This window comes from Magnolia sinica, chromosome 6 (assembly GCF_029962835.1).
Source record: "Magnolia sinica isolate HGM2019 chromosome 6, MsV1, whole genome shotgun sequence".
NCBI lineage: Eukaryota > Viridiplantae > Streptophyta > Magnoliopsida > Magnoliales > Magnoliaceae > Magnolia > Magnolia sinica.
The window spans coordinates 90,943,554-91,015,642 of NC_080578.1; the positions used below are offsets into that span (position 1 = coordinate 90,943,554).

Consider the following 72,089-nt stretch of genomic DNA (forward strand, 5'->3'; position numbering starts at 1 on the left):
AAAATGAAAATATTTTAAAAAAAGAAAGAGAGTTTGAAATTTGAAAAATAAAAAAAAATTGTGAAGTTCAATAAAAATTGATAAGTTCGAATAAAATGCTTTTAAAAAAAATGGAGAAGTGAAAAAGAATTGAAATTTTTTAAAATAAAACGATATTAAAAAATCGATACTTTATCAAAAAACAAACATTTTGAAACGAAAAATAAATGAGTTGAAAAATTTTGTGATTTTAAAAAATAATTGAAAATGTTCAAAATTCGAAATTAAAAGAAAAAGTTATTTATAAAAACACAAAGATTTTGAAAAAATATATATAATTTTTTAAAAAAATTGAAAAGTTGAAAACAACATGATGCATTTGAAGTAAAAAATTGGCATTTTGGAATTTTTGGGAAAAAAATTAAAAATTGTGAAAATTTAAGATATTTGAAAATAAAAAATCAGAATTTGTATTTTAATTTATTTTTTGAAATATTTTATAATAAAAATGATATTTTGTTAAAAGTTTTCAAAGAAAAATTAAGAGTAAAAAAATATACATTTTGAAAAAAAATGTAATTTTTACATGGAAATTGATATTTATCTGTGAAAAAAATATTTTTTAATAAATTATTAGGCACATCCACTAATTGAACATTTAACCATTTTTGGACAATCAAATTAGTCCAGATTGAAGAGTAAATAACTTCATATGTTTAAATCAAATTTCACTCAAATTGTTGATCAATCTTGTATTCCCAATACCTTTCTCACATGTAGCTAGCCTGATTGGGGCGATTAACTAGTCAAATTGAGGGTATTGATCCATAAAATAGAGTGAATGGACTATACATATAAAATGGGCTAAATATTATTGTCAAAATTGTGACCCAACTTATTGACCTCGCGAGAACCTACGAATTGATGTTAATAAGTTTTTTGGGCCCCATCATGATGTGTGGCGAACATCAACACCGTGCATTTAATGTGTCCCCTTTAGGTTATGAGATATCTCAAAAATCATCCGTAAACGAAACTCAGGTGGACCATACCATCTAAAACCATGTCAAGACATGGGGCCTACGTGAGTTTTGGATGCGGCTAAAACTTGGTCTGACCCCTCATCCAAGTGGGACACACATAATGAGTGGGTTGGATATGTGAATCACATTAAGGCAAGCCCAATATATGATTATGAATGCTTTAAGGAAACCCCTCTACATTTAGGTGAGTTAGTCATTACCTTTACCAAGGTAAACTTTGTGGGGTCCACCATTATTTATTTATTTTGTCCATTCCGTTTATCCATGTTAACAGATAATTTGAGGTCTAAAGAACAAAAAGGAAGCATATCCAAAGCTCAAGTGGACCACACCAAAGGAAATAGTGTGATTGAACCTCTACCATTGAAAAATTCTTGGAGGCCATAGAAGTTTTGGATCAAGCTGATGTTTGTGTTTTCTCTTCATTCATATATATTTGATATTATAAATAGGTTGGATGGCAAATAAACGTTACTGTGGGCCCAAGGAAGGTATCAATGGTGGAAATCATTATTCCACATTGTTTCGTGTGGCATGGTCCACTTGAGTTTTGGATTTACCGAAAATTTGGGATCAACCCACACCAATCTATTTATTTGACATCCAATCTGTTGATTAGATCATACAGGCCCTGATGAAGGGAAAAAACAAAGATCAGCTTGATCCAAAACTTTTATGGCCCCCAAAAGGGTTTCAATGGTAGACATTCAATCCCCCACTACTTTTTTCAGTGTGGTCCACTTGATGGTTAAATCTGTCTTATTTTTTGTCTTAAGCCTTATGACGAGCTCGCCAGTTGGATGGATGGTTTGGATATAATACATACCTCACAATGGGACCCACAGAATTTGCTGACGTCAGCCAACTATTCATCTCCCTTCATTAGGCTGGAAACGGATTGGCTACTCCCCCTGCCACCAGCCCCATGGTTGGTGGTCGGTGCTATGTGGGCCCCGCTATGATGTACGTGTTTCATCTATTCCGCTCATCAATTTTTTCAGATTATTTTATAGTTTTATACCAAAAATTAGCGGGACATAAATCTCAGGTGGACCACACCACATGAAAACAATGGGGATTGGATATCCACCATTAAAATCCATCTTAAGGCCCACTGTACTGTTTATTTGACATCTAATCTATTGATTAGGTCATACAGGACCAGATGAAGGGAAAAACCAAATATCAACTTGATCCAAAACTTTTATGGCCCCCAAAAGGTTTTTAACGGTCCATGCTCATTCAACACTATTTCCTGTAATGTGGTCCATTTGAGATTGGGGTATACCTCATTTTTGGTCTTATACCATAAAATTTTCAGGAAAAATAGATGGACGGCGTGGATGAAACACGTACGTTAATGGGGCCCACAGAGCACCGACCACCAGCCATTGGCTGGTCACCACTTTTTAACGAGACACAGATTTCTTGCTAAAGCCCTTGGCGTCCTGCACAAGGATGCTGGGTGGGGCCCAACACCATGTGTTTCAAAAATCTACTCTGTTAATCCATTTTTAGAGATCATTTTAGGATAAGAGACTAAAAATGAGTTGGATCCAAAAATCAAGTGGGTCACACGAGAGGAAACAGTGGGGAAACAAATACCTACGGTTGAAACCTTCTGGACTCCACCTTGATGTTCATATGCCATACAAATAGTTTATAAGGTCATAACATTGGGAATAAGTGAAAATACAAAAGAAAAAAAAAAGAGCCTGAAACAAAGCTTTTTATGGCCGTAAGAATGTTTCAATGGTTCTCACTGAATCCCCACTATTTCATCTCATGTGGCCCACTTGAGTATTGGATACACTTCATTTTTGGTATCTTTTTCTAAAATAAGCTCTATAAACAGATTAACGGAGTAGATTTCCCACAAACATGGTGGCGGGCCCCATCCAACATCCTTGCGTAGGAACTTCCTGTGAAAGGCTTTAGCAGGAAATCCATGTCCCTTAAAACGGGGAACGGATTGGCGACTCCAATGGTGGTCGGTGCTCTGTGGGGCCCACCATGATGTATGTTTGTCATCCATGTTGTTCATCTATTTTTATATAACATTTTATGATGTGAGAAAAAAATAAATTATATCTCAATCTCAAGTGGACCACATTACAGCAAACGGTTTTGAATGAATTTTGACCATTAAAAACATTTTGGGGCGATAAAAGTTTTGGATCAAGCCGATATTTATTTTTTCCATTCATCTGGGTCTTTATGACCAAATTAACATATTGGATTTCAAATAAACAGTACAGTGGGCCTTAGGAGGATTTTAATGGTGAATATCCATTCATTATTTTTTTTCCTATGGTGTGGCCCACCTAAGATTTATATCCCTATCATTTTTTGTATAAAGCCATAAAATGATATGTAAAAATGGATGAACGGAATGGATGAAACATGTACATCATGGTGGGGCCCACAGAGCACCGACCACTAGCCATGTGTAACCAATCCGTCTCCCCTAAAACGAGACCTCTTTTCTCTCTCCCTCTCATCCACTCTCCGTTTGTCCCTCTCCCAGCGCCGGCCCTAGAGATCTCTCCCACCTCTCTCTTCCTGTCGATCTCTTCATGAATAGCAAGTAATGCTCTCGTTCTCTCTCTCAATCTCTCTCTCTCTCTCTCTCTCTCTCTCAATCGATTGATAGCGGTGGTTCTCTCAATCTCTCTCTCAATCGATTGATAGTGGTGGTTCTCTCTCAATCTCTCTCTCCCAGCGCCATGATTGGAGACCCCTGGATTCGGAACCCCCATGATTTGAAACCCCCTATTTTTTTGGGTGTTGGGTTTATGTTTAATTGTTATGGGAATTGATATTTTCAGCTCCTTGGTTTTGATAGATGCACCCCCCCTTTTGAACTCATTGTCATTGTAATGTTGCCATGCACTTTGTTTTGTCAGATGTGGGTTTATGTGTACTTGGTTTAGGAAAAAAAAACTCATGTTTGGGTACCTCTGGATCATGTGTTTGGGTGATGGGTTTTGTTGGTTTTGTCAGAGATTATTTGTGGAATTCTAAGCTTTTTCAATTTCTGACATTTCACTTTCACGTGTGTGCTTGTAAAATGCATTTTCTGTGGAATGTTGTGCTTTTGGTTTTGTGGTTATTTTTCCCCTCTTGAATTTTATGGTTTTTGTTAGATGGGGTTTTTGGGTCTCTGAGTTTTTATAGGTATTTGTGAGGAAAATGATATTTGCATCCTTTCTTTATAGTCTGGAACTTTCTATCAGGAAATGGTAGAAAAATGGGCCTAGCTATAAAAAGAAGGGACTGCAATTAAGTTATTGTATTATGGTTTCTTCACATGTAGATTGCTCCTGTCCAAAGTAGATTGGAGAAGAAAAAGAATGACCTGGGCCTGTTTGGACATGACAATCCAAAATGTGGACATGGAAAACCCCTGTGGAATACTTAGATAATGGAGAACTACAGATCCACAATAGATATATGTTGTTTGCTTCCAAGGTGCAGTTTTCCATGGAAATGTTAAGAGGTCAGCAGTTAAACACTATGAGCTGTATCTCATAACCTTAGAAATCAGCATCTAACATTTTTTTTTTTTTTGGGGAGAAATAGATATCCACATTTTTTAAGTAAAACTTTAGAATTAGAAATCAAATTTTGTAGTTACTTCATTACAGAAACAGTGGTAAACTCCATGTTCAAGAAATTGAATTCATTTCTTCTAAATCCAAAACCTCCTTACGAGAAAGAAAAGGATAGACAATAGAATCTCTCTTTTTTCAAATAATAAAATTTCAGAATAATAGCCCAAGGTATTAGATAATGCCTTATTGAATAGAGTGCCATGAGGTTTCAGTTTGTACAAGTGGGTCATAGGGTTCAGGGATGTAGACTGTTGATATGATTGGACAACACTCTAGATGGCCTGTGCCAAAATCTCATGTATCCAAAACTCTAAATAATTGTGTGTTCAGCCCTTTTTTTTTTTTTAAAAATGTGGTTGTATATTCCTTAAAGTTGCTGTAATTTTCCAGTTGTATTAAAGCTATGATAGGTGGATCCTTGAAGAAACAGGAATGCAAGATACTTGAATAAGGAAAATGGCAAGGGATCCACCTTTCCTTTTCCCAACATTTGAAATCCATACTTGCTTGGGGTATTTTTGCACCTTTTAATACAAGTTGGTTTCACAAACTCAAGTACTTCCATTTACACTTGTCCTTTTGGTGATGCTGTTAAGAAAGATAAACTATTGCAAATGGTGAGATTTGGTGCTGAGATGGTTTTCAGTTTAAGGATAGCACTATGAGAAAGTACATGTTGATTTCCCTAATTTTGATATTTGAAGATGGGCACTATGAGTTGCTGCTGTTGTATTTAATTCTTTCACAAGTTTTGTTTACTGTTTTATAAAAAGAAAGACTTGAAAGCTTACACTGATCGGATTTTATTTTGGATCACTCTTATTTTCTTCGTAAATTAGATAAATTCCATTTCTAAGTTGCTTCGTTATTGGTTGGAGGTAATTCATCCATGTTTCTTCAAATGATTGTAATGATGTGCTGCATTATCTTCATTCATATAAAAGCTTAATTAGAACATCCCGAGTTGAGTCATGACTTGGTTGAGTTGGGCATATTTTGAAGGCTTATTTGTGGTTCCAAACTAGGGTCTAAGTTTACTCTGACAAGTCATGTGTAACTCAGATGAGTCGTCAATCCATGTCATCTGGAACAAATGGCTGAACTATTCTTGGACAGTTACCATCCATAAGAAAATTTTAGTCACTTGAATCTTTTCTAATTTATGCTATATAGAAAAATCAAAGCAGAAGTTTATCGATGTCATGCATTATTGGAGAAACTACAGGTGGTAACTGGTCGATAGATGCATGTAGATGCTTCTTTTGTAGTTTTTGCAGTTCAGGCATCCATTTTGGTTTGTTTTGAATCTTATTTTGGGTCTTGGATTTTGTTGGTTTTTGTTAGATTGATTAGGATTTTCAGATTTTGGTCATATCTACTTTCATGTATGGGACTAACTAGATTACACCCATCTGTTAGAAAAGAACATCCCCATCACCATGCTTAATAAAAAGAAAGGATATTAAAGGATTGCGATGTGGGTGATGTTTTCGTTTGGCCTAGAGTGCTGATGAAAACATAGATATTAAAGGAGTTTACTTAAAACTTTTCCTAAGTCAAGAACATATATATTTTTGTAATTTGGTTAGGACATGTGAATTGTGTTTGATGTTATTTTGGATATTATTTGACTAAATTTTTATCTTGAATTATTTAGTAGTTTTGCTTGACTAACCTAGTGATTTGTTTCAGCTTTTCATCTTCTTATGCGTGACAGAAGGTACACATATTTCTATTATAATTTGTTTTGATTTTTTCTTTGCTTACACGTAAAATGTTTTGATTTAAATATTAAGAACTACATGGTGGCTTGATCCCAATCTTCCAAACATTGGGTACGTAGGCAACCGTTCATGCTAGACCGTATCGGTGCAACCATAATTTTTTTTCCTTCTCGTAGTGTGGATGCATTTTCGTTAGGACTACTTGGTAATAAGAGTGAGGTGGATGTAAGTTCTCGAAACCTTTAATTAATCTCAAATCATTTATATCTTTATCGCTTCATTTATATGCTGTCGTCAGGGTCAACTTGTAACTCCTCAAAACCTGCTCTGCTGTAAGACATTACGGTGCATGACGGTTCCCAGTAGGTTAAGTTGCAAATTATTATTACGAGTTGGTTGGATATGTTTTATTTTTTTGTAAATGTTGTTAATAGTTTGATGGATGATGAATGTATTTGTGAATGTAAATGAAAATAAAAAACTTTCTATATATATATATATATATATGTTATCAATGGAGGATGCCTTGTTTAGGGGGACATGAAATTTTGCAGCTTAGGGTATGGTGCCCCTATATTGGCTGTATGTTACTAGTATGTAGTAGATAATACTAGGATCAATAGTAAACATTTTGTTTTGAGTGGAAGAGCGAGTAAAAGAACTTGGAAGATGCACTTTTTATGCCTTTTAGCTTCAAACTGGATACCTTTTGGATAAACCAAGCATCCATTCACCACTAGTTTTCTAACTTCAGATTCATACTTTGGAATTCAGATTTAAAAAATACCAACCTGGCATGTTTTGGTAGGAAATGAATAGATAGTTTAATGTTTTTTTTTTTTGTTCTTTTAGTGCTATTTGTGTGATGGACGGTTGCAAGTGTTCGGTTTATGTGATTGAATTTGCTATTTTTTTCCTTATTTTTTCGTTCCAAAGTTATCTGGGTTTTTTTTAGTCTAATACCATCCCTTGCACTTGCATTAAGCACTTCTGTGGGCATTTTCAAGTTTTGTATCTTTTGCAGCATACATGGCTAACTCCAATGGTGATGGTTATAGCAAAACTGAAGATGTTAATGCAACTGACAATCATGGTTTTTTTTCCCCCAACTTGACAGTCATTGAAATCAACTGATTTAGGTGAGATTTTACAAGGACATTGGTAATGAACTGCACATGCATTGGATTCTTTTCTTTAGTTTGATCTCCAAATTCTTGTATTTTACTACTGACAGTATTTGTTTTAGTTGCAATGCATGTTTGGGGATCTATTTATCTTTTCTTCTATTCCATTGCACCTAGAGCTCTTCCTTAGCTTTGGAACTGTTTGCCTCTCTATTTATTCATTGGTTGCTGGGATCTTTGGTATGAATCTGTCATATACATGGAATCTAAACCATGGATATCTATTTAAATGGGTACATTTTCTCCTCTTTTTTTTCCCTTTCAAATAGACAATCTGTGCTTGACCAAACACATGATGTTTTTGTATATAAATCAAGTTTCTTCATGTGGTCCCAAACAACCAACATGCATGTGGGACCAGCCTGAATTATGGGCTAGGGCATCTATACATATAGGGTTCATCTGATGCATGGATTGTGCTGATTTTTGCACAAGGTGCTCCTCATGGTAGGCCCACCTTTTGGACAAGTTGGATGTTGCATGCATGATAGGTTAGAAGTTGTCCACTGGCTGGACAATAACCTACGGTCCAACTTAGCTGAACTTGATGCATTATCCCTGCTCATAAAAGAGTTCGGATTTTTGGGAAATAGGAATTTCCCAGTTCCTACACTTTCCTTTGGTCATGTCGTTAGACACTAGTGCATTAAAAATAGATTGCATTGTGCTGTTGTGTATTGATTCCAACATCTAAAGATCTTTTCAAACTGTATTGTGCTCTCCTAGTGAATGCTATGAAGTCAAGAAACGCTCTTACCTGAACCTCTAATGGCTAGGATGAATTCTAATCTTTTATTTTGTTAATTGGTTTCAGTTGATTAAACTATTCACATTTCATGGATTTGAGTTGGCTATTTGTAATATATGAAGGGTTGACTAAACTATTCTTTTCTTGGATTGAATCTGGTTGCTTGTAATATATGAAGGGCTTAAAAGAAGGTTGAATAAGAGCAGATACTAAGTAGCTAATTCAAGGCAAGGCATAGCCAACAGTTGAAGTTCCGGATAATTTCTTTTGTATGGGTCCTAGTTTAAGAGGGGGAAGTGTTTAGTTAGGAGGGTTAAAGTCAATTTTTGTTAGAGTAGGCCACTTGGGTCATTTCCTCTTTTATTGAATTGAGTTGTTACCAATTTTGTGAATAGGATTCTTATCAAACAATAGTGTGAATTATTTTTTGAATGACTATTAGTTGCAAGATTTAAAAAATAATAATAATAATCTATCGATATTTTGTTTTATTTACAGATATTTTAGTAACGGACCAAATCCATCGCTAATTTCTGAACATTGAAAACTAACGACGGATTTGAGGTTCGTTGCTTACTCATATTAGCAACGGACCTTACCTGTTGCTAATTTCTGACTGTTCAAAATCAACGATGGATTTGAGGTCCGTCGCTTACTCATATTAGCGACGGACCTTATCCGTTGCTAATATTTTTAGTGACGACTAATTTTTTGAATTGTACCGACGGATTTTTTATTTTTTATGATGGATCTTATCTGTCGCTATGAAACAACAGACGTTATCCGTTGCAGATTAAAAGATGGATTTTATCCATCGAAAAAAAAGACGACCCAGTAAATAGTGACGGACGAAATCCGTCGTTTATTTGGTTTTACGACGGATTTGGTCCGTCGCAAATTGGCCATTTTGGCGTAGTGTAGTCTGTTTTTGGTGGTATAGAAATCGCTCAAATTGTCCCTTTTTGGACAGTTCAAGGTTGGATAGTATGCTTTCATATAACCTATTTAAATGTTCATGCCTAATCTGCAGTCTATCTCCTCACTTCTCTCTAGATATGTTTCTTTCGTTTCATATCCAATGCCAAATTTCTTTACATTGCTTTAGATATTTGACATCGGAATATAACGTAAGATTAGCTTATTTGGAGAGGCATGGGGAGATGCTGCCGGATTTTTGGCGTGGATGTTTAAATGAGATTATGAAAGTATTATAATCTATCCAACCTTGGATGGGTAACTAATTTAGGATTTAATTGCTACTTGTAAGTTAGATAATTAGTTACTTGTTTGAGGATTTCTATGTGGCCATACATAGATATAGTGTGTTTTTGGTGGCATAGAAATCGCTTAAATTGTCCCTTTTTGAACAGTTCAAAGTTAGATGGATAGTATGCTTTCATATAACCTATTTAAATGTTCATGCTTGATCCGCGGTCCATCTCCTCGTTTCTCTCTGGATATGTTTCTTTCGTTTCATATCTAATGCCAAATATCTTTCCATTGTTTTAGATATTTGGCATCGGAATGTAATGTAAGATCAACTTATCTAGAGAGGCATGGGGAGATGCTGCCGGATTTTCGGCGCAAACGTTTAAATAGGAATATGAAAGTATTACAATCTATCCAACCTTAGATGGGTAACTAATTTAGGATTTAGTATAACTCTGTTAGTATTAGATTGCTAATGCTAATATGATTTAGTATATTTCAACTATCAGATGGAAAGCGAGGGTCTTTCCAATACCCTGTCCTCGGCCCCTTGTAGTCGATCAATTATATCACCGATGATCCTTGAAGATGAAGGATTAAGTGTTGGACATGAAGAGGTGCCCGTCGACGTGGTTGATACTAATACCACCACACAGTCACATGTTGCGGGAAATACGAAAAAAAGGTCGATAGTGTGGGAAGATTTTGAAGAAGAAACCCTGAAGAACAGCCAAGTGAAGATATAATGCAAGCACTGCAAGAGTCAGTACACTAAGCAAGTAGATGGTTCGACTACATTGAAGAAACATCTAGCAAAGTGTTTTAAAAAGTGAGAAGTGGGGCAAGGCAACAAACACTTTCATTTTTGCAATCTGCAGGGGGTCCGTCAATATCCATCTACAAGTATGACAAAGAGTCAGTGAATGAGTGGACGACTAAGTTAATTATTTTAGATGAAAGACCATTTCAGATGGTAGAGAGTCCTGATTTTGTTGGACTAGCCAAATGCCTTAACCCCAGATACGAGAAGGTCTCTTGTACAACAATTAGGAGGGTGTGTATGAAGATGTATGAAGGCAAGAAGGTCAAGTTGAAAGGAGAGTTGGCCACGATTTCTTGAATTAGCCTGACATCAGATTTGTGGACGACATGCAATCAACGCAAGGGGTATATGTCCCTAACTGCTCACTACGTTGATGTCGAATGGAGGCTTTACAAAAGAATAATAAACTTCCGTTATATTGAGCCTCCTCATAGTGGTTTGATGATTTCAGACTGCATACACAGATGTCTAATGGAGTGGAGAATTGAGAAGAAGATCTCAACAATTACACTAGACAATGCCTTTACAAATGATAACGTGATAATGAATTTGCGCAACTAGTTTAAGGCTACCAGTGACTTGTATTTTGGTGGAAAGATATTTCATATTAGGTGTTGTACCCACATCCTAAACTTGATTGTACAAGAAGGCCTTAAAACAATCGATCCCACGATCGAAAACATAAGAGAGAGTGTGAAGTACATATGGGGGTCACCTTCACGATTACATACATGGAATGAGATCGTGAAGCGGTTGAATTTATCAACTAAGAGAACGATGAAGTTGGATATCACGACACGTTGGAATTCAACTTTTGAATTGTTAGATTCAGTGATAGATTTGAGACCTACCTTCTCTCACTATGCAGAGTGTGATAGTGCGTATGTTTGGCTACCTTCTGAAGATTATTGGTCAAGAGTACAATCAGTTCGTAAGTTCCTTTCTATTTTTACAATAGCACAAAGAAATTTTCGGGCTGTAAGTATCCAACAGCAAATATATTTCTACCTGAACTTTGGAAGGTAAAAGATGCCTTGTGCAAAAGCAGTAGTGGACAAGACTTTTTACACTTCATGACCATGGGTATGCAGGTAAAGTTTGATAAGTATTAGTATGAGTGTAGTCTGGTAATGGGTGTTGCAGTCGTTCTTGATCCCCGATACAAGATGATTATGGTTGACTTCATATGTAATAAGTTGTATGGTTTGATGGGTGTTGCTGAGGCTGAAAAGATTTCTATTGCAGCCAGTGAATTGTACAATTTGTATGCATGTGCCGCAAAAAAAATCTTCTCATGTGGGTTCTAGTTCTACTGTTGATGAATCACAAGAAGACACGGCAGATGATTTCATGTCGTACTATGCACAGGTGAAAGAGACTCAAGTACAGTCACAGATGCATAGATCAGAACTTGAAGAGTATCTCAAGGATGATCTTCTAGTTCTAAACAAAGGCTATGAGTTTGATGTTTTGGAGTAGTGGAGGGTGAGATCTGGTAAGTTACAGTACCCTGTGCTCTCGTTAATGGCACGCTACATATTATCAATTCTAATTTCAACTGTGGCTTTAGAATCCACTTTCAGTACGGGGAGTAGGGTCGTAAGCAAGTATAGAAGCTCACTTACAGCTGAATTGGTTGAAGCGCTCATTTGTACACGAGTGAAGAGACAGTGCCCGCAGCTGCAATATGATTTTAATGCCTTCTAATTTTGTTATATCATGTTATTTGTAATTTTATTAAAATAGTTACATTGAAGTTTTATGGTTATGTCTTATGGCTGGATGAATATTTCTTTTTTTTCATTAGTACTATTCAATTAGATAATGTTGTTTAAATCTCTTATTATATTATTGGGTAATTGCGTTCATTCATAACTTAAATTATTTTTTTTGTCGTCTTAAGCTAACCAGATATATAATAGATATGTCATCAGAAGATGATGCATCGACGAATATTTGGGATTATAGAGTCCAAACCTACTCTCAGGATGGAAAGATAAAGTTGCAATATAAGTTGTGTGGAAAACAGTTTGTCAACAAAACAAATTAACTCAAATTACATTTGGCTTGTCGGGGAGGAGACGCCACACCTTTTAGCAAAGCTTCTCAGGAGGTCCGAGATTTATTTAGAGTCATTCTCGATTCTAATACAAAGACTTCCCATACCCCTCACCTTGCAACTACAACCAATACAACTAACCAAAGAATATATAGAAGTAGGCTTGTTATAAATGAAGAAGGATTTAGTAGAGGAACTGCAACTGCTTCTAGCTCTAATTGCAGGCCTTCCATAACCACAATTAGTAGAGAAGAAGAACAAGAGAGAATTTTAAGGGAGCAAGAAGAACGGGATTATACAGAGTCCATCAAAGAAAGCATGCGAATGACATATAGATCAAGAAGTACCAGATAACAACATCCACCTCTGAGACAACATGATGCTGAAGTAGGTACAAGTAAACCATTAAAGTTTCTTAAAATTCTTACAACATTTTATAGGGGGTTGGGAATCCCGTACAAATCGGATTGTAAAAAGAGTTTGAAAAAACTTTTTGCATCGGTGAATGAGGATGATGGGAAGGGATCCCCACTATCGATTCAGCAGAGGTGAATGACTATTTTTTGGACACATCCAGCTCGAAGTCACCTAAGGGTTCTCCTGCAGTTGAATCAGTAAAAAGAGAACCAAATGATGAATCCGGTGATGAAGGTGGAGGTGGAGGAGGGGGTTACTATTACGGACAAGGTTCATTTAGTTACATGCCACAAAGGCATACATCATATAGAGGGTATTGAATATATGAAAGTTTTACCTAATCTTTATGTCAGTATATGCATGTTAGGTTTTTTTACTTTTGATTTTGGACATGATGTTGGACATGGTTTATTTACTTTCGAAGTAAAGAATGTTCTTTCGTTTGGATGTTACTCTTCCTTTCTCTGCTTTTCTGGCCTAATCTTTTTCTTTTTCTTTCTTTCTTTCTTTCTTTCTTTATTACTTTTTAAATTTTATCTTAAAGTGTGTTTAGTACCAAATTTCATAAAAATCTGCACCAAATTAGACTGATTAGTCATGAAATTTCATGGTATTTGCCGCAACCATAATAATTTTTTTCCATACAACTTCTTAACATCTTGGTTGCACTAAATATCATGTCTAATGTGGCACAAAATATCATGATATTTTTATGAAATAATGGTGCAATCTAACACATTGTCTCAATAACTTTTGTTTTGTGGGCTATTGATGGTGATTTTCAAGAGCTTTGCTAAGCCCACTTGTGTGTATAAATGCACGCATAACCATATTTGCCAGCGTGGCAAATAGATGTAATATCCAAGCCATCCATCAGAAAGGTACCACTGTGTAGATTCCCTATCCCAAGAATCAGGTTGGTTCACTTTTTAGATGGGCCACAATTAACTGAATAAATGTGCAGTTGTGAAAAAAATGGCTGAAAGTTTTCTAACCTGTCCACTTATTTCTAATATCATGGCACACCTACTGACTAGACTGCCTTTTATTTGGTACTAATATGTATATGGTGAGGTCCACTTGATGGATAGCTTGGATATTTCACCGTCTGCCATGCTGCATATGTGGTGGTTTTTGCATTAGTGGAATTGTACACACATGTGGGATTACCATAGCTCAATTTTGTATGCTAAATTGGTTCCTAGTGAGGAAGAATGAATGTTTATTCTCTAATTGTATTGTTGCAAGATTGGAAGACCTTAATATACTTGTGACCTTGATCCTTCTTAGTGCTCGGTGCTACAGTTTTGCATTAGCCTGATTTTTGGGCTCCAAGGAAATCATGATCTTAGATGGTGCCATTGGTTGACAAGGAATGGCCAATTGAACATGTCTCTTAACCAAAGGCTGTAAGAGGTCCATGAATCTAATTAGATGACCTGTATGTGTTAAGTTTATTTTGGAGTTATATGTACAACAATTGTACAATTGTGAGCCTATGTGAATGAACCACACTCAATCATCTGTTTCTTGAACCCATGACTTAAAACATCCAATCATGCAACGCATGTGAGTTTTAGAGCTGCCTTATTTTTGTACTATTGCTCTACGTGAGTTTGAGAAACTGATGGATAGAGTGGATTTCTCAAAGGCATCTCAGTCAGCCCACATGCCTGACCATACGAGGCAATTCGCCGATCACGATCCTTTAATTATTTACAATTCCATTTACTGTAAAAGAAAAATATTACTAAACACTTTGAGAATATTACCATTTTCTTTCAGTGTAGATCCTTCCTTAATCACTTTTTCATGGGTCATTCAATCAATGAAAGAATGGTCCAAATTTAAGTAGAAAAAAAAGGTGTGGATGAAATAAAAGTGATTTGTTCAAACTCTATGAGCCAGTAATTTGCATAGCTGGTGCATCTTTTAATGTGGATTTGGTGGCTAAGGACTTGTTTCTTTCACCAGTTTCTACAGTAATATAAAGGAAATGTTTAATAGTTATAAATTATTTTATCTATCTCCTAACAACAAATGCATTTTACTGTCAAGTGCTGTGTTTGGATTATCGACAGTAAACTTGTAATGATAACATTTTTGTATTATTGTACAATAAAATCATCACCAATATATACTAATATCACTATTTAAATTCAAGATTTTTATGATAATAACACAAAGAACCGTAATAATTACAATTTTTTTCACTTGCCTTCTGAAGGCTCTACATCTAACCAACGATTCTGACTTTTGGCTTAGTGGTGATAAAATTGCAATGATAACACTTTTCCTTTCACTAATCAGGGTAATTTCCAAAAGAAGGAAACGAATGACCGAAAGTTCACGCACAAGCTTTTGGCTTTGCGAGTTTGATTGAATCACTTTCAGCTCTTCCTTTTGGCTATAAATAAGCTACCACCAAAAGCCTTACATGTTGCAGAAACGACCAATAGCCTTCCCTGTTGTAGAAAAGGAGATAGACAATGAGCGGAAGCAAATTTCTCTTGTCCACTGGAAGAAGGTAAGCATCCTGAACTCATCTCCATCAAGGTCACGACTGGTAAGCTTAACCTACAAACGAGATTTGTGAGGCCCACCATAATGCGTACATGACAGCCAAGTGCTAACCCATCCGTTGTAGGCACTCCCCCAAGTTTTCCTTGGAGCCCAAAAATCAGGCTAATGTAAAACTCATGTCAGCCACATGATGCAAAACTCCCTATTGTCAAATGTGTTGGTGCTACAATTTGTTCCACTTGTGCTCCAATCTTTAAAGTTACCAATTTTAGTCATTGAGTTTGCTATTTGTTCTAGACACCAATGGATTGGTACCTTTTAAGTTGGTTAGTCATGGTCCTCAATCATGGATGTTTGGGTGACCCCATTCAATCCATGCCATCCTCTTTCCATTTGGGTCGACACGTGGAAAGGCATAAAAGTCATTGCCACTAACTAATACTTTTGGTTCTAAAAGTTACAGAATCCAAAAGAAAAGAGTCAATGGCAGCAAAATTAGTATATAAACAAAGGTGCATTTGTTGTATAGAAATCGGTGTTACCCACTTACCCTAACTACGTGGGGCCCAAATTGATGTATTTGTTGTATATCAACACTTTCCATCTTTTTTTTTCCATATCATTTTAGGACAAGATACCAAAATTTAAGAAGATTCAAATATCAGGTGAACCATTCCACTAAAAACAGTGATGAATGACCATTAAAAACTATTTGTAGGCCACAGAACAGAAGGAAAACAACCGATTTGAACCTGGCCCAATCCGATCCGACTCGATTTTCCTGACCAAGACAGACTCAGATCGGTCCAGGTCAGAATGGTTTAGGATCGGATCAGGTCAAAGGACCCGGACTCAGTCCCGGATCGAACCGAGTTTGGGTCAGACATGCGGAACTTGGACCTGGTCGAGTTGGGCCCAATCCGATTCGACTCGGTCCAATGCCCAACTCTATTAGTGGGGATGGGGTGAATGCTCCAATCTACCCCCTCCTACACTTTTTTCCCTTCTCCTCCTCTATCCCCCCTCTTTTTGCAAGTGAAAATTGTATGAGAGTGAGAGAGTGAGAAGTGAGGGCTATTTATAGTGACAGAATGTGCACAAATAGCCCTGGTGCCCATTTTTCCATTAGACTTGTTCTGAGGGAAGTTGTTTCTTACTTACAAGGCCTCAATGGAGGCCCATAAGCCAATCTGCACCAGAGGTGTAATGCCCTGAAAATTGGTGGTCGTGCATACGCTCGACTCCCAAGTTCCTGGGTATCACTTATAACTAATGTTACTATTTGTGTTTAATCCTGTTTAATGAGCATCATGGAATTACTTGAAACATGAATCACAACACAACTAGCCTGCTAAAATAGAAGTAGCAAAATATATATATACATGTCCAAAAAAATATATTAGTGGGTCGCACAATGCGTTGTCTAGCAAAAATATAAAAAATGATAAGTCCAAAAGAATATTTCGCTGAGTCCACCACTCAGCGATCCAAAATAGGCTGCTAATCTATGGTGAGCCGCCCATCAGCTGGAAGTAGGACAACTCATCCTCCTCGTCAATGCCAGCGCCGCTCGGCTCCTTGAACTTATCGCCACCTGCAACTACTGAAGAGTCTGGTTGGTGTTTTAAAACACCGTCCCAAAGTGGGAGTGAGTGATCAACTTAGTGGGTACTATTAGTCTTAAGTTACAACAAACATCAATTATATTATGAATTTAATAAAAGACATACATTCACAGACCTCTAACTACTCTTGTTAATGCACATGCATGTATTATGATATGATGCATGCCCTCGCAACAACACTCCCTCGAGCGACTCCGTCTAACGATCGCGTATGACCAACACTCCCTCATTGTGACCTCAACTGCCGAGTCGCCAACCTAACTAGTGCGATGCGATCGTGATAGTGTTAGCTGAGTTCTTAATTAATTCATTTCATCCAACAGATTGAGAAAACTAGTACACCCTACGTATCATTGCCCTCAACTGGTTGTGAGGCTAAGGCCCCTCAACGTGGGAGGCCAGGACCCCGCGATTCTTGATCTTATCGGGTTCTCCATCTCTGACTTCAAGCACATGGGGAGTGCTGAGCAGAGGGATTGCTCGTGGTCCCTACGGGGAGGCTCGTCACCCCAGCGTACGCCGACAGCTCGGACATAGTGTCCCATTCCACCATGCCCGGCTCTCGAGTCAGTGGATCGGTTTCAAATGGTTATTAATGGGCTTCAATGGTTGAAGGGTGCTCTAGGTTTCATACAGGCATGAGTAGACAGGGTTAACAAACATGGTTGGCCAGTAAGTGGACCAGATCGTGCGAGTTTAGGCGAGTATGTGACGGACAACATCGGGTGCAAGCAACCCATGTAGTCCAACTACTGTCGCCTGTTTACATTCGTCCAAATCCGTTAATCCAGCCTCAGGATAGTCCTACTAATGGGACCACCTTCTCTCACCTCATTTTCCTGACCAACCTATGAATTTGATGGTATTCAATAGCACTTTAATAAGTTAGAAAATATCATCTTATACAAGTAATGTCGTCTAATCATGCATTAAACATATAAATTTAGAATTTGCTATAAATATAAACTATTAACAATATTACGAAATAAATGTGCATGTGTGTTGTGTGGGTTAGTGAGGAATCCAAGAATTTCATATATCTCATAGTACAAAAATGTATAAGGGTTAATGCATCATACATGTTATAAGGACACATCATACAAGAATCGAACAAGACATGAACATGTAATCATCAAATTCATACCCAATCATGTAAGAGACAACAAACATTCCATAACCATTCCATATTGATTGAGAGGATCAAAGGTGAGGTCTTTCCTAGGTTTTCTCTAGATTATCCAAATATATCATCCACACATTTATCATTATTAGATTCATACTAAAATAGGTGCTAGGCCACCTAAGAGTAATAGCCCACAACTATGGATCGTTAAGAGCTTTAGAAAATGATCTAGGGTTGCCAAGCTCGCGGGTGGATTCGTAGAGATCATGAGTCAAATGAACTTACATGTTAGGATTACATGTAAATCCTCTCTCAACATAAGGATTTTTAAAAGGATGAGAGATTTAACTACCCAATCGGTGGAGAGGGGTTCTTCCGGTTGTGGGTGAGGGAATTTTTTGAGGGAGAGGTACGGAGTTGCAAGATTGAACTCCCTTGGGCCCCACTTTTAACTATGGTCCACCTTCACTTCCTCCTTCACTCTCTCCTTTCTCTGTCTCTCTTCTCTCTCTACTCACCCCTTTCTCTTTTATTGTTGGAGTAATGGTGGAAGTGTGAGAGAAAGAGGCTTAGGGCTTTATTTCCTAGGTTTGGGCCCATTGGCCCTAAGTTTCAACAATTTTCCTCAATGGCCCTGTGGGGGCCCTTTTTATCTTTGGGATAGCTTTGTCACCCCTTTGGCCACCAAATTTGGTTTGTAGGTGTCTCATAGCCTGATGAGGGGTTGTGCAAAATTTGAAGACAAACGGACGTGCGATTTTATCATATGATTCCGATCTTTAAATGGCCCTACGGGGTCCATTCTGGTTGTTAGGGTAGTTCTGATGGCCCCCTGGCTATGAAACTTATACGAAGGTGCTTCATGGCCCGATGAAGGACTATGCAAAATTTGAAGGCAAACAGATTTAGGATTTTACTGTACAGGGCTGATTGGCGATCAACGGTCACCGTCACACGATCGGGTTCTAGATTTTGTGGACAAGCGTAGAAAAATACTTTAAGCCCTCACCATAAATGTAGAAGAGATTCGATGGTTGCACAGCCTGATATCTCAGTTTTATTTAAAAGTGTCAGATTTCAATTCTAGCTTTTGGGTCAATGCCGGGGTGAGTTGCGTTTGGCAAGTGCCATTGGGAACGGCGATGATAATTAATTTCTAGGCGTCTACTGAGTCTGTGGTCCGCGGTCCGCGATGGACCATAAGACCAGTGAGATCTACGGTTTCTCCAATTTTTAGATTTTTCTGACCTTCCTTGGCTGCTGCACGGCCCGCACAAGCTGTTGCCGAGTACAAATGGGCTATCTGGCTTGGCGGCCCGCACTTGACTCGAACTCAACCAGACTGGTCCACTTTAATGGGATAATCTTGGGTTAATTTGTTGTGGTACCCCACACACGAGCGGTTTAAGCGAACGGTCCTGCGGTAAATCCTACGTGGACGCCTCAGGACATGATTCTCATATTGCGCTACGGACATCCCTCCTTGTTGGAGGCGCAGGAATTCATTCTCCCTCTTATGCCAATATGTCTGTGGTAGGTATTTCTGATTGAAGCGGGCCTCAAAGGCTTCCCACGTCCATACGTGGTTCTGGGGAACAGCCTTAAGAACACTCTCCTGCCATAAGTCAGCCTTTTTCTCTAAGAGGTAAGAGACGAGTTCAACATTCTCCGCTTCGGAACAGTGGAGAGGCCAAAGCAACTTGGTGACTCGGTTGAGCCAGTATTCAGCTTCCTCTAGGCGGTGGGTGCCAGCAAAAGTAGGCGGCCTAAACTTCTGAAACTACTCGAATAGGTTGCTTGTGGTGGCTGCAGGCGCGGCCATGCCGGGTTGCTCCGGTTGTGGCATACCTGTGTTGTGGGCCATGGCTCCCATCATAGTAGTTTGCATCTGTTACTGTTGTTGCATAAGAAGCAACATCTGACCCATTTGATCCATAGCCGGCGTCAAGGGAGGTGCAGGTGTCGTGGCTTGTATTGGCGGCATATTTGGGACCGCTTCCTGGGTAGTACTACCCTTGTTGTGGGAACCGGTCACCCCTTGGTGGCCTTGTTGATCATCAGGAACTTAGTCCCTCTTGACCAGGCCGCCGTGAGGTAGGCGAACAAAACAAGCATCACCCCTAGAGCGCATTTCTGGATAGACGTTCCTTAGAGTGTTAATCACTAGAGCATCGCGTAAACAATGCATATAAGACTTATAGGTTAAATTCACGAGTATAACAGCTATAATACAAGGCATTCACAAGTAAGAAGAAGACTTCAAGACAATCCATGCATTCATATTAAATCTAAAATGCCATTAGAATAGCCAGTTACACCTTACAATATAGATTACATGTGTTGCTAGACATCCTAAACATAAAGGAAATACAATATAATCAAAGCGAAAGTTCTAACTATCCTTCAATACATGGAAATAGTCCTAACCGACTCAAAATAAACTAGTAATTATCAGTAAAGTTAAGCTACTATTCTTCTGGGTCGAACGAGGATGGGGTGCTTCCTCCCCTTTGCTGCAGCAAATCAGGGTCTTTATGGCCTAATATTTCTTTTTCTTCCATTTCTCCTGCTCTGCTTAGTGCTTTGCTTGATTTCCTCCATCTTAGTCATTCTAGCATTAAGTGCATTTAAGCGCTCATGTATGTCTGGAGCGACAAGCGATCCACCGCCGACTCCTTCGGCTTCCTCAGCTTCTTCAGCCCCTTCGGCATTTTCAGTTTCTTCCTCTTCCTCATCGCTTTCGTCACCTACCTCTTCTCCTTCATCGGCATCCCCAAACTCCTCAATGTAAGCCTGTTGTTGTTTTAGTCCCAAACCCATAAGGTTTAACATCTTATCACCCAGGACTTCCATTGTTACAGGGTTCCCGTTTGATCCACCTATCCCATACTGTCAGGCCAGATGGCACACTAGGCAGCCATAGGAAAGACTACATCCTTTCGTATCGCCTTCGCGGCCTTCACAATTTAGTGAAGTACTATGCTGGGGGGGCACACATCCGCTCCATGACCCACTTCATACAAGAACTCCACCATATAGTGGGTGCCCTCGGTACGGTTCTTCAACCTCAGGTATATATTGTAGGTAGTAATGTGGTGAAGTACCCAATATTCGGGCGCTAGGGCTGTCGCATACCGGCCGACATCTCACTTCCATTGGGAAGCTCTGCCGCATGAGAAGCGAGTCCGTTTATCGCGAGCTCAACCCGATTCTAAATTCTTTTCGTCAATTTGCACCTCTCCCCCAATGGCACTCCCAGTATTTCAGAAAAGTCCTCAACCCCCAAGTGGATGTTCTTACCACGTACTATAATATCAAATCCTAAGGGCGTGAATTGAGGGTTTATAATTCGAGTGTAGAACACCCTAGCCTGCCCCTCATCGGCCTGCTCACCCTCATAAAACATGGGACCCTAATCCTTCTCCATAAGTTGGTTGAGTGAAGAGTAATTAACTAGCAAATGTTCCTCCACGAAGACCTCAAAGGCGACCTGGCGCACGCGAAAATTTTTCAAATCTTCAACGGGCATTTCGTCTAATTGGGAATCATTTCGTCTCTTGGATCGGACCTCTGAGCTTGGTTTCCCTTTCAGATCGGTCGCCTTTTTGCTTCGTCTCTCTCGACTCGGCCCCGCCTCCTCGGGAGCTGGTCTTTTCTTTCCCATAAGGGAAAGAACCACCGGAATGGAGAAGAAGGAGGCAACGGTTGCCAAGAACGTCATTTCCCTCGGCTAGGATGAAAGGTGTGTGGGTTTGGGGAAAATATTTGTGAAAGGTTTGTTTATGATGGGTTTTGGAAAAATTGAAGTGAGTTGGAAATGGATGTTGAGAATGAGTTTGAAGAAATGAGATTTGGGAAACGGAGTTTGATGTTGTGTTTTAGAAGTGGGTTTTGAAGATGAAATTTGGAGAGGGTTTGGGAATGGATTTGAGGAGTGTTGGGAATGGGGTTTGATGTTGGATTTAGGAATGGGTTTAGAAAAGAGTTTGAAAATGGGATGTGGAATGTGAGGATTTGGAAGGTGAGTTTTAGGATTTGGAGAGGGAAAGGGGTTCTTTAGAAAGTTTTGGAGAATAGGTTTTGGGAGATTTGTTGGAGGATTGAGGTTTTGAAAATGGTTGGGAGAGAAGTGTTGAAGGTGAGGTTGTTGGGTGGGTTTGAGGGTTGGAGGGGAGAAGGTTTTTCTCTCTAGGATTGTTAGTAGTGTGGTGAGAGTGTAATGAGAGAGTGGAGAGGGGTGGAGGCCTTTAATGTACAAGACAAGTGGGCCCCACATTAGATTTTGGTTGGAAAAAAGGGCCAGCAGCCGGTGGTCCGGCGGGGGCCACGCCTATCCGACAGGGGCAACGCAGTCCGCTGGACGAAGGGGCATGGGCCACGCAGGTAACGGCGGGGTCGACGTGGGCAGACGATGGGGGCCACGTGGGTAACGGCAGGGGCCACGCGGGTCCCTGCCAATCTGGGCGGGGGCCACGTGAATCTGCCAGGGGCCACGTGGGTCCCTGCCAATTCGGGCGGGGGCCACGCGAATCCAGCGGGGGTCACACCGGCCAGGAGGGCCGCATGCCTTTTGGCATTCTCGGGCATAGGTAAAGCCCCTCGGGATGTGCCATATATGATTTTAGGGTAGGACAAGCCAATTTACGCAATGAGTCTAGTTGTTTCACGAGATCCCTCGGTTAGCGGTCAAAATCCAACTTATTCAGATTTTTAGTATTTTCGGTAAATTTTTCATTTACTCTTAGATCTCTATCCCCAAATGGGTCGAAACTATCGAGTTTGGCACGGTATTCGCTCATTTGGTATAGGACGACGGTTTCGACTGTCCAATTATTCGGTTCCAGTTTGTTTCTATCGACAGGCTGAGGTATGATAAGACTCTTGGATCCATTTCCTAGTGACGCTACACTTTCTTGCTCCCCGATCCTAACTCTTTGGAAGTCTTACCTTCCATTTAAGATTCATCGATTCAGGTGTCTGGGTGGTTCCTATCATTTCAGTATCGCTATTGTGTCTCCTCCTAAGTCAGCGGATGCGTTAGTGCGTTCATGACCCACGGCCGAATTAATTTCAAGCCATTGCTTTGATATCAACTTGTAATAACCTGAAAATTGGGGGTTGTACATACGCTCGACTCCGAAGTTTTTGGGTATCACTTATAACTAATGTTACTGTTTGTGTTTAATCCTGTTTAATGAGTAGCATGGAATTACTTGAAACATGAATCACAACACAACTAGCTTGCTGAAATAGAAGTAGCAAAATATATATATACACGTCCAAAAAAAATATCAGTGGGTCACACAATGCGTTGCCCAGCAAAAATACAAAAAATGATAAGTCCAAAAGAATATTTCGCTAAGTCCACCACTCAACGATCCAAAATAGGTTGTTAATCTATGATGAGCTGCCCATCAGATGGAAGTAGGATAGCTCATCCTCCTCGTCAATGCCACGCTGCTCGGCTCTTCGAACTCATCGCCACCTACAACTACTGAAGAGTCTGGTCGGTGTTTTAAAACACCATCCTAGAGTGGGAGTGAGCGATCAACTCAGTGGGTGTTATTAGTCTTAAATTACAACAAACATCAATTATATTATGAATTTAATGAAAGACATACATTCACAGACCTCTAATTACTCTTGTTAATGCACATGCATGTATTGTGATATGATGCATGCCCTCATAACAATACTCCCTCGAACGACTCTGTCTAACGATCGCATATGACCAACACTCCCTCATTGCGACCTCAACTACCGAGTCGCCAACCTAACTAGTGCGATGCAATCTTGATAGTGTTAGCTGAGTTCTTAATTAATTCATTTCATCTAACAGATTGAGGAAACTAGTACACCCTACGTATCATTGCCCTCAACTGGTTGTGAGGCTAAGGCCCCTCAACGTGCGAGGCCAGGACCCCGCGATTCTTGATCCCATTGGGTTCTCCATCTCTGACTTCAAGCACATGGGGAGTGTTGAGCAGAGGGATAGTGTCACCCCAGCGTACGACGACATCTCGGACATAGTGTCTCATTCCACCATGCCCGGCTCTCGAGTCAGTGGATCGGTTTCAAATGGTTATTAATGGGCTTCAATGGTTTAAGGGTGCTCCAGGTTTCATACAGGCATGAGCAGACAGGGTTAACAAACATGGTTGGCCAGTAAGTAGACCAGATCGTGCAAGTTTAGGCGAGTATGTGACGGACAACATCGGGTGCAAGCAACCCATGTAGTCCAACTACTGTCGCCTGTTCGCATCTGCCAAAATCCATTGATCCAGCCTCGAGATAGTCCTACCAACAGGACCACCTTCTCTCACCTTATTTTCCTGACCAACCTAGGGATTTGATGGTATTCAATAGCACTTCAAAAGTTAGGAAATATCATCTTATACAAGTGATGTCGTGTAATCATGCATTAAACATATAAATTCAGAATTTGCTGTAAGTGTAAACTACTAACAATATTACGAAATAAATGTGCATGTGTGTTGTGTGGGTTAGTGAGGAAGCTAAGAATTTCATATATCTTATAGTACCAAAATGCACAAGGGTTAATGCATCATACATGCTATAAGGAAACATCGTACAAGAATCGAACAAGACATGAACACGCAATCATCAAATTCATACCCAATCATGTATGTCACGCCCCAAACTCAAAAATTGGGCTCACAAAATTTCTGATTGATGAATCCGGTACCGATAGCCTCCGTAGTACCCCATTCTCGGCTCCTAGCGTTCATACACCAGATTCTGATCCTGGGATCCTATAAGGAGGATTTTTCAACGTACATTTGTCATATACGAAGCATAACCACAAGTATACCCAAATCATAAAGGCACCATCATCATCACATATCCACTAATATAAGCATTTGAATACAATGTTGAAAGATAAATACACATGTTAAAAATCAAAGCTCCAAAAGACAGTTGCACGCTCCAGGCTTAATGCTGCTACAACCTAACGCCACCTGCATGCATCTATCGTGCATAAGCTTATAGAAAGCTTAGAGGGTGGTGAAAGTGTGTGCATAAGATAAGTGCCAAGTATGCAATATCAGAGTAATCAGGGTAAGCGGAAATACTGATAAGCCCATAAATCATACAATATTAGAAATATTGGCAAGATCATAAATCATACGATATTAGGGCAAGCAATGCAGATCATAATGAGGCAAATATTGAAGAAGTAATGTAAATCAGTTATGTAATGCGAAGACATAGTAAGCCAAGTATTCAATATAATGTCATAAACAGTCAAGTATCAAATGTCGAGGATGCAATGCAATATGCGGAGCAAATGAAATGACCAAGCTGGAGTGAAGTCGGGATGATAGTACGTAATATCGCAGGCTATGGGGTCCATCACAAGGGAATTCTATCTAAACTATTCTCATGCCTAAATTTGGATAGTCAGACTCAATGTGGTAAACTCCTGATCTCAGGTTAGTCGCGTGCCCAACCGAAATCCTTGTCATGCGAAGGTACATGTAACAAATGGTTGCGCACCACTAGCCCGAGTGGATAGTGAATGAATGAATGAGTATACACTGCTGCTCAATAAGTCCACATATCAGTACGGTTCCTCTCTGGGATCATCACCGGGGTCTAGTATACTCTACATACAAATCACCGCCTACTGACGCGCGACCATGCAAGTGAAAGAGACCTCACCATCCACTGGCCAGTAGTCAGCCAATATCTACCCGGCACGTCGATAGCGGACCCATTCACAAGTTGGTCAAACTCAGCCTAGCAATGCCCCTACCCTCGGGCGGGTAAGGCCACACCCCCTCTCAACTGACCACGATACAGTGGGAGACGCAACCTCCTAGTATTCGACCCTCGTGTGCTTATATATATCCACTCGGTCTCAATGTTGGGGCGTCCTCTAGTACCAAGAGGGTTTAAGGATTTTCACTCAGGGCCATCTATGGCAGCTCGATACTAGTAATAAATTTTCGGTGTCTCATCTAGCCATTCATGATATGCCTGTGAAGGCTATGGCCCTGATGTCGCTAGGGCGTACAGTAATCACAACACACAATGCAAGATGCATGAGTCATACAATCCAGTCATGCATCAATCCTGCACATACCGTGCGCTTATATGAGACAATCTTCGCCTATCAGGGACTCTCATAATAACCTACCCAATGACATATGCAATGGTCAACCACATCTCATAACAAGCATGCAGATGATGCGTATGGGTATGTATTATGATACTATGTTATCACATACTCATAATCGGTACCAGTAATCGACACTAACAATTGGCCTCGACAATGTGAACATTTAACCAACATTGCCCTAAGGAATAACCTACATATAGCCTAACATATAGTGGACCCATGGCCTCGCATAAGGGCCTAATATACAACACCATGAGCCTTACTCAAAAGCTTAATACACATCACGATGGGCCTCTCATATGGGCCTAATATACATCACGATGGGCTTCATCGCCTGGCCCTCAAATGCATCACAATGAGCCTCATCACATAGATCTCATATTCATCACATTAGGCCTTAAACACGGGTTGTATACAGATCACAATAGGCCTCAAATACGGGCCGCATATACATCATATAGGTCTCGACCCTTGATAATCGGAATCGGCCTCGACCCTGATAATCGAAATCAATAATCGGCAATCAGAATCGGCCTCAACTCTGATAATTGAAATCGGTGATCGGCAATTGAAATCGGTCTCGACCCCGATAATCGAAATCGGTAATCAGTAATTGGCAATCGGAATCGGTCTCGACCCTGATAATCGAAATCAGTAATTGGCAATCGGAATCAGCCTCGACCCCGATAATCGAAATCGGTAATCGGCAATTGGAATCGGTCTCGACTCCGATAATCGAAATCAATAATCAGTAATCGGCAATCGGTCTCGACCCTGATAATTGAAATCAGTAATTGGCAATCGGAATCAGCCTCGACCTCGATAATTGAAATCGGTAATCGGCAATCGGAATCGGCCTCGACCCTGATAATCGAAATCGATAATCGGCAATCGACAATCGAAATCGGCCTCAACAATCGGCCTCGACAAATCGGCATCGGCCTCGACAATCATCATCAATGAGAATGGGCCTAACAAGGCCCAAGGAAAGGTCACAATGTGGACATTCAACCATCATTGCCCATCAATGTGGACATTTAACCAACATTGCTCCCAAGGAGTGGCCCACATGAACATCATTACATACTTCGTGGCAAAATCACACATCACATCGGGCCTTGAATACACAATAGGTGGGCCCTGCACCTAGGCCTTAAATACATCACATGGGCCTCTCATATACATCAAGTCGGGCTTCGCCAAAGGTCACAAACACATCACGGTGGGCCTCCTTACGTGGGCCGCATATATACATCAATGTGGGCCTCGCCAAATGGGCCGAATACATATCACAATGGGCCGCTCAAATGGGCCTAATACACATAATAGGTGGGCCGCACCAATGGGCCTCAAATACACAATAAGTGGCCTCAAATACATCCAATCGGGGCCACCGTTTTAGGTGAACTATCTACACCATACATCTATTTTTGGAGATCATTTGCCCAAAAATGAATCATATCAAAAGATCATCTGGACCACACCCTAAATAGTAGTGGAGATAACGATTTCCACTGTTTAAAATCCACAGGGCCCACCATAACGTTTATTTTCTATTCAATCTCCTGTTGCTTAGGCAGTGTGGTTTACTTGATAGATGGACAGTGTGGATCACAAATGTGTCACGGTGTGCCCCACGTAGCCCATCAGACAGACAACATGGAAATAGCACATACATCATGGTATCCCACAAAGCTGACTGGCGTCAACTAGCAGCTATGTGACTGCAATGTCTAGATGGACAGTTAGGATATAACACATATCATGGTGGGCCACAAATGAATGGAGGATAAAACTCATATATCACAATGGTGGTGGTCCACATCCATGGACCGAAAAAAGTGGATAAAACATTTACATCATGGTGGAATCACATTACAATGGGCCTTATCTACATCCCAATGGGCCTCGACCCATAGGCCTCCAATACATCAAATGGGCCTCAACAGACGGGCCACAAATACATGAAATGGGCCCTCATATGGCAAGTGGGCCACATCACATGGGCCAGGTTATATAGGCCGCACCAATGGGCCTCATGTATATCAAATGGGCCACACCAATGGGCCTGACCAACCACACCATTCACCTATATGCTTAAGATCAATTTAGAGCATAACGAAAATAAATCGTATTGAAAGGTCATCTGGACCGCATTCCAAATATAAGTGGCGATAATGATTTCCACTATTAAAATCCCTAAGGCCCACCATAACATTTCATTTCCATCCAAACAGTTGATAAGGTCACACATACCTAATAAAAGTAAATAAATAAATTTTATATTTATCCAAAACCTCTAGACCAGGGGAGTTTCAATGGTAGACGTTCAATTCACCACTGTTGCCAGTAGTGGCCCACCAGATAACTAGATCTATCTCAATGTGCCTCAAGCCTTAAATGAGCTTTCAAAATGGTTGGACGGTTTGGATGCAACACATGCATCATGGTGGGTCCCATAGGATGGACAGTGTGGAGAGAACACATACACCATTGGGGGGTCCCACAGCCCAGTGGAGTGGACAGTGTGGATAGAACACATACAACATGGTGGCTCCTACCGTCCGATGTGGTGCATGGTGTGAATAAATTACATACATCATTGGTGGGTCCCACGTGGGGCCCACTATAATGTTTATCTGACATCCAATCTGTTAATAAAGTCACACAGACCCGGATAAATAGGAAAAATAAATTTCATAATGATCCAAAACTTCATTGACAACCCAAAAAGGGTTTTAATGGCAGACGCTCAATCAACATTGTTTCCAGTGACGTGGGCCACCTGAGTTATGTATATGGTTGATTTTGGGGTGGCCCATAGTTAGAAGGGGGGCCCACCAAATGCATGGTACTGATGTTCCACACACATCATGGTGGGGCCCACGGTTCCACACACATCAGGGTGGGTCGCACCCCGTCTGCCCATGCAGCAGCGTAGGACGCTGCTGCGCATCCTCTGTCAGCAACAGTAGCGCCTGCTGCTGTGTTGTTTATTTTTTTATTTTTTTATTTTTTAAAAAAATAAGAATTTTTGGAGTTTTTCTTACGTGGGGCTCGCATCAGGTAAATCTACTCCAGCCGTTGCATTTCATGGCTCAAGATCAACCAAACAAGCCTAATATTTAGTATGTTTTGGCTCAAGGTGGGTCCTAGTCGATTTTTAATGGTAAAAATCAATATTTTATATGCTATGGCCTGCTAGAAAATTGGATTGGGTTCATTTTTCAGCTCAACGTCTAAAATGAGCTGGGGAATGGAATAGACGGCGTGGATTGGGTTCATACCTCAAGGTGGGGCCTACACGAGTGGCCCACCCAAAAGTTTGGAATCAAGCTAATACTTTTTTTCCAAAGAGCACGTCCAGACGTGCTGGACCTCCCACGGTTGTTCACACTTCACTGGACATCGTCCAGCGTCCCTAGATGGACGACTGAACATGTTTCATCAAGGTGGGTCCCACATGGACATGGCCCAGTTGATTTGGGTCAACCTAATATTTGTGTTTTTCCAACATCCAAAGGGTAGGGCCTACATGGTTTGGACGGCCATAGGGTCCATTTGATGGACGATTTGGACATCACATAACTCATCATGTGGCTACAAAATAAAGGAAGGAGAGAGAGAGGGAGAGACACGTGATGATGGAGGGACCCCGACACTATGGGCCCTTCGTTCCATGCATTCAATCATACATCAAGTGAGTCCTAATACATGTGGGCCCACTAAATCAAAAATCAACGGTGGAGATTCCTTCTCCACCAAAATAGAAGGCCTAGATGACCCCTTTTTATGCAAGAAAATGGGGTCCATGAAGAATGGCCCCATCATAGAATGATCAGGAGAATCAAGGTGGGCCATCGGCCACACCTAAGGTCCAAAGTGAGATACATACCATCAATCGGTAGGCCGCACTTTTTCCATCATCAAAACCATGAAATCTAGGCCTATAGAAACACCCACCTTTGATCTCTTCTTTCTTCTTCCGCCAATGCATGCTAAAGCTCTAATGGAACACGTTTTAAGGGTTGAGATGAAACTTGGATGGTGGAGATGGGAGGTAGGAAGGTGGGCCACACTAGCTCTCTCATGGTAAGCTTGCTTGGACGTTGGAGTTGCTTGGAGAATGAGAGAGAGAGAGAGAGAGAGAGAGAGATATGATGGGAGAGAAGTGATGGGAGAGAGGGATGGTGAGTGATGGGGTGAGTGATGGGTGAGTGATGGGTGTACTTGAAAAGGGATGGGTGGAGAGAGAGAGAGAGAGTTTACTTTGGGTTACTTTTGGGTGATGTGACATGTACTTGATTGATTTGACAAGTTATAGAGATTCTCTTGGAATTGTAAATGGCTGCGTTTTCTCAAACTGAACGCGAGCCCACTTCTCCTGGCATGGGTATCGCCTCGGCGCGCAAGATGCAGCATCGAAATTCCGGCGACGGCGCGGTCACACTGGTACAAGTATTGGGTCGAGCCGACTCTAATATACGGAATATGACTCAGGATCGCGTGAAAATGCCGATAACAGATCGCAGGTCGCCGGAATTCGATCGGAAGAACCGCGGAAGCCTACAGAACGGTACGGGCTAGGATACGGATCTCATAATGTGAGAGACAACAAACATTTCATAACCATTTCATGTTGATTAAGAGGATTAAAGGTGAGGTCTTTCCTAGGTTTTCTCTAGATTATCCAAATACATCACCCACATATTTATAATCATTAAATTCATACTAAAATTGGTGCTAGGTCACTTAAGAGTAATAGTCCACACCTATGGATCATTAAGAGCTCTAGGAAATGATCTAAGGTTGCCAAGCTCGCCGGTGGATTCGTAGAGATCCCGAGTCAAATGAACTTGCATGTTAGGATTACATGTAAATCCTCTCTCAACATATGAATTTCCAAAAGGATCGGAGATTTACCTACCCAATCGGCGGAGAAGGGTTCTTTTGGTTGTGGGTGAGGGAATTTCTTGAGGGAGAGATAAGGAGTTGCAAGATTGAACTCCCTTGGGCCCCACTTTGAACTATGGTCCACCTTCACTTTCTCCTTCACTCTCTCCTTTCTCTCTCTCTTCTCTCTTTACTCACCCCTTTCTCTTTTGTTGTTGGAGTAATGGTGGAAGTATGAGAGAAAGAGCTTTAGGGCTTTATTTCCTAAGTTTGGGCCCATTGGCCTTAAGTTTTAACAATTTCCCTCAATGGCCATTGTGGGGACCCTTTTTAGCTTTGGGACAGTCCTGTCATCCCTCTAGTTACCAAATTTGGCGTGTAGCTGTCTCATGGCCCGATGAGGAGCTGTGTAAAATTTGAAGACAAATGGACGCAGGGTTTTATCATACGGTTTCGATCTTTAAATGGCCATACGGGGTCCATTCTGGTTGTTAGAGTGATTCTGATGACCCCTTAGCTATGAAACTTATAGGATAAGTGTTCTATGACACAATGAAGGACCGTGCAAAATTTAAAGGCAAACGGATATGGGGTTTTACCGTACGGGGCCGATTGGCGATCAACAGTCACCGTCACACGATCGGGTTCCAGATTTTGTGGATGAGCATAGAAAAATACTTTAGGCCCTCACTGTAAATGTAGAAGAGATTTGACAGTTGCAAAGCCTGAGATCTCAGTTTTATTTAAAAGTGTCAGATTTCAATTCTAGCTTTTGGGTCAAGGCCGGGGTGAGTTGTGTTTGGCAAGTGCCATTGGGAACGGCGAGGATAATTAATTTTTAGGCATCTACTGAGTCCGTAGTCCGTGATGGACCATAAGCCTAGTGAGATATGCGGTTTCTCCAATTTTTAGATTTTTCTGACCTTCCGTGGCTGCTGCAGGGCCCGCACAAGCTGTTGCCGAGTATAAATGGGCTATCTGACTTGGTGGCCCGCACTTGACTCAAACTCAACCAGACTGGTCCACTTTAATAGGATAATCCTGAGTTAATTTGTTGTAGTACCCCACACACGAGCGGTTTAAGCAAACGGTCCTACAACAAATCCTACGTGGACGCCTCAGGACACTGTTATGATTGGACAGGATGTTACATGAGGGTAGGTGTCCCACCATGGGATTTATGTTACATAACAAATTTGGTGACAATCAGACGCTTTGATAAACCGTGGGGCCCACTTACGATAGATGGTCGTCGATGATTGATCGGGGTCGCGACTACACAGATATGAGTAGGGATATTTCTTTAACTCATGCTTTGAGTTTGGTTGCGATCTAACAATCGGAAAGCTACAACTTCGTGAAAGAGCGGAAAGTTTATTTCACTTGAGTTTCAGATTTCAGTCTAAGGAATTCGCACGTTGTAAACACTTGGCTTCTGAACCAAGTTGAAAAGTTTTAGGCACTTTCTTAGTTTGTCACTCGTGATGGGCGTTAAGCCTAGTGAGACAGACATTATTCTATAGTTTTGAAACTAGTGGCCCACTAACGAGCGGTCTAGTACTCGTTTGAATAATCAGGGCATTTCTTTAATGAATTAGATATCAAGATTTCTTGTGCGTAATGATTAGAGTTTAGATTAACGATGTTCATAGTGTGGCTTATTCGTAATTAGTGAAAATAAAGATTCAGTTATAATTACTCTAAACCGTTGGTTCATAGGTTAAATGGATAATTGAGTCACTTTGGTTTGTTAATTACGATCCGACCCCTAGTTGTCTTGGCTTTGAGTAAATCTTTAATTTAGTTGTGATCATCTTGATTAGTCAGTGATAGGTCAGCTAGATTTAGGTCCTTGATGAACAAATCACAATATTAGACTTGATGTTTAAGTGATTGAGCGGATTCGTTAACTTTCTATGGTTGATTAATCAAATTTATGCAGTTCTTTATTACCACCACCCCACGTATAGGCTCACCACGAGTATTAAGGGTCAGTTAGTGACAACGCGAGCTAATTATAACGAAAAATTTTCAAGGGTTTTTTGAAAATCCAAAATAATGAAAATTCAGGACGTTATACAATACATATCCTTGGTGTCTCCCGGGCGAAATCGGATTGCGTACCGAGTTACTCAGTATGCTTTTATTGTATTGAGTAAACTCTATTGGGACCAGTGTGAATGTATGTGATTTATCCAAGCCATTCATCCATTTTTTTCAGCTCATTTTAGGCGTTGAGCCCATAATTGAAGCATATCCAAAGCTCAAGTGGACCACATCACAGGAAACGATAGGAATAATGATTTCCACCATTGAAAACTTTGTAGCACCCAAAGTGATGTTTATTTATAATCCAACCTCTTCAGAAGATCAGGTAGACATGGATGAAGGGAAAACACAAATATAAGCTTGATCCAAAACTTATACGCTTAAATCAAGTTTAAATGCGCAGCCTGAAATTTCCTGGAACATAAAGCATAACCACACAAGTCTACTGAAAAGGAAGAGATCTAGTATATATATATATATATATATATATATATATATATATATATATATATATATATATATATATATATATAACGGTGGGCCCTATAGGATTTTAACGGTGGAGTGCTTCTTTTTTTTCTTTTCACACACGCACCCGACACACACCTAAGCCTTTTTTTTTTTTTTTTTTTTTCACACACGCACCCGACACACACACACGCACGCTGTTGTGGGATTTCACCAACCGTGTGTATCGAACCAAAGACTTCGTGTTGAAACTCCTCGGGCTCTTCCACCGAGTTGAGGACTCGAAACCCTTCCCTCCTAGACGCCGACCATAAGATGGCTGGGCCAACAAAAGGACAAATGTCACGTGGATCAAAGCACGTTTATCATGAAAGGTATTAGGGTCCGGCCACTAATCAGCCACCTCCTACCGACACTATCCTTCTAGAGTGTTTTGGCTAAGGTCAGATGAAGCCCCTTGCTTACACGTGGCATGAACCTCAAATCAGAACAGTTCAAATAGCGGGCCCACCCTAAGTTGGATCGCAACCCAAAATTTCTGGTCTGTTTGTCGACAACTAACTATAAAAAAATAATTAGTGAACGTTTCCAATTAGAGAAACGGATATCCAATAGTCAGAGGTCATGGTTATCTAATGAATCTAATTTCATGGGCCTCACCAATCTACATTGATTTCCAGTCTAGACGGCTCAGATTTGAGGTACATGCCACATATATGTAAGGCGGACGGGCTCTTAGGAGAATTCACTACCATCTTCAAAATGGTGGTGACTCATGATTGACTCGGTGCAATCATCAAGGCCACCAAAGCTACGAGGAACATTGTGATTACGGCTGTACACGAACCGAGTTAGCTCAGTTAGCTCGCTCGTCTCCAAAAAGCTTGATCTGACTTGTTCAAAACTAAAGTTGAGTTGATTTTTTGAGCTCGAAAATTGTTTTACTCGACTCAGATCAAACCCCAGCTCAAATTGAATTAGTCCAATAACTCAATTACTTTAATGTTAATGTTGCTCACCAAGCATTTGATGAAATGAAACAATGAAATGTCGGCCGGTGGTAAGAAAGGTATGTATATGAAACAAGTATTATTTTTTCTTGATTTTTATGTTGCATATAAAGTGTTTAATGAAATACTTGTAAAATCAATGCTATTGTTTTAGATATGGTGAAAATTTGAAGATGTAGCTCATATGTTTGTGAAAATGATGCATAGGCGAAATTAGCTCGATTTTGACTTGAACTGGCCTTAGTTACTTATCAAACCGAGCTGAGCTTACTAGTCAAGCTCAATGACCGAAGCCGAGCCGAGTTCAAGTTGGGATTAGCTAGTGGCTGAAGCTTGACTCGGTTCAACTCGTGTACACCTCTAATTGTGATGGACAACATATCTAAAACCATACCCATCAAGAAATCTTATCCGTCCAATTGACGGACATAAAATTAATTATTAAAAGTAATACAATATGCGCGCGGTTCAAATTTGGTGGCAAAATCTGAGGGTGACCACCATTTTGAGGATATCAATGTGTTATGTGGGTGGAATATCTGGTCCCTCCAAAAGGTGGGCCACACTATGAGAATAACCTATTGTAGAGTCAGACCCGGTGTGCCATACCAGCACCAGGTGATTTTATTATCATGACGTTGTGTCCCACTGGATGAGTGGTTGGGATTTCTGTTTCTGAGAACTCGTGTTTACATACAACGTATTGGATGGTGATATAAATGTTCAAACCCTACGTATGAAAGGATTGTATGTATTGGACGGTGATATAATGTTCAAACCCCACGTATGAAAGGAACTCAGTTGCTTTCAAGAAAAAACAACGTTTTTAGCGTTTTATTTTCAAGTACTTGAAAGAGAGGATGGGTGAGATCCTTCAGTCCCATCAATCCAACAGCTATTTTCACGTCATCATCATAAAGAGGTTGGCTTACTCCACACGTCTCGCTCCATACGGACGGGGATTACGTCCTACTCCCGTCCGTCTCCAGCTGGGAACGGATCGGAGCTTCGAGTGGCCACCGTCATGTATGGGTCTTATCCACACCGTTCATTCATTTTTTTCGTATCATTTTAAAGTATAAAAAAAAAAGTAGGCAGATCAAAGCTCAAATGGACCACACCACGGGAAGAAACGGTGAGAATGATTTTCACCGTTGAAAACTTTCTAAGTCCCACCGTGATGTTTATTTGCCATCCAACCTATTCATAAAGTTACATGGACCTGCATGAAGAGAAAACACAAATATCAGCTCCATCCAAAACTCATGTACCCCCAAGAAATTTTCAATGATAAGATTTTAATCCCTATTGTCTAGTTCACTTGAGTCTTGAATCTCCCTCATTTTTTGGATTATATCTTAAAATGATACAAAATTTTGGATTATATCTTAAAATGATACAAAAAATTGAATGGACGGTATGGATAAGACACATACATCACGGTAGCTACTAAAATCTCCTACCCGTTCCCAGCGGTACATGGCAGTGGTAAGACGCAATCCGCTTCCGTTCCACACGCACTCTGTACATGGCAGGGGTAAGGCAAGACGCATTCCGCTTCCGTTCCACACGCACTCTGAGCGTATTAGGTGGGACGCGGACTGCCTCCTGGCCCGACCTGGACAGATAACCGTCCGGGCGGGGCTCTATAGGCCCACCGTGAGGTAAGTGTTTTATCCGCGCCTTTAATAGCTTTTCTCGGATCATTTTAAGGAATTATCCTAAAAACTTTGTAGATAAAAAGCCACCACACCAAAAGAAGTTACAGTGATCATGACACCCACAGTTAAAATCCTTCTAATGGCTACTTAGATGTTTTTTCACTGTAAAACCTATTCATAAGGCCACGTAGATATTGATGAAGTGAAAAAACTAATATCAGCTTGATCTGAAACTTCTCCAGCTCCCAAAACATTTTTAACGGTGGACGTTACTTTGTGATTTACTTACGCCATTTAACTGCCTTCGGTCCTTACTTTTTTTTTGTTTTTTTTTAAAGGTTAGCTTGTTAGTACACACCCATGTCAGTACACACACTCCATGTTAGCCACCCCCACCACGGATCGATACCAAGACCTCCAGTGTTACTCTTGCTTGAGTACTTACTCTTGCTTGGGTGGTACACTCCCTGGAGTTTCAACTGCCAGTCAAGGGTTCAAGTACCCATAGGCGTTGAAAGTCCACTAGCGTGAGTGTGGGGGGTGGGGTGAGTGTAAAAAAACATAAAAAATAAAAAATAAAATCTGCCTCATGTTTTTGACTTATAAGTTAAAATGATTTGCAAAAAGTAATGAACAACGTGTATAAAATACTGACATCACGGTGAGCCGCATAGAGCCCTGCCCGGACGGAATACTGTCCCTGCGGGGTAGGACGCAATCGGCGTCCAGACGGTGGAAGCGGATTGGCTGGTGTACCACGCAGCGGGTAGCAATATAGCTAGGGTAGATACGTCATGTGAAGACGAGCGCCGACGCTCCTCGAGCACCAAATTGTATGAACAATTAAAAGGAGATCAAAGTTACATAACCCATACAATGATGTATTTATTATATCTACACGGTTAATTCCATTTTTTTGAGATCTTTTTAGAGCATTAGATAAAAAAACATGAATCATATTCGAAGCTCAAATGTACCCTACCAAAAATAGCAACTATTTATTTTCCATCCAATCGTTGATAAGGTCACAAATACTTGGACGAAGAGGAAAAACAAATTTCATATTGATCCGTAACTTCTGTGATTTCAAAAGGGTTTCAATGGTAGACGTTCAATCCCCGCTGCTTTTTGTACTGTGGTCTACTTGACCGTTACATCTGTCTTATTTTTAGCGAGCTCGCTAAATGGATAAACAGTTTGGATATAAGACATACTTCATGATGGGATCCACAGAACTTGCATACGTCAATACATCAGCTTTATAGCTGGTGTGTGGTACACCAGCCAATCCGACGGTGAGGTCCTTAATGAAACGGATTCAATTATAAGGTGGACCATACCATTCTCTCGTTCTCTCTCTTTAAATCTCCCTCCATTCTCTTCTAAGTTTCTCATCCAAACATGGCTTTTGCTGCATCCTTTCTCCTCCCTACGCTCACAAAACCACATCCTACAAAGAGAAGAAGCTCTTTTTTCCTTGAACAAAACCAAAACAAACCCAAGACTCGTCGATCGGTCGCAGCTCTTCCGGTAGAGTCTTTTCACCGGCTTTTCTTTCTTGGGTCCCTTTGTTTTTTCATGTCCATACAAAAGATGGTGAGCAGCCAAGGATTTTGGATTTTATTTATTATTTTATTATTTTTTTTTTTTCTTTTTTTGGGATTTTTGTATAGGTTGCTCGGCTTTTCGGGCCAACGGTATTTGAATCATCGAAGCTGAGTGTAATGTTGTTGGGAGTAGATGAAGAGAAGCATCCTGGAAGCATTTCAAGAACTTACACGCTTACACACTGCGACATCTCTTCTAAGCTCACCCTCACCATCTCTCAAACAATCAATCAGACCCAAGTAAGAGAGAGAGAGAGAGAGAGAGAGAGAGAGAGAGAGAGAGAGAGAGAGATTTGCTTGTATCGGATGCGGTTTGGATGGTGATCATCCCAACACCAGCCAGCTACTACCTGGTGTTAAAGCTCCGTGGGACCCACCATGATGTACATATTTTATCCACTCCGTCCATCCATTTTTCCAGATCATTTTATGGCATGACTCAAAATTTAACTGGATCCAAATCTCAGGTGGACCACACCACCGGAAAATAGTATGATTGAATGTCCAACATTAAAAACTTCCTAGGGCCCACTGTAATGTTTATTTTCCATCCAACCTGTATATTAGGTCATACAGGCCTGAATTAAGGGAAAACACAAATATCATCTTTATCCAAAACCTCTGCGGTCCTCAAAAAGTTTTCAATGGTAATCATTCAATCCTCACGGTTTCCTAAAGTGTGATCCACCTGAGATTTTGACCTGACTCAATTTTAGGCTCATGCCATAAAATGAGCTGAAAAAACGTTTGGACGGCGTGGATAAAACACACATCATGGTAGGGCCCACAGAGCTTTGACAGCAGCTGGCTGGCTGGTATTGGGATCGCTAGCCAAACCGCGTCTGCTTGTATCACAGCCCCAATTGGGTCCCACATGTAGAGATGATCTGATGATCTAAACCATCTATACTGTAGGTCCATGCAGTCTACCATAAGAAACTCATGCTGAGTGTGGATTGTTGAAAAGACAATTTTGAATGACTACTAATATTTCACCACACCAATCAATGGTGGGAGTCATCCTTCGAGTACTATAGTTATTGGACAATGGCCCATTAGAATAGCACCTAGATGATGGACGGTTAAGATAATCCAACAATCCCTGTGGGCGGTATGGGGCCGCACATTTCCGTTAGTGGCAATAGAGGCCCATGTTTCATTGATCAAAACCATTGATATGATGAGCTAGCCTTCAAATGGACAAAAGCTAACCCTTCAACATGTATGGTTTTATCAGTTACAAGGATGGTACCATAGATTTCAAAGGGACGAGGTGGTTGCCGAGTGGAAGAAAATCCAAGGGTTGATGTCGCTCCACGTCCATTGCCACATCAGTGGACAGCATTTCTTCCTTGATCTCATTGCCAATCTCAGACGCAATATCTTCCGCAAGGAACTCCCTGTGGTATGTATCTAAACTTCTATATTACACTACTGATAGGCTTCATCTGTCTATAATCACATTATCCAAACCGTTCGTAACGTCCATCTGATGATCTTAACCATCCGATTTGGTCCCTGTTAAACATAGACCATTGCTTGTAATTGTCTTTTTTCTTGCATTGATAGGATCCCAATATGGGAAAAAAACACGGTATGGCCCCTCCCGTGATTGAGCCCACCTGGTGACCCCAACACCAGCCAGCTAGCCGGTGTTAAAGCTCTGTGGGCGAACCACGACGTATCTGTTTTATCCACGCCGTCCATCCATTTTGAGAGACCATTTTAGTGCATGAACCCAAAAATGTGTAAGATCCAAATCTTAGGTGGACCACACCACAGGAAAACAGTGTTCACTAAATGTCCACCATTAAAAACTTCCTAGGCCCACTATTTTCCATCCAACCCGTTGTTAAAGTCACACAAGCCTGGATGAAGTGAAAACACAAATATCAGATTGATCCAAAACTTCCGTGACCCCCAAAAGTCTTTCAACGGTAAGCATTCATTCCCCCACTACTTCCTTTGGTGTGGTCTACCTAAGAGTTGGATCTGTCTCGTTTTTGGTCTCATACCTGAAAGTGAGCTGAAAAATGGATGGACAGTATGGATAAAATATATACATCATGATGGGCCCCACAGAACTTTGACACCAGCTAGGTGGCTACATAGCATCACGTGGTACATCCAAGAAAATTGATAATCCTACATGCACTCCTAGGCTCATGTTCCAGCGTTGGATGAGGCATCCAAGCCGTTCATCGGGTTAGTTGTTCCATAAAATTTTCCTGCCCAGAAAATAAAGCTAGTTCGCTCATCAAGTCTTGTAATTTGAACATTGACCGTTGGTCTGTTCTTCAACCGTCCATTTCTAGCTAGTGCACAATCAGCGACTGGCCTGATATTCGGGTCCAAGATACCAAGGAGGCAGATACTGCGTGATGAACGACTTCGATCTTGTTACACATGTGCCTCGTTGGCATGTATGACTGCGCGTGTAGGATAGAATCATTTTTTACTATCAATTACTTACTATGGTAATGTCTCACACGTAAGCAGGTTTTGAAGGCAATTGCACATGGAGATGGGCATCTCTTCAGAAATTACCCAGAGCTGAAAGAAACTCCTGTTTGGGTCTACTTCCATTCCAATCTAGCAGAGTACAACCAAGTGGAATGTTGGGGCCCACTCAAAGATGCAGCATCTGAAGGTGGAGAATCAATGAAAAGCCAGTTTGGGAAGGCGCCCAAGAACAGTAGGGCCAGGCCACGGCCATGCAGGGTGCGGTGCACGTGTTGTTTTCCTAAGATGAGTCTGATCCCATGGCCCTTAGATTTTGATGATGAGATGGCCCATCAATGCTTAGAACCAGCCATCAGATGTTGATCATGAGTGCACTCGCACACATGCACGATCAGAAATAATCCGCTAGAAAACAACCGTCGATTTGTGGCCAATTAACTTGTGGCTGACAAGACCGCTCGATGAACGGCTGGATCTTGCAAACGTCTCTGCGACTACCCTTCACAGTTTCTCCTTTTGACTGATTATGAAACGGGAAACGGATTGGCTACTCCCTCTGCCACTAGCCCAGTGGCTGATGGTCGGTGCTCAGTGGGCCCTACCATGATGTATGTGTTTCATCCATGCCGTTCATCCATTTTTACAGATCATTTTAGTGCTGGAAACCAAAAATTAGAGGGATATAAATCTCTGGTGGACCACACCATAGGAAAAAAGTATTGATTGGATATCCACCATTAAAATCCTCATAAGGCCCACTGTACTGTTTATTTGACATCCAATCTGTTGATTAGGTCATACATACGATATCAGCTTGATCCAAAAATTTTATGGCCCCCAAAAAGTTTTTAATGGTTGATGTTCATTCAACACACGTTTCCTGTAATGTGGTCCACTTGAGATTGGGATACGACTCATTTTTGGTTTTATACTATAAAATGATCTAGAAAAATAGATGGACGGAATGGATGAAACACGTACATCACGGGCGGCCCACAGAGCACTGACCATCAGCCATTGGCTGGTGGCAGGGTAGTAGCCAATCCGTTTCCTATGAAACGCTCCGGCAGTGCATCATGGATCATACTCGTGATATACCCACAGCACACGTGGAACATGCAACACCATTCAAATTGTGGATCCCTATTTATATGAAGAAAGTTACACTGATTGAACAACCAAACCACTTAAGCGACGGACATGATCAAATGGAAATTGAAAAGAAAACCGATCAATGGTTTATATTCATTTGGGAAAATGTCAAGGTATGGGACATACATGTATTATTAAAGAGAACGATCCACCGTATTGTACCATTGTATTTTACACGGTCAATGAACGAAAGGAGAGCTGTGTGGACAGGATTGGATGGATGTGATTATTTTACGATGATCATAGCTGTAATGAAAACGGTGTATGGTAGTTACACTACGTATCGGTACAAGCGTGTGGACAGTGCTGTCTGTTGTTTGGGTGTCTATGGGTGACATGATTTGAAACAAATCAACCTGATTTTAATGGGTTATTTGTCATGTACCCATCATATATGCACGTGGAACATGTACTGCAATATCGGACCCTTTATCAGGTGGGCCCCACAATGGATGAAATACATCCCACTTATGAAGGCTACGATCATCTGATGGGTGCGAGGGTAGACCTGTCCATTGGATCATACCATGTACACGTCATATACATGTTTGCGACGTACACGTCCTATCCAACGTGTCGGTGCGGCTGCTATTTTTTAGGGGAATCCGGATCGACTCCTGACTATGGGGGCCACCTTGATGTATGTTCCTTACATCCACGCCGTCCATACGTTTTGACAGCCCATTTTAGGGCACGAATCCAAAAATGAAGCAGATCCAACTGTCACTTGCACCACACTAAAGGAAATATTGGTGAGTGGCCGTTAAAAGCTTCTTGTGGGCCATAAAAGTTTGGGATCAAGCTGGTATTTCTTTGGTCCCTTCATCCAGGTCTTTTTTACCCTATCAACCAGTTGGATGCATAATAAAAGGTTCTGGTGGCCCCTGAGAAGTTTTTAATGGTGGATGTTCAATTATCACTGTTTCCTATGGTGTGGTCCACCTAAGATTTTGATCTTCTTTATTGTGGGATCATGCCCTAAAATGAGCTTTAAAAACGATGGACGGCGTGGATGTAAGTCACATACATCTAGGTGGGCCCCATAGTCAGGGATCCACTGAGGCCTCGCCCTAGTTTTTTGTTATGCTCCGTATACATTGTATGAGTCGGTGATTTGGACGGTCTGGATTACTTTGCAAGTAGGGCACTTGTCCTCTGAACAATTTTCTGATGCACGAGACTCAATAATCATAACCTCTCACGCAGGGGCGCGGATCAGGTACTAGCCCCACCTGCTCCGAGCTCGGGACAGACTAGGCTCGGAGGGGCCTACGTCATGTATGGATTTCATTCACACCGTTCATTTATTTTTTTCATATTATTTTAGAACAGGAACCTAAAAATAAGGAAGATCCAAAGCTCAAGTGGACCGCACAGTGAAGATTAAATTTCTACCTTTAGAAACTTCTTATGGGTCACAGAAATTTTGGATTAAGGTGATTTTTTTTTTCCCACTACATCCAATTGTATATGACCATCTCAACATTGTTGGATGACAAATAAATTAAGAACACGGTGGACCCTAAGAAGGTTTCAATAGTAGGCATCCTTATGGTGTGGTTTACTTACTGTGGGGCCACCTTAATATATGTATTATCTATCCACGCCGTCCATCCGTTTTTCCAAATCATTTTAGTGAATTACCCAAAAAAAAAAAATGAAGCAGATCCGATTATCAGGTGGAATATACCATGAGAAACAATGGTGATTGACCATCCTACCATTAAAAACTTCTTAGGGTGCACCTTAAAGTTTACATAATGTTTATTTACCATCCAATCTGATGATAAGATAATATAGGCCTGGATGAAGGGAAATAAGAAATATCAGCTTGATCCGAAACTTTTGTGACCCATTAACGATCAATCAACACTGTTTCCTGTAGAATGCAAGGATAGCGGATTGCATGCCCGGGCACATGGATATACCTGTGCCAAGGGCTGTGTGGGCCCACAGAGATTTCAGTGAAAATTCCACTATCCATCTGTTTTTAAAGACCACAGTAGGATAGGATAATAAAAATCAGGCAGATCCAAAACTTAGGTGGGTCACTACCAACAGTGGGAAATGAAATTTTTACTGTTGAAACCTTCCTGGAGCTGACCTTGATGTTTATCTGCCATCCAAACCGTTCATATAGTTATTACCACTCAGATAAACAGTATGAAGAAATATCATCCTAATACATAACTTCTGTCTTCTCCATGCGTTCAATTCCCATTGTTTGACATGGTACGGCGCAGCTGAGTTTTAGATATGCCTAATTTTTATATTCCTATACTATTGTGGTCTTTAAAATTAGATGAACGGAATGGATTTTCCACGGACATGTTTGCATGCTCTACACAGCCTCAGGTAGAAGTATATCTTTGTGATGGGGCACATGCAACTAGGGTTGTACACGAACGGGTTAGCTCACTTGACTCAACTCGACTTCAAAAAGCTCGATTTGACTCGGTTTAAAACTGAGTTCAAGCTTCTTTGAGTACATATTTTGAAAAAAATTTCAACTGAGTTTGAGCTTGCTCGAGCTCAACTCGTATCGAACCTAACTTGAATCGGACTCAGATCAAACCAATTCAGTGACTCAGTCACGTTGATATTGATGTTGCTTACCATATGTTTGATGAAATGACTCAACGAAGTGTTGAAAGATACCTCGTTTCAACACTTGAGGTCTTGGTATCGATCCCTAACAGGGGTGGCTAACATAGAGTGTGTGTAGTGACATGGGTGTGTACTAACAAGATAACCCGAAAATAAAAAAAAGGTATGTATATAAAATAAATATCTTTTTTTTTTTTTTTTTTTGATGTTGCGTATGAGGTGTTTAATGAAATACTTGTAAATAAATGCTGCTGTTTTCTTATAGTAAGAAATTAAAAGTGCATTCTATGTGTTTGTGAAAATGCCGCACAAGCTCGATCTTGGCTCAAACTCGACTCCAACTGGCCTGAGCTACTGACCGAACCGAACCGAGCTGAGCTGGCCAGTCAGGCTCGAGGACCAAGCCGAGCCGAGTTCGAATGGGGTCAACTAGTGGCCAAGCCGAGTTGTGTTGTATTTGTTTTAAAATAGCATTAAAATTTGAATTTTCAAATTTTCGGTAATTTCCCTCCAATTTTGAAAAGTTGAAGTACTTTTGTGTTGTGGGTTTTGTCCCACATCGGATTTGAAAAGGTAAACTATCTTGTTTATAAGATAGTCTTTTTGCCTAGGGCTTGAGCCCCTTTCAGGGGGCATGTGAATTTGGTCCTGTGGAGGGGTATGCCAATAGCTCTAATCTATGCCATTAACCACACACGCGCGCGCGCGCCGAGCCGAGCCGTGCCGTGCCGAGCCGAGCCGAGCCAAGTCCGAGTCCGTGTCCGTGTGCGCGTGCGCGTGCGCGACGCGACGGGACGGGCTGGGCTGGGCGCGGGTGCGGGTGCGGGTGCGGGTGCGGGTGCGGTGTGAGTGTACTCGTGTGGGTGTGTATATGGGTACTCGCAGGACTGTATATGCGGGAGTGTACTCGCACTTGCGCCTTTTTGTTTTAAACCAGAGAGATGCGTCCCTTCCGGTTGGTCGCCTCTGTTGGGTTTAAACCCAACGGACCTAACCTTTTGAAAAGGGTGCTTATGCACCACTTCGGAGTCTATATAAAGACAACCGATTCCAGTTTCATATATACGAAAAATTCTTCTCTTATAAAACGCTCTCTGATATTCGGTTTTAAGCAATTTTCTACTGAGTTCATCGCTGAGTCAACTCAGCACTTTCGGATTAAACTGCAAGTGGTTCGAGCCCGTGTACAGTGAGTGCACCGCTGGGATCGGGTCATAGTCGTTGTATCACGGAGGCCAGTTTCTGGAAACCTGTTGCACTTGGGACGCTGTCCAAGGGGAGCAAATTCGATTTCAAGCCGAGTGACTCAGTCACGCCTCGACTCATTCAATAAGTTCTTCTTTCTCAAAATTTATTTTCTTTTTTTTGGTTCTCAATTTTTAATAGTCTATTTAATTCAACTAAATATTCCAACAATCTTGAAATCGAATTTTGTTGAATTACATAGACTATGGCTACAGTAACAGTAAATGCTTCTACTGAGTTAGCCAAAATCGAACCGTTACTTGACAATCATTTAAACGGTGGAAACAGAAATTGATGTTCGCTCTGACCACCCCGAAAGTTTCATACATTTTATCTGAATCATTTACTATAGATCCAAGAAATCAAATTGAATAATGATGAAAATAATTGTAAAAATTATATTCTAAATTCTTTATCCAACGAACTATATGACGTGTATGCTTCTTACGTGTCTGCTAAAGACATATGGACTGCTTTGGAAAAGAAATACATATTAGAAGATGCAGGCGCTAAGAAACATGCAATTGCTAATTTCCTTCATTATGAAGTGACAGACGATACACCTGTCACAAATCAGATTCATGATTTTCAAAGTCTAGTTCATGAACTATCGACAGAAGGAATTAAGTTGGATGAAGTATTTCTGTCAGGAGCACTAATAGAAAAGTTACCGCCCTCCTGGAAAGAATATAAGAATAGAATGAAACATAAAAAGAACGGTATTTCTTTGGAAACCACTATCGTACACATACGAATAGAGGAGGCCAATAGAATCAGGGACCAAAAAGAAAATAAAAATGAGATAGATTCAAAGGCGAATCTTGTGGAATCAAGTCGGGCAAATAATAAGAAAAAGGGCAACTGTCATAACTGTGGCAAACCTGGACATTATGCAAATGAATGCAGGCTCAAAAAGAAGAATGCAAACAATCAATTCAAGAAAAAAGGAAACTGCTACAACTGTGGAAAGCCTGGGCATCATGTCAAAACCTGCAGCTTAAGAAAAACAAAGATAAGCCGCAAGCTAATCTTACAAAAACATCCGTTTCCGAAATGATAGTAGCCGTGGTGTCGAAGTCTTCCTTGTAAACAACTTGGAGTGGGTACTGGACAACATTGGTGCAACTAGGCACGTGTGCAAGGATCGTAGCATGTTTACCTCCTATCAAGTATCAGGAGATGATGAACAGGTGTTCATGGGTAATGCTAGAACGTCTCCAGTTGTAGGGAAAGGGAAAGTACTTCTGAAACTCACTTCTGGAAAGACTCTAATGTTGAATGATGTCCTGCATGTGCCCGACATTAGAAGAAACTTGGTCTCTGGTTCACTCCTCAATAAGGCTGGTGTTAAGTTAGTATTTGATTCAGATAAGCTTGTAATGACTAAGAATGGAACTTTTGTTGGTAAGGGGTACTGTAGCGATGGCTTATTCATTATAAATGTATCCAATGATAATAATAAGAAGACATTCAGTTCTGTTTATACCGTTGAACCTTGTTATCTATGGCATAGTAGATTAGGTCATGTGAATATAACATCTTTGAAGAAAATGAAAAGATTAGGTTTATTACCTAATATATCTAATGAAGAATTTGACAAATGTGAAACATGTGTCGAATCAAAATTCATTAGAAAACCCTTTAAACAAATAGAAAGATCATCTGTTCTATTAGAGTTAATACACAGTGACTTAGGTGATTTTAGAAATCATATGTCTAGAGGTGGAAAAAGATATTACATAACTTTTGTAGATGATTACTCTAGGTTCACTAGAGTCTATCTATTAAGAAACAAAGACGAAGCTTTAGATGCTTTTTCTAAATACAAAATTGAAGTTGAAAATCAGTTAAATATAAAAATTAAAAGACTTAGAACAGATAGAGGAGGTGAATATGAATCTTCTCAATTTAGAGAATTATGTGAAAAGAATGGAATAGTTCACGAAACTACAGCTCCTTATACACCAGAACAGAATGGAATAGCAGAACGTAAGAATAGAACTCTAAAAGAGATGATGAATGCTATGTTAAATAGTTCTGGCTTACCCTCAAATATGTGGGGAGAAGCAATTCTATCTGCTTGTTATATTCTAAATAGGATTCCTTCTAAATCTTCTGAAAAAACACCATATGAACTATGGAAGAATCATGTTCCTAGTTACAAATATATTAAAGTGTGGGGGTGTCTTGCTAAAGTAGGATTACCTGAAACTAAGAAAAGAAAGTTAGGTCCTAAAACGACTGACTGTGCATTTATAGGTTACGCACAAAACAGTGCGGCCTATAGGTTTCTAGTTTTAAAAACTAAGGATAATATTCTAGATCCTAATACAATTATAGAAGCTAGGGATGCAGAGTTCTTTGAAAATATATTCCCTATGAAATCTAAATCTATAGGAATAGAGGAAGTCAGTGAATCAGATATTGCATCTACTAGTAAAAATGCATACGAGAAAGTAGTAGAAGAGATACAACCAAGAAAAAGTACTAGGGTTAGAAGAGAAACTAACCTAGGAGATGGTTTTTTCACTTTCTTAGTAGAAGATGATCCTACAACCTATATAGAAGCAATTAACTCTCCAGATGCAACCTTTTGGAAGGAAGCAATAAATGATGAATTAGAATCTATTATATCTAATAACACTTGGGAAATTGTATACCTACCACCGGGAAATAAACCAATAGGTTGTAAATGGGTGTTTAGAAAGAAACTAAAACCAGATGGGACTATTGATAAGTTTAAGGCTAGGTTGGTAGCGAAAGGCTTTAAACAAAAAGAAGGAATAGATTACTTTGATACATACTCTCCTGTAACTAGAATTACAACAATCAGGGTCTTAATAGCGATAGCTTCCATATATAAACTGGTGGTACACCAGATGGACGTTAAGACAGCTTTCCTAAATGGAGACTTAGAAGAAGAAATATATATGGAACAACCTGAGGGTTATAAGATATTAGGAAAAGAAAATAAAGTATGTAGACTAATTAAATCATTATATGGTTTAAAACAGGCTCCTAAACAATGACATGAAAAATTTGATGGTGTTTTAAAATCAAATGGTTATCATATAAATGATGTAGATAGATGTGTATATAGTAAAATTTCTGGAAATGATTATGTTATTATATGCCTTTATGTTGATGACATGCTTATTTTTGGAACTAATATTAAATTAGTTAATACAACTAAGAAATTCTTGTCATCTAAGTTTGACATGAAAGACTTAGGAGAGGCTAGTGTAATCTTGGGTATTGAAGTAACCAGAAAAAATGGTGTTATTATATTATCTCAATCTCATTACATTGAGAAGATATTGAGAAAGTTTAACCATTTTGACTGTTTACCTGTCAGTACTCCTTATGATTATAGTGTGACTCTCATGAAGAATACAAAAAATAGTGTGTCTCAATTGTAGTATTCCAGAATAATTGGTAGCCTTATGTATCTAACAAACTGCACTAGACCAGACATTGCTTTTGCAATAGGAAGGCTAAGTAGATATACACATAACCCTGGAAAAGAGCATTGGAATGCTTTGTCTAGGATTTTGAGATACCTAAAAGGCAGTATAGCCTATGGTTTACATTATAATGGTTTTCCTGCTGTATTAGAAGGATACAGTGATGCTAATTGGATTAGTGATTCAGATGAGACAAAATCCACGAGTGGATATGTCTTCACTTTAGGTGGAGGAGCAGTCTCTTGGAAGTCTACCAAGCAGACATGTATCGCTCGGTCTACTATGGAATCCGAGTTTATTGCCTTAGAAAAGGCTGGATCAGAAGCCGAGTGGCTTAGAAATCTCTTAGCTGATATACCATTGTGGCCAAAGCCTGTATCGGCCGTATCTATTCATTGTGACTGTCAAGCAGCTATAGCGAAAGCAAAGAGTAAAATATATAATGGAAAGAGCAGGCATATTAGACTCAGACACAACATAGTGAAACATATGTTGCGTGATGGAGTCATATCTATTGACTTTGTGAGGTCAGAAAAGAATCTAGCAGATCCTCTGACTAAAGGACTATCTAAAAGGTTAGTCAATGATACATCGAAGGGAATGGGGCTGAGCCTAATATATGAGCTGCCAGTGTCGGCAACCCAACCTATACAAGTGGAGATCCCATGAGATAGGTTCAATGGGTAAACAACAAGACACGAGGTAGACGATTGCATTGAGTTGTATGAGCCTCTTCTATGGTGTACAGTGCGAGCAGCAACGTAGAAGGATGAGTTGTTAGAACTCTTAATGAATCCATAGCCATATATTTGGTGGTGTATACAGTTGCTGCATACACTTGATGGAATTCACCTATATGGGTGTGGAGGTGGAGGCCGCTTCCTATGAGAATCTAGGCGAATTCTCTAGAGCACTCATGAAATCCAGGTAATGGTGTATGGCCGAAACGCACCGAACCGCAGAATCACTTGCAGAGGAAGAGTTGTGTGAGTGGCATGTACTTGCGATCTACATTAAAAGGATTCAGGTTCAAGACTATGGTGTCACCTAATTCCTGTAGACCTGTCTTGCTTACTCTAATGTCGGTTCAAGTCTATGGTGACACCGGCACCATTGCACAACTATTACGCTTTAATCCGAAAGGGTTTTATTTTAAAACATGTGGGGGATTGTTGTATTTTGTTTTAAAATAGCATTAAAATTTGAATTTTCAAATTTTCGGTAAATTTCCTCCAATTTTGAAAAGTTGAAGTACTTTTGTGTTGTGGGTTTTGTCCCACATCGGATTTGAAAAGGTAAACTATCTTGTTTATAAGATAGTCTTTTTGCCTAGGGCTTGAGCCCCTTTCAGGGGGCATGTGAATTTGGTCCTGTGGGGGGGCTATGCCAATAGCTCTAATCTATGCCATTAACCACACACGCGCGCGCGCCGAGCCGAGCCGAGCCGTGCCGTGTCGTGCCGTGCCGAGCCGAGCCGAGCCGAGTCCGAGTCCGTGTCCGTGTCCGTGTGCGCGTGCGCGTGCGCGTGCGCGACGCGACGGGCTGGGCTGGGCTGGGCTGGGCGCGGGTGCGGGTGCGGGTGCGGTGTGAGTGTACTCGCGTGGGTGTGTGTATGGGTACTCGCAGGACTGTATATGCGGGAGTGTACTCGCACTTGCGCCTTTTTGTTTTAAACCAGAGATGCGTCCCTTCCGGTTGGTCGCCTCTGTTGGGTTTAAACCCAACGGACCTAACCTTTTGAAAAGGGTGCTTATGCACCACTTCGGAGTCTATATAAAGACAACCGATTCCAGTTTCAAATATACGAAAAATTCTTCTCTTATAAAACGCTCTCTGATATTCGGTTTTAAGCAATTTTCTACTGAGTTCATCGCTGAGTCAACTCAGCACTTTCGGATTAAACTGCAAGTGGTTCGAGCCCGTGTACAGTGAGTGCACCGCTGGGACCGGGTCATAGTCGTTGTATCCTGGAGGTCGATTGCTCTGGGAACCTGTTGCACTTGGGACGCTGTCCAAGGGGAGCAAATTCGATTTCAAGCCGAGTGACTCAGTCACGCCTCGACTCATTCAATAAGTTCTTCTTTCTCAAAATTTATTTTCTTTTTTTGGTTCTCGATTTTTAATAGTCTATTTAACTCAACTAAATATTCCAACAAGTTGAGTTGTGCCAAGCTCAATTCGGTTCGACTCGTGTACACCCTGGTATGCAATCCGCTCTAGAATGCAAGTGGGGGAGTGGGCCCGTGGGGTGGGGTGTTCGCTGTTACCATTGCTTCTAGTTTGGAATGCAATATGGAAGCCGGATTCTCTACAATGTAGGAGAAGTTTATTCTACGACTCTGTTTGTGGGGCTTACTGTGGCCTGTGTACAGAATCCATCACTCCAGAAGGGTTGCCTTGTCAAGAAAGTGGGACTTACAGATATATGGCTGATCCAACCGTCACGTGGGACATCATGTGAATTTGGAAGGATTTGGGTGGACGTTCATTATTTTCTATGATGTGGCCCACCTAATTATTGTATTAAGACCTTATTTTTGAGCGTCCTATTACCATTGTGACTCAATGCACGTATTGAATTGGATACACACGGCAAGGTGGACCTCTCACATACAGTTGAAAAGCATTTACACGTAGGTGTGGCCCACTTTTTAAGTATTTGATCTGCTACTTCATCGGCTCACATCATAACGTGCGCTGGCTCACCTGTTTGATGTAACACGTGCATTACAGTGGAACGATGAGCTTCTATCAGACAACAGCTACCACGGGGAGAGATTTCATGCAACTGTGGACCAGAGCATGAAATCTTCTTTTAATATGACAAAATCATCATGAAGCGGATTAGATGCTGTACCGCACACCAACTTTGCCCGTGTATGTACGGAACGCGGATTGCGTCCTATCCTCGCCCGTCTCCAGCTGGTAACAGTCAGATTCTTTGGGTGGCAAATGTCATGTACGGGCCTTATCCATACCGTCCATCCATTTTTTTCATATCATTTTATGGAATAGGCTAAAATATGAGGTAGATACCAGACTCAAGTGGACCACACCACAGGAAGCAGCGTTGATAATGATTCTTGCCGTTGAAACTTTTTTAGAGCCTACAGTGACGTTTATTTTCCATCTAACCTATTCATAAAGTTACATAGACCTGGATGAGGAGAAAATGCAAATACGAGCTCCATTCAAAACTTCAGTGGCCTCAGGAAGTTTTCAACGGTAAGAGTTTAATCTCGATTGTGTAGTCAACCTGAGCCTTGGGTTTGGATCATTTATAGGCATGTGACCTAAAATGGTATAATAATAATAATAATAATAAATAAATGGGTGGTGTGGATAAGCCCCATACATAAAGGTGGCTACTCAAAGCGCCTGTCCGTTCCCAGCTAGGGCAGGGTTGGACGCAATCCGCGTACATACGCAGAAGGGCAGTTTGCATCCTACCCCGCTTGAACGGTAATCCGTCTGGTAGGGCTCTCTGTAGCCCTACCGTTCATCATTTTTCTCGTATCATTTTAGGGTATGAGCCAAAACATGATGTAAATAAAGGGCTTAAGTAGACCATAAAGTGGGGATTGAACTTCTGCCATTAAAAACTTCTTGCAAGATGGAGAAGTTTCAAATCAAGTTGATATTTATTTTTTCAATTCATCTGCGTCCACATGATCTTATAAATATGTTAGATGGTAAAAAAAATATATATCACGATAGCCATTAGAAAGGTTTCAACCGTAGGTGTCATTATCACTGCAGCTTCATTTGGTGTGGTCTGTTTCATTTTTAGGATAATATCTTAAAATGATCCGAGAAAAGCAATAAATGGCTTGGATAAAACACTTACATTAATGTGGGCCCCATAAAGACGGGTAGGACGCAATCCGCGTCCATGCAGAGGAGATGGGGAGTTCCCGACCCCACCAGGTACTAACAATGGAAAGAAGATCAAAGTTTCATAGGCCCATCATCACGAGGTATTTATTATATATAAAACGTCCATCCATTTGGCCAGATAATTTCGGGAGATAATTTCAGGGCTAAAACATTTGTAAGGCACATTATAATATTTTCTCTCCATCCCATTTATTCATGAGCTTACACAAATATGGATGAAATTTTAAAAAAAAAAAAAAAAAACAAATATCAAATTGATCTAAAACTTCTATGACCCCAGCAAAGTTTCAATGGTAGATGTTTAATTTTCCACTGCTTTCTGCAGTGTGGTCCATTTGATCTTTGGATGTGTCTTATTTTTGGGCCCAACCCTTGAAATGATCTCGAAATATGAACGGACGGTTTGGATATATAACGTAGCTCATGGTGGGGCCACACCAGCGAGGTGGCTGGTGTGCGGTACACCAGCCAATCTGCTTCCATGTCATTAAGCATGTTGACGGTTCATATGTCAGCCCAACTGCAGACAGCCGGTCTATCTATACCATCTCCCGTAACTAACCACATGATGGGTGAGCCAACAAAAGGACAAAATGCCTGGTGGATCAAAGCATGTTTATCGTGCAATGTATTGGGTCCCTCCAAAATTCACGCCCCCAAACGACACAATACTTGTTTGTGCTTGCGTACAGATGAGGCTTCTTGATTGCACTTGGCATGTACCTAAAATCAGAATAGTTTAGATAGTGAGCTTAACAAGTTCCTAAAATCAGAAAAGTTTAGATAGTGAGCTTAACAAGTTCCTAAAATCAGAAAAGTTTAGATAGTGGGCTCACGGTAAGTTGTAATGAAACTCAAATTTTACATTAAAATATTGTTAAGGCCCCTAATTTCAGGGTTGAGAGCATAAACTCAACCTTTGAAATTCTGAATGTGATTTTTTTTTTTTTTTTTAAATACGGAAGTATGATTTCTTTGTAGAATTATATTAATATCCAAGCATTCATAGGAGATAACCTAAAAAGTGTATATCAATTTAATTATAAATGCGCACAAGATGAAAATTCAAAATATACATTCACCAATCATTATCTCGCAGAGTGTCCACACATATATGGGACCTGATAAACATGTCCAGAGGAATAATAAAGTGTATCATAAAGTGTTCCCACCAAAGCATCAAAATAAAAGCCCTAGCGATCGCCCGCATCGATCTATGAATGGTCGTCCGACACATGAAAGCACGAGAACTCCTTTGTGGAGTTCACGTACTCTTCGAATGCACCCGCCTCTACAGTACCTGTGTCAGTGAAATCATCCAGTTGGTGTTTTTAAACACCGTCTCAGGTGGGAGTGAGTGATTAACTCAGTGACAACTATTATCCTAAGTTACACATGTTATCAACACAATTAAACATAAGTAATAATACATTACAAAACAAGAAATTTCTTAAACTCTAGTTAATTTAATGTTTGTATGTCATGATATATGAAAACCGATCTTAGGAATAGAATAAGGGTCGTTCGAATGCTTTGGCCTTTAATAGTCAGCCAGGCACCCAATAACCAACACCATGGCCTTTAACAGTAAGCCAAGTACCAAATGAACAACACCCTGGCCTTTAACAGTTAGCGTAGTACCAAATGAATAATATCATGGCCTTTAACAGTAAGTCAAGTATCCAATAAGCACCCAAGCAAGAATGAGGGTGCACTGGCCTTTAACAGTCAGCTAGGCCCCCCTATGAATGAGGATACACTGACCTTTAACAGTCAGTCAGGCACCGTATAAATAAGGATACACTGGCCTTTAACAGTCAGGCATGCACCCTATAAATGAGGATATACTGGCCTTTAACAGTCAACCAAGCACCATATATGACCACATATATGTGTATGCTTAGCCCAACCTTTATTAATCCATTTTCATATAGTAATGTTGGTGAAGACAGGATACTGTCATCATATCACTAGTCTCTACTCAAATCACATAGCTCGTTGCAGCACGAGGCGACTTCTCACCAGTGTTACTTGATCCAATTTAGGATTTGTCAGCTAACACAAACCAAGGAAAAAATGACTTATCACCCAATTCTCATAAAATCCTGGTAGGTTGTCACCGATATCACATACAACTAAATATCCTAATGTGATATGTCACATCACCTCTAGTAGTGCTCAAAAGATACTACGAGGAGGCTCGTCACCGTAACTGTCACGCCTCAAAAATTGACACCGGAGTACAAAGACCCCGGTCTTGAGTTCCCGGGTATGAACCAAATGAAATTGTAATGCCCAGCAAAATTGACTCCCGAGTACATAGACTCCGGTCCCGAGTTCCTAGGAGTTAACTTAATAAAATGCACATATGTCCTCATTCATATTCAAATTCATTTCACACACAGATAATTAGAGTTGCACAATTCAACTTAGAGGAACCAAAGTGAGGTAGAGATAACAAAAATCCATAAATATAGGGTTAAGAGTCAAAAATAAAATTCCAATAGTGATGATCGCCCAAAATGGGGATCATATAAGCCACAACGAACATGTGACAAAATTTACATATAAAGTACTCCCGATCGAGGACTCTAACACATACATGCATAAAACTAAAATAAAAACAAGATCTTCCAGCTTCACCCGACACTCCTAAGGCATCAAAGCGAAAATGCAAGTCGACCAAAGTCTACCTGCCAGAGGCCTCAGTGAAACCTGCATCAACAACAATGCCTGGTTAGTGTTTTAAAGCAGCGTCTCAGGTGGGAGTGAGTAACTAACTCAGTGGTTCCATTAGTTCTAAGTTACACATGTTATCAACTCAATCAGAGCAGTTAATGACAAACGAGAAATCAAGGATTTCCTAAATACTCTTGTTAAATGAACAATTGAGATTATGAAATGATGCATGCGCCTTACAATCTAACACTCTCTCACAAGCGACTTCAACGCCTATTTCACAAATGCCAACACTCCCTCACAAGCGACTCCAACACTAAATCGTAACCTATCATATGGTATGCATGATTAGCCGAGTGATTATTAATTACAATTCATACAGCCGATTGGTGAAACTAAAATACCAACGTTATATCACAAGTCCTTATCCAGATCACGTGGCTCGTTGCGGCACATAGAAGCCCCTCACCAGTATCTTTTGATCCAAATTTAGGTATCACCCGTTTTTCTTATAAATCGAAGATTCCAAAAGTACGGGATGATACCCAAATGTATGAGGTTCAACTCGATATGAGTTGTCACCCAAACACTAAGTATGATCATTCAATTCTGATGTGTGGGCTTGTCATATAAAACTAAATTACCACAAAGGAAAGGGCTCGTCACCCAATTCCATTCACACACGGGTTGTTCGAATGGTACTCTAGCACAAAACCATCGGCAGAGTAATTTGATAGAGACCATTCAAACAATAATCTATCACCTCCATTAGTGTTCGCTGGTCACTAAGGGGAGACTCCTCACTCCAGTGTAGGCCGACAGCTTATATACAGTGTCCTTTACTACCATGCCCAGCTCATGAGTCTTAGTAGGATTATATCGAACTAACGGTTATGAATGGACTTATCCATTGGGAACAAGGTATCCGAGATTCTATTTGGTCGTGTCACACATTTGAAACATATATGATCAGTTGGCTAGTGGACTAATTTAATTGACGTGGGAGAACCCCAGCGCAACCAGCATTGGTTGCAAGCATCCCGCGTAGTCCAACTACTGTCGATCGTCTGTGTTTGATTCGGGTCGATCGAATAAGCCTAGGGTGGCCGACCTAACTTGAGTCACCCCTTGGTTTGGGCAATTTACCGACTAACTCAACATCGTAAGCAATTTTAAACATCGCTAATGACTAACAATTCATCATATACTCACAAAAAGATTTCATACGAAACATAAATTTAACAATACAACCACCTAAGCATTTCATCGAACATATGAGCATTAATAAAACCATACATTCACCTAGGCATTCCATTAAATATGTAAGCATCAATAAAATAATACATTCATTCACTTAGTGTAACACCCTAAAAATCGGGGGTCGTGCATACACTCGACTCCCGAGTTCCCGGGTATCACTTATGACTAATTTTTATTAATTTGCATTTAATCAGATTTAAATGCGCAGCCTGAAATTTCTTGGAGCATGAAGCACAACCACACAAGTCCATTGAAAGGAAAGAAGATCAACATATACAGGTCCAAAAGAATGTAAAAGGGTCGCACAAGGCGTTGCCCGACAGAATTATAAAAATATGTCCAAAAAGAATGATAAGCTGAGTTCACCACTCAGCGATCCACAATAGGCTGCTAATCTATGGCGAACCGCCCATTAGCTGGAAGTAAGACAGCTTATTTGCCTCGTCAATGCCAGCCCTACTTGGCTCCTCGAACTCATTGCTACCTGCAACTATTGAAGAGTCTGGTTGGTGTTTAAAACACCGTCCCAGAGTGGGAGTGAGTGATCAACTTAGTGAGTGCTATTAGTCTTAAGTTACAACAGGCATCAATTAAATTATGAATTTAATGAAAGGCAATACATTCATAAGCACCTAGCAAATCTTATTAATGCTTGTGCATGATGGATGATATGATGCATGCCCTCGCCACAACACTCCCCCGAGCGACTCCATCTAACGATCATGTATGAGCAACACTCCCTTAGAGCGATATCGACTGCCGAATTGCCAACCTAGCTAGTGTGATGCGATGATAATGTTAGCCAAGTTCTTAATTAATTCCATTCATCCAGCAGGTTAGGGAAACTGATACACCCCACGTATCAATGCCCTGAATGATTGCGAGGCCAAGGCCCCATAATGTGTGAGGCTAAGACCCCGCGATCCTTGATCCCGTCGGGTTCCCCATCCCCAACTTCAAGTACATGGGGAGTGCCGAGAGAAAGGGATCGCTCGCGGTCACTACGGCGAAGCGCGTCACCCCAGCGTAAGCCGACAGCTCGGACACAATGTCACATTCCACCATGCTCGGCTCACGAGATGGTGGATCGATTTCAATTTGGTTATCGGTGGGCTACAATGGTTATAGGGTGTTTCAGGTTCCACACATATGTAAGCAAACAAGGTTAACAAACAAGGTTGGTCAGCCAGTAGACTAGACCGCACGAGTTCAGGCAAGTTCGTGGCAGAACGACATCGGGTACAAGCGACCCATGTAGCCTAACTACTGTTGCCCACACGCACTCGCCAAAATCCATGGGTTTAGCCTTGAGACGGTCCTACCAATGGGGTCGCCTTCGCTCTCCTCATATTCCTGACCAACCCAAGGGTGGGGTGGTAACTCATAACATGCCAACTATCAATGAATCATCTAGCATACACAGCATCATATTCTCATACTTCTCAACATATAATTCAGATTCTCCTAGCAAACAAAGTTAGCAATATCATGAACAAGGTTTGTGTGTGTTGTGTGGATTAGTGAGGAAGTTAAGCACTTCCTACATCCCTTAGAACCAAAATGCACAAGAATCAAAGAATCTTACATGCTATAAGATACATCATGTGAGAGATCAAGCAAGACAACAGCATATAATCATCCATAGTAGCCGAATCATGTGAGAAGCATGAACAATATCACATAAGAACTAAAAAAGCAAACAATCCCATACAATCCTCAATCAAACATCCAAATCCTAGGGTTCCTCTAGATTCTCTAAATATAGCATCCAAGTAATCAAAATCATTAGACTTGTAATAGAATTGGTGTTAGGCCACCTAAGGATAATAGTCTGCACCTTTGGATCGTTGAAGACTTAGAAAATGACCTAGGAGCGTGGATTTTTAGGGTCGAACGGCCGGAATCCCTAGAGCACACATTTGTATGTTAGAATCCCATGTAAATCCCTCTCATCTCAAAGATTTCAAGAAAAAGGGGTGATGGATCTTACCTAGACGATCAACGGAATGATTCTTGTGGTTGTGGAGTAGGGTTTTCCTTTGGAGAAGGGATAGAGAGTTGTAAGATTTAGTTTGCTTGGCCCCACCTCGATCTAAGGTCCACCTTGCTCTTCTTCACTCTCCCTTCCTCTCTTCTTCCTTTCTTCTTTCTCTCTTTTCTCTCATCTCTTTCCTTCTTCTAGGGAAAAATCGTATGGGGAGATGGGTGCCTCAAATGAGGCCCTTTTATAATGCCAGATTTGGTGTCAATGGCCCCAAGTGTTGGGTTTTTACTATATTAACCCTATGGGAGGGTTTTTCTAGCCTCTAGGGCCCACTATGGGGTGTATAAGTCGATATACACCGTTGGATAGTTGGCTTTATTGATGATCTACATATGGATATAATCAGCCCGCCATTTGGATGCACCGATCGACAGATATGATTAGAAGTCTGTTCAACGATCATCGATGGTCGATCGGGGGCGCGGCTATACGGATTTGAGCAGGGAAATATCCTTATTCTACATGTAAAGTTTGGTCATAAACCGATGGTCTAAAATCCTCAACTTTGCGTAAGAGTAGACGATCCAATTCACTTAAGTTTCAACTTCTTCCCTTAGGGTATTTGCACTTCTCGTGCACTTGTCCTTTGGCTCAAGTTGAGTGGTTCTGGATAGTACCCAGGTCCAACTCCCGTGATGGACGTCAAGCCCAGTAAGAGAAACATTATTCTATAGTTTTGTTACTAGTGGCCCATTAACGAGCGGTCTAGAGCTTGTTCGAAAAATCGGGGTATTTCTGAAACGAATTTGGTAGTGAGATTTCTCGTGAGTAATGATTAGGGTTTGGATTAACTATGTTCATAGTGTGGCCTATTTATAACTAGCGAAAGTGGAGATTTGGTCATGATTACTCTAAACCATCGATTTTAGGCTAAAAGAGTAACATGGTTGATTTGGTCTATTAGCTAAGATCCGGGCCTTATCTGACTCGGCTTCAGTTAGATCTTTAATTTGGTTATGATCGTCTTGATTAGTTAGCGATGGGCCGGTTAGATTTGGGCCCTATGTGAGTAAATCATGGGGCTACACCTGATGTTCAAGTAATCGGGCGGATTCGTTGGCTTTCTATGGTTGATTAATAGGACTTATGTAGTTCTTTACTAGTACCAACCCTGTATAAACTAACATTGAGTGCTAATGGTCATTAAGTGGTATTATAAGTTAATTAATAAAAAAATTCAAGGATTTTTGAAAATCCAAAACAGTGAAAATTCAGGATGTTACACTTAAGCATTTTATCAAACATGCGAGCATCTACACGTGTTACAATCAAATTGAAATTTAAACATGTTAGCATACATCAACCTATCTATAAATAAGAAAATCATTAACTGAGACCCTCAAGGATCGATAAATGATAACTTAGGAATAATGGTCATCACCTTGGGTTGATTCGTCAGATTCGGACTCACTCCTAGGTTTAGGACTCTGTGGAACGATTCACTGATGCCCTATTGTTGAGGGTCAAATATTGCATATTATCCCTCATTTATGTCTTGGTTTTATGAACATAATAATGCTTAATGTTCTATTTTACTCATGTTTATATTGCAAGGTGAATTTAAGAGCTTGGATTGAAAAGGGTGTTAAAAGCATGGATTTGATGCTCAAGAATCACCAAGGCAAGGGATGAATCTTAGGAGACCAAGATTGAATAATTTAAATGCCAAAGATCTAAGAAAACTAAGTGAGGAATGAAGAGAATCAAAGATTTAAAGTGAAGAAAAGAAATCTTGAAATCATCCCAAAAATTCATATTCTGAAACTCTGGGTCATTCTGTGAAATTGCACAGAGTGAAGTCTATTTTGAGAAACTGCACAAAGTGAAGTCTATTTTGAAAAACTGTGCAGAGTGAAGTCTATTTTAGCAAATTTTGTAAATTTGAGGTGGTTTCTAGAGTTTTCCAACTAGGTGCGAAAGTTGGAGTTCCACAACTATAAATAGGACTCCTTGGGATGTTCGTAGGCATCTTCTAGGGTTTAAGGAGTGGAGCAAAAGGATGGAGAAGCTATCTCCAAGAGTTTTTCTTCTTCTTCCTTAGTTGTTTTCATGTTTTTCTTAGGGCCTGTTTGGCCGGGCGGATTGAATGGTATTAGGTTGGATGGGATTAATTTTAAGGTAATGATGGCAGCGTCAGTGGATTGGTGCCAATCCCATGGTATTGATGTATCCCATAGCCAAAAATCCTACATGTTTAGGAAGCCTGCCTTATCCAGGGATGCCAAACAATTGTCCCGTTTGACTGGGCATGGGATTACATGCAATCCCATGGATTTCAAAGGTTGCCCGTTTGGGCAAATTGGGTTTAGGTGGGGCGGGATTCAAACTCATATATGTCACTGCCCAGGCCAGACAGCCCATCAGGGTAGGGCTCTGTGGGGCCCCCTGTGATGTATTTGTCTCATCCACGTTGTTCATCGCGCCATTGGACTGATGTAAATACATATTTCAGAAAATGAAGTAGGTCCATATCTGTAACACCCTGAAAATTGGGGGTCGTGTATACACTCGACTCCCAAGTTCCCGGGTATCACTTACAGCCACTGTTACTGTTTAACGTTTAATTAAGTTTAATGCGCAATATGGAATTACTTGAAACATGAATCACAATCACCACGAGTCTACTGAAATGAAAAAGATTAAAAGTATACCAGTCCAAAAATATAACTATGGGTCACATAAGGTGTTGGCCAACAAAATTACAAAAAAATAACATGTCCAAAAGAAAGATGTGCTGATTCCCCTACTCAGCGATCCAAATCCACCCGCGATATCTACAGCAAACCGCCCATCAACTGAAAATAGGACAGCTCGTCCTCATCGTCAATGCCAGTGCCATTTGGCTCCTCAAACTCAGTGTCACCTGCAGCTATTGAAGAGTCTGGTTGGTGTTTTAAAACACCGTCCCAGAGTGGGAGTGAGTGATCAACTCAGTAGGTGTTATTAGTCTTAAGTTGTAACAAACATCAATTATATTATGAATTTAATGAAAGGTAGATATTCATAAACACCTAACTAATCTTGTTAATGCAGGTGCATGATAAATGATATGATGCATACCCTCGCAACAACACTCCCTCGAGCAACTCCATCTAACGATCGCGTATGACCAACCACCCTCATTGCGACCTCAACTGCCGAGTCGCCAACCTAACTAGTGTGATGTGGTCATGATCGTGTTAGCTAGGTTTTTAATTAAGTCCATTCAAACAATAGGTTGAAAAAACTAGTACACCCCGCGATGTCAATGCCCTAAACTGGTTGTGAGGCCAAAGCCCCCAACGTGTGAGGCCAAGACCCCGCGATCCTTGATCCTGTCGAGTTTCCCCATCCCCGACTTCAAGAACATGGGGAGTGCTGAAATGTGGGATCGCTCGCGATCACTACGGGGAGGCTCGTCACAACAGCGTAGGCCGACAACTCGGACACAGTGTCCCATTCCACCATGCCCGACTCTCGAGTCAGTGGATCGATTTCAAATGGTTGTCAATAGGCTCCAATGGTTGAAGGGTGTTAAAGGTTTCATACAGGTGTGGGCAAACATAGTTATCAAAAATGATTGGTCAGTACGTGGACTAGACCTTGTGAGTCTAGGCGTGTATAAGACGGACAACATCGGGTACAAACGATCCATGTAGTCCAACTACTGTCGCCCATCCATACTCGCCCAAAACCGCCGGCCTAGCCTCATGGTAATCCTACAAATGGGACCACCTTCTCTCACCTCAGTTTCCTGACTAACTTAGGGATTTAATGGTATTCAAGAACACTTCAACAATCAGGGTTTATCTATTAACACAAGCGATATCACGCATTCATATTTCCAAACATAAAAATTCATATTTTTCTACAATGCAAATGCTAACAATATTATGAAATAAAGGTGCATGTGTTGTGTGGGTTAGTGAGGAAGCCAAGCATTTCATATATCTCATAGTACAAAAATACACAAGGGTTAGTGCATCCAATATGTTATGAGGAAATATCGTACAAGAATCGAGCAAGGAATGTACAAGCAATCATGAAGTTCATACCCAATCATGTTAAAAAATATCAAACATTCCATAATCATTCCATATTGATTTGGGGAGGACCTAAAGTATAAAGTCTTGTCTAGGTTTCTCTAGATTACCCAAATACATCAACCAACAAGCAAAATCATTAACTTCGTATTAAAATTGGTGCTAAGCCACCTAAGAATAATAGTCTGCACCTATAGATTGTCGAGTTCTTGAGAAACAACCTAGGAGTGATCGGATTTGGGGTCGATTGGCCAGAATCCCTAAGGCAAAGCATTTGCATGTTAGAATTTTATGCAAATCCCTTCTCAACACAAGGGGGTTTCAAGAAAAAAATGAGAGATTACCTACTCAATTGGTGGAGAGGGGTTCTTCCGGTTGTGGGTGAGGGATTGTTGAGGAAGAGGTGAGGAGTTGTAAAAATCGAACTCCTTTGGGCCCCACTTGAGCTATGGTCCACCTTCACTCTTCTTCACTCTCTCTTTTTCTCTCTCTCTCTTCTCTCTTTCTCTCTCTCTTCTCTCTTTACTCTCTTCTTTCTCTCTTGTTTGTTGGAGTAATGGTGGGAGCATGAGAGAAAGAGCCTTAGGGCTTTGTTTCCTAGGCTTGGGCCAATTGGCCTTAAGTTTCAACGATTGCCTTCAATGGCCCTCTGGGACCCCCTTTTGGCTTTGGGGCGGCCCTATCACTCCTCTGGTCACCAAATTTAGTGTATGGGTGTCTCATGGCCTGATGAGGGGCTGTGCAAAATTTGAGGACAAACGAATGTGGGGTTTCATCGTACGATTCCGATCTAAAAATGGCCCTGTGGGGTCCATTCTAGTCGTTGGGGTGGTTCTAATGTCGCCTAGCTATGAAACTTATAGGGTAGGTGCTCCATGGCCCGATGAAGGACCGAGCAAAATTTAAAGACAAACGGATGTAGAGATTTATCGTATGGGGCCGATTTGCGATCAACGGTCCCCGTCACACGATTGGGTTCCATATTTTGTGAATGGGCATAGAAAAATACGTTAAGCCCTCACCGTAAATGTAGAAGAAATCCTACGGTTGCAAAGCCTAATATCTCAGTTTTATTTACAAGTGTTAGATTTTAAGTCCAGCCCTCGGGTTAAGGCTAGGTGAGTTGCGTTTAGGAAGTACCGTTGGGACGGCGTGGATAATTAATTTCTAGGTGTCTACTGAGTCCGTGGTCCGCGATGGACCACAGGCCTAGTGAGATCTGTGGTTTCTCCAATTTTTAGATTTTTTTAACCTTCCTTGGCCGCTGCATGGCCCGCACGGGCTGTTGCTAAGTGCAAACGGGCTATCTGGCTTGACAGCCCGCAGTTGGTCCAATCATAACCAAACTGGTTCACCCTAATGGGCTAATCCTAGGTTAATTTGTTTATGGTATCGCACACATGAGCGACTTAAGCGAATTATCCTGCGGCAAATCCTACATGGACGCCTCAGGACATTGTTCTAAATGGACAGGATGTTACAATATCTCCAGTGGACCACACCGAAGGAATGTGTGGTGATAATCAAAACTCATATACGTCACTACCCAGGCCCGACAGCCCGTCCGGGTAGGGCTCTAAGGGGCCCACTATGATGTATTTATCTCATCCACGCCGTTCATCGCGCCACTGGACTGATGTAAATACATATTCTAGAAAATGAAGAAGGTCCATATCTCCAATGGACCACACCGAAGGAATGTGCGATGATAATCAAAACTCATATATGTCACTACCCAGGCCCGACAGCCCATCCAGGTAAGGCTCTGTGGGGCCCACTGTGATGTATTTGTCTTATCCACGCCATTCATCCCACCACTGGACTGATGTAAATACATATTTCAAAAAATGAAGCAGGTCCATTTCTCTAGTGGACCACACCGAAGGAATGTGCGGTGATAATCAAACCACTGTTGAAAACATTCCATGGCCACTGTTATTTTGTTTGTTACCATCCAAAAATGTAGTGGGCCACACTCTAAAATCTGGTGTATACAATCAAAATCACTCTCACGTGGGACATGTCCATGTATCTAGTGGACCACACCATATGACAGTGGTGTGGTACAGAAATATCGAGAGAATATGAAGCAGTCGATAATGTAAATGATCTCCACGGCTCATATGGCCGATGTCATCCTAAGTCATGCACCACAAAGAGACTAAAAATGACAAGTAATAATCCCCAAGTTACAATACCAATAATATCTAGAATTTAAAAATAACAATCAAGGGAAAACAAGAACCACGACGACAACCAGAAGTGCACAAAATCTCTCTCTATCTGATGGGGCAGGATCATCATTCGACATGGCCCTAGAAACCATGGCCCGGGTCGTCTGGGTTGTCTGTTAGATTGGCGAAGTCGAAGAATGGTGGATGTCCACCTCATCAGAATATGCGGCAACCTGAACCGCAAGAGATTCTGTGCGAGGTCTCGACAGTGCATTGGCCTTACTGAAGTGATCGTCCCAACATGCAATAGCTTCCATTTCTTGAAGGCTCGATGTCTCCCTCTGCTAAATCCCTCCACCTCCAATCTAGCATCCTCCCATGTCAGATATATACCTGGCCGACGTCCCACCAAGACAACATAGTACTTCTCCTTTCCCATCTGCAATGACATGGAAGGAATTGGTATGAGATTCGTGTTTTAGAATAGGATCGCGAAATAGAAAACATGCATTATTGTCCTACCGAAAAAAAGAAGTACAAAAAATCTTAACTAATTTTTTTATAAAAAAAAAGTTGTAAGTACATACCCTTTCTCCAAGTGAAGTGTGTGGTCCTATCTGTCTTAATGTGCAAGATGCAAGCATGTGATTACAAATATGAAAGATGTTATATAACAAAAAAATTTCATCATCGCAAAAGTCATAATGGTATACACTAAATATATACCAGCATATATCAATCCCAAAATAAAAAATAAATAAATAAAACAATCATCATGTCTAACAAAGTTATTACATGCCTGGATAAGAAACAGAAAAACATAACCAGGGACCAAACCCTGTCAGACGGACCCAACACCTCCATCACCAAAGTTATCATGGTGTGTTTTCTTCAACCACTCCACGCGGTGCTTAGGTCAAAGATTGACAAAGAACGATGCTAGCTTCTCGTCTTTACTCAAGAGCTGACTAACTTTGATAAACTCTAAGTTGGTCAAGCCTTGCACCTCTTCTAATACATCAAGTACTTTAGTAGTACGATTCACCTTTTTACCAAGGCCAAAATCACACATAGCCTCTGCAACGATCTAGAGAAAGGTGTCGAGTACATCACAGGGACGAGGAGGGCGCGATCGTTTCCTTGTTGTGGCCCCACCTCGGCTACCATTGGAATTAGCAGTGTAAGTAGGAGTGCCACGGGAGCCGCGATGTTCCATCAAAAGACTGTCTGACGAAAATGGAATGGTCCCTGTGGAGTCTGCTATATGATCCTCTGAGAGGTCAATTGTATTGTCAATATCATCATCGAGCTCTCTCTATGTATTATTGAGATCTCATTGAAGACGAGATGATGATGCTGATGTGACCATACTCTTACTACCTTACACATAACATCCCATGGCCTGGTCGGATCTGACGATAACTATAAGGTCATCCATTCTATCGATGCGTTTTCCGTAGAGTCTCAAAGTTGTTACTTCGGGATTAAATCGTTCCGGCTGTGATCTCAGTATTTTCCTACAGATTTTAGGCACCGGATCATTTTCTCCCAATCCACTCATGAAGTTGCAACTGATATTCAACTTTGTGAAAAACTCCATAAAGGTCTCATGCTCTTCCATTCTGAGACTTTCGAACTGTGAAGTCATGAGTTGAAGTTTAGATCTCTTCACAGTGCTTGTGCCTTCATGGGTTGTTTCCAATAGATCCCATGCTTCTTTGGATGTCCCACACATACTTATTTGATTGAAAATATCTTGGAACACGGCACAATATGTCACGCCCCAAACCTGAAAATCGGATTCACAGGAATCCCGATCACCGAATCCGGTGCCAACAGCCTCCGTAGTACCCCATTCTCGGCTCCTAGGGTCCATACGCCAGATTCCTATCCTGGGATCCTACAAGGAGGATTTTTTTTATATACATTTAACTCATAATAAGCATAACCACCAGATTACCCAATTCACAAAGGCAACATTATCATCACATATCCACTAATATAATCATTTGAGTATAATGCTGAAAGGGAAATACATATATCGAAATCAAAGCTCCAGGAGACAACTGCATGTTCCAAGCTCAACGCTGCTGCAACCTAATAACACCTGCACGCATCTATCATGCATAAGCTTATAGAAAGCTTAGAGGGTGGTGAAAGTGTATGCACAAGGCAAGTGTCAAGTATACAATACAATGCCATGAATCAGACGGTGGAATAAATAGAAATACTGACAAGATACGATATCAGAGTAAACAGAATTGTACTGGTATGCCCATGAGTCATACGATATCAGAGTAAGCAATTCAGATCAGCCATATAAATGAGGAGTCAAAGAGAGCCAAATATCAGATACCGAGGGTACAATGCAAGATGTAAATCCTGTTAAGTCCGTCTAGGCCATATAAATGTAGAAACATAGTAACCTAAAATGCTAAGTACTACAGATGCAATGTAATATACGGTGCGAATGTAATGACCATGCTGGAGTGTGAAGTCGGGATGATAGTACATAGTATCGCAGACTACGGGGTCCACCACAAAGGACTTCTATCCAAACCAGTCTCATACCTAAATTTGGATAGTTAGACTCAATGTGGTAAACTCCTAATCTCAGGTTAGTCACGCGCCAAACCAAAATCCTGGTCATGCGAAGGTACATGTAACAAATAGTTACGCACCACCAACCCGAGTGGATAGTGAAGGAATGAATGAATGAATATGCAATTCCTGCTCAATAAGTTCACATATCAGTACGGTTATTCTCTGGGGAATCACCGGGGTCTATTACACTCCAGACCAGATTGCCGCCCCATCGCGCGCAACAAGGTGAGTGGAAGAGACCTCACTATCCGCCTACCAATATCGGGCCCGGCTCGTCGATAGCGGACTCATTCCTCGAGCTGATCAGACTCAGCCTAGCATTACCTCCTCCTCTCGGGCAGGTAAGGTCGTACCCCCTTCCAATCGACCACGACACAGTGGGAGACACGGCCTAACGGTATACGGCCCTCATGTACTCATGCATCCACTCGGTCTAGATATTGGAGCAACCTCTGGAACCAAGAGGGTTTAGGGACTTTCACCCAGAGATATCTATAGCACCCCATGTAAAATAAATTTTTGGTGTCCCATCTGGCCATCCACAAAATACCTGTGAAGGCTATGACCCTGATGTCGCTAGGGCGTATAGTAATCACAATACACAATGCAAAATGTATGAGTCATACAATTCAGTCATGCATCAATCCTGCGCATACCGTGCACTCATGTGAGACAATCTCCGCCTATCAGGGAGTCTCATAACAATATACCCAATGTCATATGCAATGGTCAACCACATCTCATAACAAACATGCAGATGATGTGTATGGGCATGTATCGTAATGCTATGCTGTCATATACTCATAATCGGTATCTATACTGGCACCGACAATCGGCCTCAACAATGTAGACATTTAACCAACATTACCCCCAAAGAGTGGCCCACATAAAGCCTAATATATAGTAGACTCATGGCCTCACACAAGGACCTAATATATAACACCATGGGCCTTACTCAAGGGCCACATATACACAACAGGTGGGCCCTGCTCATAGGCTTCAAATACATGAAATGTGAGCCCTACACATGGGTCACGAATACGTCAAATGCGTCATACGTCATGGGCCTAATACATATCACAATGGCCTTACCCATAGGCCACGAATACACTATAATGGGCCTTGCCCATGGGCCATGAATACGTTACAGTAGGCCTCGACTACGGTTCACATATACATCATATAAGTCTCGACAATCGGAATTGACACTCGAAATCGGCCTCAACAATCGGAGTCAGCCTATACAATCGACCTTGACAATCGAAATCGGCTTCAATACTCGGCCTCGACAATCGGGATCAATCGATAATCAGAATCGGCAAATCGGTCACAACAATCGAGATCGATCGATACTCAGAGTCGGCAAATCGGTCACAACAATAAGGATCGATCGATAATCAGAGTCGGCAAATCGGTCATGACAATCGAGATCGATCGATACTCAGAGTCGGCAAATCGGTCACGACAATCAGGATCGATCGATACTCAGAGTCGGCAAATCGGTCACGACAATCGGGATCGATCGATAATCAGAGTTGGCAAATCGGTCACGACAATCGGATCGATCAATAATCAGAATCGGTAAATTGGTCACAATAATCGGATCGATCAATAATTAGAATCGGTAATCGACCTCATTGCAAGGCGAAGTCCATAGATGAACGGCCGATGATGGATCAAACAATATCAATGGCGCCAAAGCGTTTGGGTTAACCCACTAGAGAGCAATGAGAATGGGCCTATCTAGGCATAAGAGAAGGTCACAATGTAGATATTTAACCATCATTGCCCATCAATGTGGACATTCAACCAACACTGCTCCCAAGCAGTGGTCCACATAGAGTCAAACATAAGGTGGGCCCAAATATCCAACAAGTGGCCTCAAATAGTCATCACAGGTGGGCCTTACACATGTAGCACGTGAGCTTACACATCACGATGAGTTGATACATTGGGCCGCACCATTAGCCTAATATACACATCACAGTCGGCCTCTAACACAAGCCACATATACATCACCATGGACCACATATACATCACATTAGGCCACTCCCATGGGCCTCGAATACATCATAATGGGCCTCGCCCATGGACCTTGAATACATAACATCGGGCCTTGCCATTTGGGCCGGAAATACATCACAATGGGCCACAACCCATGGGCCTTAATGCACAATGGATGGGTCCTACACCTGGGCCTAATATACATCACAGATGGGCCCTACACATGGGCCTCATACACAACAAGTTGGGCTTATCAATGGGCCCTAGGGAGAGTCGTAATGTGGACGTTTAACCAACATTTAAACGTGCAATGTGGACGTCAAACCAACATTGCTCCCAAGGCACGACTGTCATAAACATTATTACATAAAACATGTTGGGATCACACATTGCAGGGATCACACATTGCAATGGACCTTAGGTACATCCCATTGGGCCTTAAATACATCAAATGGGCCAAATCACATGGGCCTTATATTCATCAAGTGGGCCACATCAATGGGCCGCACCAATGGGCCTTATGTACATTGCAATGGGCCTTAACCCGTAGGCCTTAGAATGCATCAAATGGGCCTAATCTCACGGGTCTCATATATGTGCCAAGGTGGGCCTCAATGGATGGGCCATAACTACATTAAGATGGGCCTCCTCAAATGGCCTTATAAATATCAAGGTGGGCCTCAATGGATGGCCACAAGTACATATATATATATATATATATATATATGAATCATATCAAAAGATCAACCGATCTTCACTTCAAATAACAGTGGTGGGGATCCACTTGAACCATAGGTCTAACTCATTCTTTAGCCCCTGCCATAAAATGAGCTTTCAAATTGGTTGGACGGTTTGGATGCAACCTATGCATCATGGTGGGTCCCATAGGTGGATGGTGAGGGTAAAATAGGTGGGGCCCACATAACTTGGTGACGTCACATACACCAGCTACTTAGCTGGTATGTTGCACGCCAGCCAATTTGCTTCATAAGGTGGGTCCACATGTGTGGCCCACCATAACATTTATTTTCCATCCAACATTAATAAGGTCACACAAACCTGAGAAAAAGAAAAAAATAAATTACATAATGATCCAAACTTCAGTGAAAAACCCGAATGGATTTCAATGGTTGACGTTCAATCCACTCTGCTTTTGCGGGGTGGCCCACCTGACTGACGGCTGGATGGCAAGGATAGAACACGTACATCACAGTGGGTCCCACCGTCCAGTGGTGTGGATGGTGGGGCAAGGACACATACATCATCAGGTGGGTCCCACCGTCCAGTGCTGTGGACGGTGCGGACACAGCACATGCACCAGGGTAGTTTCCACCGTCCACAGCCGTGGACGGTGTGAATAGAACACATACATCAATGGTGGGTTCCACATGGGGCCCACTATAACAATTATTTGTAATCCAACCCCTTAATAAGGTCACACGGACTTAGATGAAATGGCAAAATAAATTTCATGGTGATCCAAAACTTCTGTGGCCCACAAAACGGTTTCAATGGCAGAAATTCAATATCACTGTTTCCTGCAGTGTGGGCCACCTGAGCTGTGGATGGAGCTGAAATTTGGAGGGGGCCCACTTCTGGGAGTGGCCCACCTCGTGAACGGGTTGAGTGAAAAATAAACATCAAGGTGGGGCCCACGGCTAGAGCCGTGGGTTGCTGTCCGCCCGCCCGTCCGCTGGTGCGCAGGCAGTGCCTGCTGCCTTCTGACAGCAGCAGCGCAGCTGGTGCATCTCTTCTCTTTTTTTTCACGATATTTCACGTGTGGGGCCCACATTAGGGGAATCCACCCCGTCCAATGGCCTCCCATGGCTCAAGACAAGCAAAATAAGCCCAATATTGAGCATATTTCGGTGTATAGAAACATGGAGGGTGTTTCAACGATAAATACATTATTTACTATGCTATGGCCCACCAGAAAATCAGATTGGTCCCATTTTTTCAGCTCAACGCCTAAAACAATCTAAGGAATGGAATGGATGGCTTGGATGGGCTCAATGCATCAAGGTGGGGCCTGTATGGGCGGTCCACCTAAAAGATTAAAAAAAATAAAGTACATATATATTTTTTTTACACTCACTGTCTGCTCACACTTCACAAACCACGTCCAGCATCTCTGGACGCTGGACGGTTGAATATAATACATTATTTAAGGTGGGCCACCACAAGGTTGGATAATGTGGATAAGACATACATCAATGTGGGGTCCATCCGAGTGGGCCACATGACCACACCATCACAAAGAAATAAGGAAAGAGAGAGTGGGAGAAAGAAGCACCCACCTTCAGAACTACTACTCCTTCTTCCGCACTAGGGCAATCTAGCTCCAAGGAGAAAGAATCAATGGTTGAGATTGGATTTTAGAGGTTGGATGATGGGGTATGAAGCTTCATGGTGGGTGGAAAAATGGAGGAAAGCTTGGACGTGAGTTGCTCTCATGGAGCTTGGGAGAAATGAGAGAGAGATGAGGAAGAGAGAGAGAGGTGATAGGTGAGAGATGTGAGTGATGGATAGGTGTACTTGATGGGTGGAGAGAGAGTTGTGTGTTGAATTTAGA

At 41.2% G+C, this 72,089-nt stretch overlaps 1 protein-coding gene across 1 annotated transcript; it reads left to right on the plus strand.

Annotated features, from left to right (window-relative positions):
• Positions 1-37,630: 37,630 nt before the first annotated feature.
• Positions 37,631-41,738, plus strand: LOC131249054 (protein STAY-GREEN homolog, chloroplastic-like). Its single transcript, XM_058249617.1, has 4 exons — positions 37,631-37,825; positions 37,969-38,142; positions 39,140-39,307; positions 40,402-41,738. Exons 1-4 carry the CDS (start codon positions 37,697-37,699, stop codon positions 40,726-40,728), a joined length of 798 nt encoding a protein of 265 aa, XP_058105600.1. The 5' UTR covers positions 37,631-37,696; the 3' UTR covers positions 40,729-41,738.
• The last annotated feature ends 30,351 nt before the right edge of the window (positions 41,739-72,089 follow it).

What these genes read in the sequence shown, in the direction of transcription:
- LOC131249054 (XM_058249617.1), top strand. Translation starts at nt 37,697, where the DNA reads ATGGCTTTTGCTGCATCCTTTCTCCTCCCTACGCTCACAAAACCACAT. An exon ending in AAACAATCAATCAGACCCAA is followed by an intron (nt 38,143 to 39,139) that starts GTAAGAGAGAGA and finishes TGGTTTTATCAG; the next exon opens with TTACAAGGATGGTACCATAG. An exon ending in TCCGCAAGGAACTCCCTGTG is followed by an intron (nt 39,308 to 40,401) that starts GTATGTATCTAA and finishes ACACGTAAGCAG; the next exon opens with GTTTTGAAGGCAATTGCACA.